The 72,089-nt window shown below is 43.4% G+C and overlaps 1 protein-coding gene across 2 annotated transcripts; it reads left to right on the top strand.

Moving 5' to 3' along the window:
- Positions 1-17,715: 17,715 nt before the first annotated feature.
- Positions 17,716-70,357, top strand: LOC110498812 (proline-rich protein 12). Of its 2 annotated transcripts, XM_090212022.1 has the most exons (15): positions 17,716-18,902; positions 30,849-31,003; positions 31,343-31,507; positions 31,779-36,097; positions 36,661-36,891; positions 37,085-37,727; positions 46,386-46,834; positions 46,988-47,104; positions 47,931-48,061; positions 51,581-52,041; positions 55,360-55,479; positions 62,876-62,973; positions 64,593-64,724; positions 67,893-67,988; positions 68,857-70,357. In XM_090212022.1, exons 1-15 carry the CDS (start codon positions 18,820-18,822, stop codon positions 68,989-68,991), a joined length of 7,335 nt encoding a protein of 2,444 aa, XP_090068148.1. In that variant the 5' UTR covers positions 17,716-18,819; the 3' UTR covers positions 68,992-70,357. The 2 variants fall into 2 exon arrangements, 1 of the variants encoding a protein (XP_090068148.1); XR_016489274.1 differs by lacking the exons at positions 55,360-55,479; positions 62,876-62,973; positions 64,593-64,724; positions 67,893-67,988; positions 68,857-70,357 and adding an exon at positions 51,387-51,479 and having other exon boundaries at positions 51,581-51,663.
- The last annotated feature ends 1,732 nt before the right edge of the window (positions 70,358-72,089 follow it).

Genomic DNA, 72,089 nt, shown 5'->3' with positions numbered 1-72,089 from the left:
TAACAAAAACATTTCCCAGGAGAGACAAATCTGATATGTGCAGAAATCTTAAATTATTGCTAATCTAACTGCACTGTCCAATTTACAGTAGCTATTACAGTGAAAGAATAACATGCCATTGTTTGAGGAGAGTGAACTTGTGATTATGAACTTAAATGTATTAATAAACCAATTAGGTACATTTGGGCAGTCTTGATACAACATTTTGAACAGATATGCAATGGTTCATTGGATCGGTCTAAAACTTTGCAAATGCAGTGCTCCCATCTAGTGGCCAAAATGTAAATTGCGCCTAACCTGGAATAGTACATTATGGCATTGATGGTACAGAAAAAAACATGTTTTTTTTCTTTGTATTATCTTTTACCAGATCTAATGTGTTATCTTCTCCTACATGAATTTCACATTTCCACAAACATTCAAAGTGTTTCCTATCAAATGGTATCAAGAATATGCATTTCCTTGCTTCAGGTCCTGAAGTACAGGCGGTTAGATTTGGGTATGTCATTTTAGGTTGAAAATTGAAAAAAGGGTCTGTTCCTTATTAAGAAGCTTTTTGGACCTAGACTTGGCGTTCCGGTACCGCTTGCTGCATGGTAGCAGAGAGAACAGTCTATGACTAGGGTCGCTGGAGTCTTTGACAATTTTTAGGACCTTCCTCTGACACTGCCTGGTATAGACGTCCTGGATGGCAGGAAGCTTGGCCTCAGTGATGTACTGGGCCGTACGCACTACCCTCGGTAGTGCCTTGTGGTCAGAGGCCAAGCAGTTGCCATACCAGGCAGTGATGCAACCAGTCACATCAAATGTTATTGGTCACATACACGTGTTTAGCAGATGTTATTGCAGGTGTAGCGAAATGCTTATGCTTCTAGTTCCGACAGTGCAGCAACATCTAACAAGTAATCTAACAATTTCACAACATATACCCAATACACACAAATCTAAGTAAAGGAATGGAATTAAGAATACAGTGCCTTGCGAAAGTATTCGGCCCCCTTGAACTTTGCGACCTTTTGCCACATTTCAGGCTTCAAACATAAAGATATAAAACTGTATTTTTTTGTGAAGAATCAACAACAAGTGGGACACAATCATGAAGTGGAACGACATTTATTGGATATTTCAAACTTTTTTAACAAATCAAAAACTGAAAAATTGGGCGTGCAAAATTATTCAGCCCCTTTACTTTCAGTGCAGCAAACTCTCTCCAGAAGTTCAGTGAGGATCTCTGAATGATCCAATGTTGACCTAAATGACTAATGATGATAAATACAATCCACCTGTATGTAATCAAGTCTCCGTATAAATGCACCTGCACTGTGATAGTCTCAGAGGTCCGTTAAAAGCGCAGAGAGCATCATGAAGAACAAGGAAAACACCAGGCAGGTCCGAGATACTGTTGTGAAGAAGTTTAAAGCCGGGTTTGGATACAAAAAGATTTCCCAAGCTTTAAACATCCCAAGGAGCACTGTGCAAGATATCATTTTGAAATGGAAGGAGTATCAGACCACTGCAAATCTACCAAGACCTGGCCGTCCCTCTAAACTTTCAGCTCATACAAGGAGAAGACTGATCAGAGATGCAGCCAAGAGGCCCATGATCACTCTGGATGAACTGCAGAGATCTACAGCTGAGGTGGGAGACTCTGTCCATAGGACAACAATCAGTCGTATATTGCACAAATCTGGCCTTTATGGAAGAGTGGCAAGAAGAAAGCCATTTCTTAAAGATATCCATAAAAAGTGTCGTTTAAAGTTTGCCACAAGCCACCTGGGAGACACGCCAAACGTGGAAGAAGGTGCTCTGGTCAGATGAAACCAAAATTTAACTTTTTGGCAACAATGCAAAACGTTATGTTTGGCGTAAAAGCAACACAGCTGAACACACCATCCCCACTGTTAAACATGGTGGTGGCAGCATCATGGTTTGGGCCTGCTTTTCTTCAGCAGGGACAGGGAAGATGGTTAAAATTGATGGGAAGATGGATGGAGCCAAATACAGGACCATTCTGGAAGAAAACCTGATGGAGTCTGCAAAAGACCTGAGACTGGGACGGAGATTTGTCTTCCAACAAGACAATGATCCAAAACATAAAGCAAAATCTACAATGGAATGGTTCAAAAATAAACATATCCAGGTGTTAGAATGGCCAAGTCAAAGTCCAGACCTGAATCCAATCGAGAATCTGTGGAAAGAACTGAAAACTGCTGTTTACAACTGCTCTCCATCCAACCTCACTGAGCTCGAGCTGTTTTGCAAGGAGGAATGGGAAAAAATGTCAGTCTCTCGATGTGCAAAACTGATAGAGACATACCCCAAGCGACTTAAAGCTGTAATCGCAGCAAAAGGTGGCGCTACAAAGTATTAACTTAAGGGGGCTGAATAATTTTGCACGCCCAATTTTTCAGTTTTTGATTTGTTAAAAAAGTTTGAAATATCCAATAAATGTCGTTCCACTTCATGATTGTGTCCCACTTGTTGTTGATTCTTCACAAAAAAATACAGTTTTATATCTTTATGTTTGAAGCCTGAAATGTGGCAAAAGGTCGCAAAGTTCAAGGGGGCCGAATACTTTCGCAAGGCACTGTATATAAATATATGGACGAGCAATGTCAGAGCGGCATAGACTAAGATACAATAGAAAAGTATAGAATACAGTATATACATATGAGATGAGTAATGCAAGGTATGTAAACATTGTTAAAGTGACATTATTAAACTGACTAGTGTTCTATTTATTAAAGTGGCCAGTGAAGGCTATTTAACAATCTGATGGCCTTGAGAAAGAAGCTGTTTTTCAGTTTCTCGGTCACAGCTTTGATGCACCTGTACTGACCTCGCCTTCTGGATGATAGTGGGGTGAACAGGCAGTGGCTCGGGTGGTTGTTGTCCTTGATGATCTTTGTGGCCTTCCTGTGACATCGGGTGCTGTAGGTGTCCTGGAGGGCAGGTAGTTTGCTCCTGGTGATGCGTTGTGCAGATCTCACTACCCTCTGGAGAGCCTCACGGTTGTGGGTGTTGCAGTTGCCACACAAGGCGGTGATACAGCCCGACAGGATGCTCTCAATTGTGCACCTGTAGAAGTTTGTGAGGTTTTTAGGTGACAAGCCACATTTCCTCAGCCTCCTGAGGTTGAAGAGGCGCTATTGCGCCTTCTTCACCACACTGTCATTGTGGGTGGACCATTTCAGTTTGTCTGTGATATGTATGGCGCAGAACTTAAAACGTTCCACCTTCTCGACTGCTGTCCCGTCGATGTCGATAGGGGGGTGCTCCCTCTGCTGTTTCCTGAAGTCCACGATCATCTCCTTTTGTTTTTTTGAAGTTAAGTGAGAGGTTCTTTTGCATTGTCTGTGGACCTATTGGGGCGGTAAGCAAATTGAAGCGGGTCTAGGGTGACAGGTAAGGTGGAGGTGATATGATCCTTGACTAGTCTCTCAAAGGACTTCATGATGACAGAAGTGAGTGCTACGGGGCGACAGTCATTTAGTTCGGTTACCTTTGCATTCTTGGGTACAGGAACAATGATAGCCATCTTGAAGCATGTGGGGACAGCAGACTGGGATAGGGAGAGATTGAATATGTATATAAACACACCAGCCAGCTGGTCTGCGCATGCTCTGAGGACGCGGCTAGGGATGCCATCTAGGCCGGCAGCCTTGCGAGGGTTAACATGTTTAAATGTCTTACTCATGTCAGCCATGGAGACGGAGAGCCCACAGTCCTTGGTAGTGGGCCACATCGGTGGCACTGTGTTATCCTCAAAGCGGGCAAAGAACGTATTTAGCTTGTCCGGAAGCAAGACATCAGTCTCCGCGACGTGGCTGGTTTTCCTTTTGTAGTATGTGATTGTCTGTAGACCCTGCCACATACATCTTGTGTCTGGGCCGTATAATTGCGACTCCACTTTGTCTCTATACTGACGTTTTCCCGGTTAGATCTCCTTGCGGAGGGAATAACTACACTGTTTATATTCTGCCATATTCCCAGTCACCTTGCCATGGTAAATGTGGTGGTTCAAGCTCCACAGTTTCTGGTTTTAATAGTTACAGTGGGTTCTTTTTTCAGGTGTTATTGTTTCTGTTTGTGTTTCATGTCTATACGCTACTCCTCTTTGTTATATTGTTCGATGTTCCGCTTATAATTCAATTCACCACCTGCACTTGCAAAACACTTTTCAAAAATAAAAATAGATATTAATAAAAATAAAATAAATGACAAAATAAACATTTAAACTCACCACCTGCACTTGCTTTCTGACTCCCAGCGTATACATTTCAGAATACTGACTGTTCCTGTTTATATGTTTCAAGTCTGTACGCTACTCGTGTTTCTTGTTTTGTTCCATGTTCGTTTATTTGTTAAATTCACTCCCTGTACTTGCTTCCCGATTATTAGTGTACACGTTACAGAATAACACCTCACCAAAGGGAAGCAACAGCGATTTATTTTTTACTGGTTATGTCGGGTACATGGGCCGCTGCCGAAGCTACCGGGAATGCCTCAGCTAGCTCGTCAGGCTTTCAAGCCTCAGCTAGCTCGTCAGGCTTTCAAGCCTCAGCTAGCTCGTCAGGCTTTCAAGCCTCAGCTAGCTCGTCAGGCTTTCAAGCAGCTAGCTCGTCAGGCTTTCAAGCCTCAGCTAGCTCGTCAGGCTTTCAAGCCTCAGCCAGCTCGTCAGGCTTTCAAGCATCAGCCAGCTCGTCAGGCTTTCAAGCCTCAGCCAGCTCGTCAGGCTTTCAAGCAGCTAGCTCGTCAGGCTTTCAAGCCTCAGCTGGCTTGACAGGTTCTCAAGCCTCGTTTGGCTCATCAGGCTTCCATTGCCAAAGCTACTGGGGATGCCTCAGCCAGCTCATCAGGCTTCCAAGGCTCAGCTGGCTCGTCATGTTCTCAAGCCTTGGTTGGCTCGTCAGGATCCCATGCCTCAGCCGGCACGTCAGGCTCCCATGCCTCAGCCGGCTCATCAGGCTCCCATGCCTCAGCCGGCTCATCAGGCTCCCATGCCTCAGCCGGCTCATCAGGCTCCCATGCCTCAGCCGGCTCATCAGGATCCCATGCCTCAGCTGGCTCGTCAGGTTCCTATACCTCAGCCCGCTCGTCAGTCTCCCATGCCTCAGCCGGATCGACAGGTTCCCGCGCATCAGCTGGATTTGCAGGTTCCCACGCCTAAGCTGATTCTACAAGTTTCCGCGCCTCAGTAGAGGCGACCGGCTTGCTCCTGGTTCCCGGGACCGTCCCTCTCGTTGGCGTCCTGTGGCTGGAGCCACGCGTCAAGGAGGGGGTACCGTCACGTCTACACCCGCTCCACCTCTCTGGTACTCGATGTCACCAGTTTTCTCATTATTACGCACACCTGTCACAAAAGATGAGTGAGACCTGTACTTTTCATCATAGGTACACTTCAACTATGACAGACAAAATGAGAAGAAAAAAAATCTAGAAAATCACATTGTAGGATTTTTCCAATTATGGTGGAAAATAAGTATTTGGTCACCTACAAACAAGCAAGATTTCTGGCTCTCACAGACCTGTAACTTCTTCTTTAAGAGGCTCCCCTGTCCTCCACTCGTTACCTGTATTAATGGCACCTGTTTGAACTTGTTATCAGTATAAAAGACACCTGTCCACAACCTCAAAGAGTCACACTCCAAACTCCACTATGGCCAAGACCAAAGAGCTGTCAAAGGACACCAGAAACAAAATTGTAGACCTGCACCAGGCTGGGAAGACTGAATCTGCAATAGGTAAGCAGCTTGGTTTGAAGTTATCAACTGTGGGAACATTTATTAGGAAATGGAAGACATACAAGGCCATTGATAATCTCCCTCGATCTGAGGCTCCACGCAAGATCTCACCCCGTGGGGTCAAAATGATCACAAGAACGGTGAGCAAAAATCCCAGAATCACACGGGGTGATCTAGTGAATGACCTGGAGAGAGCTGGGACCAAAGTAACAAAGCCTACCATCAGTAACACACTACGCCGCCAGGGACTCAAATCCTGCAGTGCCAGACGTGTCCCCCTGCTTAAGCCAGTACATGTTCAGACCCGTCTGAAGTTTGCTAGAGAGCATTTGGATGATCCAGAAGAAGATTGGGAGAATGTCATATGGTCAGATGAAACCAAAATATAACTTTTTGGTAAAAACTCAACTTGTCGTGTTTGAAGGACAAAGAATGCTGAGTTGCATCCAAAGAACACCATACCTACTGTGAAGCATGGGGGTGGAAACATCATGCTTTGGGGCTGTTTTTCTGCAAAGGGACCAGGACGACTGATCCGTGTAAAGGAAAGAATGGATGGGGCCATGTATCGTGAGATTTTGAGTGAAAATCTCCTTCCATCAGCAAGGGCATTGAAGATGAAACGTGGCTGGGTCTTTCAGCATGACAATGATCCCAAACACACCGCCCGTGCAACGAAGGAGTGGCTTCGTAAGAAGCATTTCAAGGTCCTGGAGTGGCCTAGCCAGTCTCCAGATCTCAACCCCATAGAAAATCTTTGGAGGGAGTTGAAAGTCCATGTTGCCCAGCAACAGCCCCAAAACATCACTGCTCTAGAGGAGATCTGCATGGAGGAATGGGCCAAAATACCAGCAACAGTGTTTGAAAACCTTGTGAAGACTTACAGAAAACGTTTGACCTCTGTCATTGCCAACAAAGGGTATATAACAAAGTATTGCGATAAACTTTTGTTATTGACCAAATACTTATTTTCCACCATAATTTGCAAATAAATTCATTAAAAATCCTACAATGTGATTTTTTTTCCCCCTCATTTTGTCTGTCATTGTTGAAGTGTACCTCTGATGTAAATTACAGGCGTCTCTCATCTTTTTAAGTAGGAGAACTTCCACGTTCACACACCTCCGTTCCAGTACCAAGGCTGTGTCTTGGTCTGTGTCTTCCCACATCCGTCTCCCTACCAATTTAATATAATTTACGAGTCAAGGTTTTCTTGTGTAGATAAGCATTCTAGCCAGTCTGATTCATTTGTACCAATGAACAGACCGTCATTGTTACTAAACTCTTGACCACATTCACTTCAGTACTGGGATCAGATAAGAAAATTCATACATATACAGTAACATTTAGTATTTTGATTAGTACATATACAGTAACATAATTGTATTCTGATTAGTACATCCTGATTGAAATGTATACATAATTAGTCATTATAGATACAAATTCCCTTAACAGTACATAGAGGAGTCTCTGGCTCCTGGGGCCATCCGTCCGTCTGCATCTCCTACAGGCACAGGGTTTTTCTTTGTGGAGAAGAAGGACAAGATCCTGCGTTCGTGCGTTGACTACCGGCATCTGAATGACATTACGGTTAAGAATCGTTACCCCCTACTACTCCTCTCCTCAGGGGGCCACCATTTTTTCCAAGCTGGACTTTTGGAATGCCTACCACCTGGTTCGAATACACGAAGGAGATGATTGGAAGACAGCCTTCAACACAGCCAGCGGACATTTGGACTCACGCTGTCTTCCAGGCTCTAGTAACCGATGTGCTCCGGGACATGCTAAACCGTTTTGTGTTCGTTTTCCTTGACGACATCCTGTTTTTTTCCTGGTCTGCCAAGAACATGTTCTTCATGTCAGACATGTCCTTCAGCGCCTCCTGGAGAACCAATTGTTTGTGGAAGCCAAGAAGTGTAAGTTCCAACGCTCTACAATCTCCTTTTCTGGAATATGTCATCGCTGAGGGAAATGTCCAGATGGATCCTGGAAAGGTGAAAGCAGTGGTGGATTGGCCTCAACCCACGTCCAGTGTCCAACTCCAGGGTGCAGTTGCAATATTTCCGCCATTTAATTTGGGGTTACAGCACCCTGGCACCCCCCCCCCCCCCCCCTGCACTCAACTCTCCCAAAGTACCGTTTACATGGTCTCGAGCTGTCGACAGAGCCTTTGTGGACCTGATGCATTGGTTCACCACAGCACCCATCCAGACCCGTCCCGTCAATTTGTGGTAGAGGTTGAGAATTATGATGTTGGAGTGGGGGCCATCTAGTCCCAGCAATCTACCCAGGACCAAATGCTTCATCCCTGTGTCTACAGTCAATCACGGACTACAGGAAGAAATCCAGCCCAGTCACGGACCAGGATGTCCTGCTCCCAGGCAGACTAAATAACTTTTTTGCCCGCTTTGAGGACAATACAGTGCCACTGACATGGCCTGCAACGAAAACATGCGGTCTCTCCTTCACTGCAGCCAAGGTGAGTAAGACATTTAAACGTGTTAACCCTCGCAAGGCTGCAGGCCCAGACGGCATCCCCAGCCGCGCCCTCAGAGCATGCGCAGACCAGCTGGCCGGTGTGTTTACGGACATATTCAATCAATCCCTATACCAGTCTGCTGTTCCCACATGCTTCAAGAGGGCCACCATTGTTCCTGTTCCCAAGAAAGCTAAGGTAACTGAGCTAAACGACTACCGCCCCGTAGCACTCACTTCCGTCATCATGAAGTGCTTTGAGAGACTAGTCAAGGACCATATCACCTCCACCCTACCTGACACCCTAGACCCACTCCAATTTGCTTACCGCCCAAATAGGTCCACAGACGATGCAATCTCAACCACACTGCACACCGCCCTAACCCATCTGGACAAGAGGAATACCTATGTGAGAATGCTGTTCATTGACTACAGCTCGGCATTCAACACCATAGTACCCTCCAAGCTCGTCATCAAGCTCGAGACCCTGGGTCTCGACCCCGCCCTGTGCAACTGGGTACTGGACTTCCTGACGGGCCGCCCCCAGGTGGTGAGGGTAGGCAACAACATCTCCTCCCCGCTGATCCTCAACACTGGGGCCCCACAAGGGTGCGTTCTGAGCCCTCTCCTGTACTCCCTGTTCACCCACGACTGCGTGGCCACGCACGCCTCCAACTCAATCATCAAGTTTGCGGACGACACAACAGTGGTAGGCTTGATTACCAACAACGACGAGACGGCCTACAGGGAGGAGGTGAGGGCCCTCGGAGTGTGGTGTCAGGAAAATAACCTCACACTCAATGTCAACAAAACTAAGGAGATGATTGTGGACTTCAGGAAACAGCAGAGCATTAACATCTGCTAACCATGTGTATGTGACAAATAAAATTTGATTTGATTTGATTCCTGTCCCATCGTCTCAATCCTGCTGAGAGGAACTACAATGTAGGCAACCGAGAACTCCTGGCGGTGAAGATGGCATTGGAACACTGGCTAGAAGGAGCAGAACAGCCATTCTTGGTCTGGACCGACCATAAAAATATTGAATATCTCCGTACAGCCAAGCACCTTAACTCCAGGCAGGCCCAGTGGGCTCTCTTGTTTACAATATTTAACTTCACCATTTCCTACCGACCAGGGTCCAAGAATGTGAAGCCTGACGCCCTCTCCTGCCTATACAGTTCCTCTGCCATACCCTCAGTCTCCAAAACCATTCTCCCTACCTGCCTTGCAGCCTCAGTGGGTTGGGGTATTCAGACCCTGGTTCGCAAGGCACAACGTTCCCAGCCTGGACCTGAAGGGGGCCCCGGCTAACCTGCTGTTTGTCCCTAACTCAGTCCGGTCCTGGAATGGGCTCATTCTTCCTGACTGACCTGTCATCCCGGTTCCCTCCGTACCGTAGCATTGCTCCGACAACGTTCCTGGTGGCCCACAATGGTTCCTGACGTCTCTGCCTTTGTCGCCGCTTGCACGGTCTGTGCACAGAACAAGACTCCACAGCAAGCTCCTTCTGGCCTTCTTCAGCCACTACCGGTCCCTCATCGTCCCTGGTCTCATATCTCTCTGGACTTTGTCACTGGGCTTCCCCCATCTGATTGCAACACCGTCATTCTGACAGTGGTGGATCGGTTCTCAAAGGCCGCTCATTTCATCCCTCTCCCCAAACCTACTAGGAAACGAAGGAAACGGCCCAGCTCATGGTACAGCACATCTTCAGGATCCATGGACTCCCGGTGAATATGGTTTCTGTCTGGGGTCCTCAGTTCTGGAAGGCGTCCTCAGTTCTGGAAGCTCAAGTCGATCTGGGACCCTAAGTGAGATTTGAATTCGGTGCCCCTCCTATAGAAGTTGAGGGTCATGCTTCCCTTGGACACTCAAGTCATCTCATATCACTAACATTTGTCTTACCTCTCATTATTGAAGGTCTGCAATAAAGCCCTGAGGAGGTTCAAGTGGAGGAAGCGTTTCCAAATTGGGTCAAGTTCTATACGGAGATTGGTGGTGATAGATTAATACAAGTTCTCTCACAAAATAAATGTATAGCATTCTCTATTTTGATGTAGTAACATTCATTATCTGGGCTTGGGAGCTGAGAGAGAATTTGTTGATATATTTCACTAATGGTAATCAGTTGCCTTTTTAAAGTACTCCTCAGTAGATACAGTATATGGATAAAAAATAGAGGGCTTCCACATTTCATATATTGGAATAATTTTATAAATACATTTGTGTGCTCTTGGACACATCATCAGTGATGTTTCCTAGGAACAAGTTTTGGGTCTTTCAACATTTTATAACGTCACCCATCAGACCTTTGCTTATTATAAGTGACATCATGCTAGTTCCCATGGATTTACTGATGCCCCGCCATTATAAGGCAACTAACCACTGGCCAACTCCCTGTCACAAAATAACGATTTGCACTTGTTCCTATCTTTCAGTACAATCGTGGAAGGATTGGGCCAACATTGAGAAGGGTTGGGTGTTTGGGATGATGGAGGTCAAACACAACAGACAGTGCCTTAAAATGGTGGGAAACTTAAAATGGTGGGAAACCATTCACAGGAAACCTTAATCCCTATCATCAGACGACATGTGCAAAGAGGTTCATTCTGAGTGATTGCTGGAGTCTCTGAATAGGCTGGGTTACAATCAACAGACAGTCAACCACATAAAAAAACTTTGTAGATCCTCACACAGGATGTCACACGCAACACATTGAAAGAGCGTGGCAGACAATAAAGGGGTAGGTCTGGATGCTAAGGGGCAATCGGACCAAAAAAAGTTTATTGAGTGGATGTACTGGTTGGGTAAAGAAAATAAGGAATACTCTCTCAACTCTTCAAAGACATCCGATTAGTATATCAGCTGTAAGATGTTCACTCTTAGCATACACCCCCTAGAGGAAATGGAGCCGTGGGTATCCGACTCCCGTGTACTTTGCCACCTAAATTGAAATAGTGGTCAATTCCGGCCCTTTAAATCCACGCGACACCTACAAGCTCTATTTTGCCGAAAAACAGATTCTTATATCAACCATTACGATGTCTTTGGAACTACTAACTTATAGCACATGAATGTTTCATTCTTTTGACAGGGTTATAAGCATGTTTGTCACTCCACTAAATATATTTGATATCATAGGAAACGGGAGACTTCCAAACATATCACTGTCCGATCAACAGGCGATTGAGAATAATTCCTATCGATCACAAGTACTGTATTGGGTGTCTGCCATCATTGTAAAACAATAACTACATAGAAATTACATGAGGGATTTGAAGATTTGATTTGATGTATTTCACTTTACATTAAGTTACTTTTTCCTGAGTAGAAACATTGTAATAACTGACATTTTGATATATCCTGTGAAATATGTAATTGCATTGAAAGTACATTGTAATTGCAGTTATAGGTGCTGTAACAACAGTTATTCTACATTGAAGTGTATTTTCCCAATGATTGTAATAAAAAGGTTTATCTCACTTTACCTTAAGGCTAAGCGTCCCGCTAGCTGACAACTGCCGGTGGAACTGGAGGGCGCGCAATTCAAATAAATAATCATAAAAAGGATGGATATTAAACATTTAGGAACATACAAGTGTCTTATATCAGTTAAAAGCTTACATTCTTGTTAATCTAACTGCACTGGCTGATTTACAATAGGCTTTACAGCGAAAGCATGCCATGCGATTGTTTGAGGACGGCGCCCCACATCAAAATATTTTTCCACCGGCACAGGTTTCATAAATTCACAAATAGCGATTAAATATTCACGTACTTTTTGAAAATCTTCCTCTGATTTGTCATCCAAAGGGTCCCAGCTATAATATGTAGTGTCGTTTCGTTAGATAAAATCCTTATTTATATCCCAAAAAGTCTGTTTAGTTGGCGCCATCGATTTGAGTAATCCACTCGTTCAACATGCCAAGATAGGAATCCAAAAATGTACTCCTAAACTTTGTTTCAACAAGTCAAAATATGTTTCTATTTAATCCTCAGATACCCTAAAATGTAATTAAACTAATATTTAATACGGAAAGAAGTATGTTCAATAGAAAAACGAGCAGGTGCGTGTCCTCATCATCATCGCGCACATACACAAATTTCCAAATCTGTGTCCCTGTAGTAAAACTCATATTTCTTACTCGTTTTGGAAGAAATAAGCCTGAAACCTTGAACAAAGACTACTGACACCCAGTGGAAGCCATATGAATTGCAGACTGGTAGCTAGATTTAATTATTTCCATATACGTTCCATTGGAAGAGCATGGGCTCTCAAAAAAATATATTGTCTACCAGACGAGCTAAATGCCTTTTATGCTCGCTTCGAAGCAAGCAACACTAAAGCATGCACGAGAGCACCAGCTGTTCTGGATGACTGTGTGATAATGCTCTCGGTAGCCGATGTGAACAAAACCTAAACTTCTTGACGCTACCCATCCCTTAAGCGGGATAATTGTCATCAGCAACCGCTGAATAGCATAGCGCCTCAGTCAAATAATATTACAAAAAATATTCATATTCATGAAATCACAAGTGCAATATTGCAAAACACAGCTTAGCCTTTTGTTGATCCACCTGTTGTCTCAGATTTTGAAATTATGCTTTACAGTGAAAGCAATCCAAGTGTTTGTGTAAGTTTATCGATCGCACGACAAAACATTAAGTACACTTAGCATCAGGTAGCTCGGTCACGAAAATCAGAAAAGCAATCAAATTAATAATTTACCTTTGATGATCTTCAGATGTTTTCACGCACGAGACTCCCAGTTACAAAACAAATGTTCCTTTTGTTCCATAAAGATTATTTTTATATCCAAAATACCTCCATGTGTTTGGTGCGTTATGTTGAGAAATCCACAGGAAAGAGCAGTCATGACAACGCAGACAAAAATTCCAAATAGTTTCCATAATGTCCACAGAAACATGTCAAAAGTTTTTTAGAATCAATCCTCAGGTTGTTTTTAAATTACACTGCTCAAAAAAATAAAGGGAACACTAAAATAACACATCCTAGATCTGAATGAATGAAATATTCTTATTAAATACTTTTTTCTTTACATAGTTGAATGTGCTGACAACAAAATCACACAAAAATGATCAATGGAAATCAAATGTATCAACCCATGGAGGTCTGGATTTGGAGTCACACTCAAAATTAAAGTGGAAAACCACACTACAGGCTGATCCAACTTTGATGTAATGTCCTTAAAACAAGTCAAAATGAGGCTCAGTAGTGTGTGTGGCCTCCACGTGCCTGTATGACCTCCCTACAACGCCTGGGCATGCTCCTGATGAGGTGGCGGATGGTCTCCTGAGGGATCTCCTCCCAGACCTGGACTAAAGCATCCGCCAACTCCTGGACAGTCTGTGGTGCAACAGACTGGTGGATGGAGCGAGACATGATGTTCCAGATGTGCTCAATTGGATTCAGGTCTGGGGAATGGGCGGGCCAGTCCATAGCATCAATGCCTTCCTCTTGCAGGAACTGCTGACACACTCCAGCCACATGAGGTCTAGCATTGTCTTGCATTAGGAGGAACCCAGGGCCAACCGCACCAGCATATGGTCTCAGAAGGGGTATGAGGCACTCATCTCGGTACCTAATGGCAGTCAGGCTACCTCTGGCGAGCACATGGAGGGCTGTGCGGCCCCCCAAAGAAATGCCAACCCACACCATGACTGACCCACCGCCAAACCGGTCATGCTGGAGGATGTTGCATGCAGCAGAACGTTCTCCACGGCATCTCCAGACTCTGTCACGTCTGTCACATGTGCTCAGTGTGAACCTGCTTTCATCTGTGAAGAGCACAGGGCGCCAGTGGCGAATTTGCCAATCTTGGTGTTCTCTGTCAAATAAATGCCAAACGTCCTGCACGGTGTTGGGCTGTAAGCACAACCCCCATCTGTGGATGTCGGGCCCTCATACCACCGTCATGGTGTCTGTTTCTGACCGTTTGAGCAGACACATGCACATTTGTGGCCTGCTGAAGGTCATTTTGCAGGGCTCTGGCAGTGCTCCTCCTGCTCCTCCTTGCACAAAGGCGGAGGTAGCGGTCCTGCTGCTGGGTTGTTGCCCTCCTACGGCCTCCTCCACGTCTCCTGATGTACTGGCCTGTCTCCTGGTAGCGCCTCCATGCTCTGGACACTACGCTGACAGACACAGCAAACCTTCTTGCCACAGCTCGCATTGATGTGCCATCCTGGATGAGCTGCACTACCTGAGCCACTTGTGTGGGTTGTAGACCCCGTCTCATGCTACCACTAGAGTGAAAGCACCGCCAGCATTCAAAAGTGACCAAAACATCAGCCAGGAAGCATAGGAACTGAGAAGTGGTCTGTGGTCACCACCTGCAGAACCACTCCTTTATTGGGGGTGTCTTGCTAATTGCCTATAATTTCCACCTGGTGTCTATTCTATTTGCACAACAGCATGTCAAATTTATTGTCAATCAGTGTTGCTTCCTAAGTGGACAGTTTGATTTCACAGAAGTGTGATTGACTTGGAGTTACATTGTGTTGTTTAAGTGTTCCCTTTATTTTTTTTAGCAGTGTATATAATCGATAATATATCAACCGCAAATGTCTTTCACAGTAGGAGAGGGAAAAACAATAGCTGTCCAAATTCTGTTGCGCGAGCAAAACTCATGTGACCACTTGACGCGATGTTATCGTTCTGGCTCATTTTTAAAAATAAAAGCCCGAAACTATGTCTGAAGACTGTTGACTACTTGAGGAAGCGATAGGAAAAGGAATCGGGTTGATATCCCTTTAAATGGAGCAATGGGAGGCTATGGAACATGGAGTTTTCAAAATAGAAGCCACTTCCTGCTTTGATTTTCCTCAGGGTTTCGCCTGCAATATCAGTTCTGTTATACTCACAGACAATATTTTGACAGTTTTGGAAACTTTAGAGTGTTTTCTATCCTAATCTGTCAATTATATGCATATTCTAGCATCTGGTCCTGAGAAATAGGCTGGGCCAGTCGGATTACCAGGACGTGTACTCAAAGCATGCGTGGACCAACTGTCAAGTGTCTTCACTGACATTTTCAACCTCTCCCTGACCGAGTCTGTAATATCAACATGTTTCAAGCAGACCACCATAGTCCCTGTGCTCAAGGAAGCGAAGGTAACCTGCCTGAATGATTACCGCCCTGAGGCATTTACGTCGGTAGCCATGAAGGGCTTTGAAAGGCTGGCCCTGGCTCACATCAACAGCATCCTCCCGGACACCCTAGACCCACTCCAATTCACATACTGCCCCAACAGATCCACAGATGACGCAATCTCAATCGCACTCCACACCGCCCTTTCTCACCTGGACAAACGGAACACCTATGTAAGAATGCTGTTCATCGACTACAGCTCAGCGTTCAACACCATAGTGTTCAACATCACGAAGCTCATCACTAAGCTAAGGACTCTGGGACTAAACACCTCCCTCTCCAACTCGATCCTGGACTTCCTGACGGGCCGCCCCCAGGTGGTAAGAGTAGGCAACAACACGTCTGCCACGCTGATCCTCAACACGAGGGCCCCTCGTGCTCAGTCCCCTCCTGTACTCCCTGTTCACTCATAACTGCATGACTCCAACACCATCATTAAGTTTGCCGATGACACAACAGTGTTAGGTTTGATCACCGACAATGACAAGACAGCCTATAGGGAGGAAGTCAGAGACCTGACCATGTGGTGCCAAGACAACAACCTCCCCCTCAACGTGATCAAGACAAAGGAGATGATTGTGGATTACAGGAAAAGGAGGACCGAGCACCTCCCCATTCTCATCGATGGGGCTATGGTGGAGCAAGTTGAGAGCTTCAAGTTCCTTGGCATCCACATCACCAACAAAATAACATGGTCCAAGCACACCAAGACAGTCATGAAGAGGGCACAATAAAACCTATTCCCCCTCAGGAGACTGAAAAGATTTGGCATGGGTCCTCAGCTCCTCAAAAGGTTCTACAGCTGGCACCATCGAGAGCATCCTTACGGGTTGAATCACTGCCTGGTATGGCAACTGCTCAGCCTCCTGCTCGGCATTACAGAGGCTAGTGCGTACGGCCCAGTTCATCACCGCTGCCAAGTTTCCTGCCATCCAGGACCTCTATGCCAAGTGGTGTCAGAGGAAGGCCCTAAAAATATTCAGACTCCAGCCACCCTATTCATGGACTTTTCTTTCTGCTACCACATGGCGAGTGGTACCGGAGTGCCAAGTCTAGGTTCCAGAGGCTTCCAAACAGCTTCTACTCCCAAGCCATAAGACTCCTGAACATCTAATCAAATGGCTACCCAGACTATTTGCATTGCCCCCTCCCCTTTACACTCCTGCTACTCTCTGTTATTATCTCTGCATAGTCACTTTAATAACTCTACCTACATGTACATATTACCTTGACACCGGTGCCCCCGCACATTGACTCTGTACGGGTACCCCCAGGATATAGTCTCACTATTGTTATTTTACTGCTGCTCTTTAATTATTTCTTACTTTTATTTATTTTTGTAGGTATTTTTCTTAACTGCATTGATGGTTAAGGGCTTATAAGTAAGCATTTCGCAGTAATACCTGTTGTATTCGGAACACGTGACAAATACAATTTGATTTGACTCTTATTTTTAAATTGGAAATCGCAGAACTTTTATGTTGGAATGACAAATTGCGAGACTTTGTTTGAAATGGGAGTTTCGGGATTTATTTTAGCGTGACAAATCGAGGGACTTTAATTTTGAAATTAGAAACATAACGATTTATTTTGGCATGACAAATCGAGGGACTCTTGAAATCGAAATCGCAGGATTTATTTTGGCATGAGAAATTGAAGGACTGTTATTTTTTATTTTAGCTTGACATGTAGGGGGATTCTTATTTTGAAGTGTTACATCCGGCTTTGTTTTATGTTTTTATTTTTTACCTTTATTTAACTAAGCAGGTCAGTTAAGAGCAAAATCATATTTTACAATGACGGCTCAACAAAAGGCAAAATGCTTCCTGCGGGGACGGGGCTGGGATTAAAAATAAAAATATAGGACGAAACACACATCACTACAAGAGAGACACCACAACACTACATAGAGACCTAAGACAACAACATAGCATTGTAGCAGCACAAAACATGATACAAACATTATTGTGCACAGACAACAGCACAAAGGGCAAGAAGGTAGAGAGAACAGTACATCACACAAAGCAGCCACAACTGTCAGTTAGTGTCAATGATTGAGTCTTTGAATGAAGAGATTGAGATAAAACTGTCCAGTTTCAGTGTTTGTTGCTGCTCGTTCCAGTCGCTAGCTGCAGCGAACTGAAAAGAGGAGCGACCCAGGGATGTGTGTGCTTTGGGGACCTTTAACAGAATGTGACTGGCAGAACGGGTGGAGGATGAGGGCTGCAGTAGGTATCTCATCCCTGCTGGATGTAACTCTGTGCTGTATGTAAAACTCATCCGGATGCTTTGCAGGAAGTTGTAACTATGAGCTGGATGCCATTCTGGATGTAACATCAGAGGATCCAGCCCCTACTGGTATAGCCCCTCCCCTTCTCACGAGAACGGTTTCCACTAGTTCCTACAGCTACAAAGTCGAAATGGGATTTATCGTAAAAAATCATGAAAACAAAAACGTGCATTTTGGACTTAATTGAAGGTTTGGCATGAGGTTAGCAGTGTGGTTGAGGTTAGGATTTGAAGAAGAGGAAATGTGCGGGGGTGTTGACTTTGCCGCTGTGGTAACTAGTGGCGAGCCGTGAGAACCGGTGGATGGAGGACACAACAGACCCAGTGCGCCTGTGTTTGAGCGACGTGGGTGGGTGAGGGGAGGGAGAAAGGATTGAGAGCCAGCCGCCTTCAAAAATGGCGTCTTCCGAGGAAAAAGACTAAAAATATAGAAAACGAGGCCTACTTTCCGTCTTCATCGATTTTTGGAATTTAGATGATGGTTTCCAGATGTCGCGATATCGTCGTAATCATTATTTTGTAATGTAAAAAAGGAGAAGGAATGGTAGAAGGCTATATAGATAGCAACCCCGTTTTATTTTGATGCGTCGACAGGGCTAGCTAGCTATTAACTAGTAGCATCTGCTAGCCCACAACGATTTCAGGATGGGAAGGCATTTTGCATGCTAAATAAATCACGATTACTGTTCTATGATCGTTTATCGTTTGATCCTATTTGGAACAGTCGTGAGATATCGATGGTAATCTTTTCAGTCGCGGATCAATGCATTTGTTCTATCAATAAAGGGAATGGTATACGGCATGAATGTTTCTCTGCAATTTATCGATAATTTATCATGATCGTGTATAGCGTCGTTGCAATTTGGCAGTTGTGGAAATTATATTTAGAGGAAAGTGTAGGAAAGGAGAGAGTGATTTTTGGAGGTGGTTGGAGTACATCCCCTGACCCCCCTTTTTGTCCAGTTTTCTCCTCCCCTCCATTTCTCTTTCAATATACTGTTTTCCAATCCCGATGATTTTCTAATGAAACGGGGAAAATAGTCTAACATCGATCACGGGGAAGACTGATACCCCAAGTCTGTGAAAATTCCTAATACTTAGAGTTTTCGTCCTTGTAACACATTTCTCATAAATGAAACATGGATAGAAATTACCCGGGAACAGGGTTCGGTGATTTGGGCGCAGGAGCCGGATGGAGTTATGAGAGATCAGCGAAAGCAAGGTAAGCAATTGATCCAGTCCTGCAAATGTTTGCACACTAGCTAATATATTGCATTCTCTTTGCGTGTATGTAATCGATTGGTTGTTCATTTGGTACATTGACATCGATCTGTAACCTGCCTACAGGCAGCATCGCGTTGTTACCAGTATTATAAATGGATTGGAGCAAGCCGTGTGGGGGTGGTGGACTAGCTTGTAGGGCTCTTGAAAATGTATAGAATGCGATTGACAGACTAAAAGCATGGTTTTAGGTAGACCAAGGGGGAGGGAACGAGATTAAAGAGGGGGGTGGGTTGGAGTATATGTCTGGACCATTAGAATAATTATAGTAGTATATCCTTTTAGAACAGTTTGACACATTGATTGTGAAAACAGCCCATATCTTATTCATAGGTAAATGCACACGAGACTATTGCATTTGCAAGAAACTGCCATTACAATGCCCAGTTTGTATCGTTCTAGTTTTTCCTCCTGTGACATAGCTTGATACGTTAGTTTCACATATTAACTGAGATGCTTCCGCCTGTGATGTAGCAAAGTTGTTACAATGTAAATTGTTTGCTTGCAGTGATTTAGCGCGAGGTGGCAGTCGTCGAATGTTGCCAGCTCTGGTGCTGTGAAGAACGATAATGGTTGATAGTCAACACATTGGCTCCTAAAATAACAGCACAACTCTAGGTTGTTGTGCATAGTTAAGTTGAAATGCATTCCATCCAGTCTTGATAGCAGATCAAATACATTAGGTAGCTAAGTATTTATTTTGATTGATCTTATCAGTGTTTTCAACATATTGCCATCATACCATATCTACCATGATATGATTTGGTTTGCTAGCTAGTAGGCTACCTAGCTAATGACAAAAGCTAGCATGGTACATGGTCGTATCATGGCTATTTAGTGGGCATGGGCGGTACACCCTATATACCATATACTGGATTATTTAGAAATGGACATGGCATGGTTTTTCAATACTGTCAATACCGTTAACTATTTAATTGAAGTTTTAAAATACATTTAAATATTTGTAGTTACTTTTTAAGTAAATACCTGCCGCCAACTTGTGCAATACGTTAGGAGATAAAGCAGATTGAGTTCTTCATGTCACATTATTTTACAGTATTGTAATGAAACAGGCAGGGAGCAGGTCTTGAACTAGCCCGAAGTCCAGCGCGCTATCGACCGTGCCGCAAAAGCATGCTCAGCTGCAGAGTCGATATCCGCGGTTATAAACCCAGGGTCGTTACACTATGAAGCTTACCGTAGTTCCACAGAACCAGTCACGTGTTTATTTGGTAATAACGCAACGAGAGAAAGCCAGAGTCCAGCTGTGTATTGACAGTGGTCGAGTTTTATATTGAAAGGCAAGTTTTTTTTGTTGCTTAAATATAATGATCGGGGATGTGCACTATAGTTTTACTTCACAGAAAATACATTAGTGCAACACATAAGGCAGAAAATGTCATTATCATCAGATGCCAACAGATGGCAACCAGTAAATTTGCTTACAATGAAAAAATTAATTTTTGCAAAAACTATGCATGGACATCATGTTTATAAAAGAAAGAATGTAGCCAGCTACATTTCATACTGATTTGCTTAAAGTTCATCTTTAAATCTACTGGAGAAAAGTAGGCTGGCTACACCAAGAAAAGTAGCTACACATCAGTCAGAGCGCTGTCTGCTGATAGAATGGCCTTTTGTGAATTCTTAGCCGAGTGGAGAATTACAACTGAAGCAAAAAATTACAAGAAGAATTGTCGATCTCCGTTTACAAAATGCATCATGATATTTCCAATGCATTTTATAATTATTTATTGCGTGGAAAAATGTAGAGTTCTGTGTTGACTCGACTCCTCAGATATCTAAGCAAGTGGCTGAATTAATAAGGTGACGGGGCATCATATAGTGTTTGCTTCTTGCTGTGTTTGAGAACTCATCCAAAGTGCTTTGACATCTGAACAGCTGCCATTTTTCTCCTCTGTTCTTGGCCAGCAGGCAGGCCCGTTACCCTAGCGACTCCACACAGACACATGCTGCTTTAGCGCCAGTACAGTTTTTCCTTCAGACAAGCTTGTCAACAATGTCTCTCATTCACATTCGCTTGTCAATATCCAAACTCGCCAACAATGACATTCGGTAGCTCCTACCTACATATGTATAACTTTGAGCTGGATTGCCTGTCTTTGCAATTCGTTTATTTTTGTTTGTGCTCATTAGCATATTTAGCTAGCAGCTTCCATTGATATTTACTATTACTTGTGCAGATTTTGTTAGCATTCTGGTAATAGACACACAGTGGGGGTCTGAGTTATTTTTTGTTGCACCCTCTTGTGTACTACGCTGGTAATACCATAAATCCCGGGATGAGAGAAGGATGGTATGACTATGAAAATCTGGATACCGCCCAACCCTTCAGCTAGCTATCTGCTTAAGTTTTTGAGATGACCAATCTGTCTTGAGAAGCTGGTTTTTACATATTGTTTATATTTATTCCTTTTGAACACATTTCTTTTTTTTGGCAATGTCAATTCTAGTAATTATTTTCAAAATACTTTTATTTTCTCTTGCTGGACAGGCAAACGCAGCTGAGTAATAAACTGTAAACCAATCAAAACTTGTGTACTTTCTCTGCTGATCACGTCTGCCTATCACGTTATCGGTATTGAAGGTGCCAACCAAGTGCTATTCACCAAGCATGGGTTGATTATCTCACCTGTGAGAACCATCCTACTGCAGTTTAAACTATCCCTACCTTCACTATTTAGACATTGGGACCGCATATGCATTTACCTGTTGTGTTTTTGTTGAAGAACAACTACAGATAAACACATTTGTTTGAGCATCTCAAAGACTAAATTCAATGTAGAATCAGTTTAACCGGTGACCAACTGATTATTTTACAATTGTAACATTTTGTTAACTAAATGTGTTTAATTCTTTATTAGGCTACTGTGCAGTCTACAATACGTATTGTAGTAAACATGGGAAAGTGCCTAATTCCTTACATTAGGGATAGCAGACCATGTCTGTACTACAGAATGCGGGGCACGCGGGAGACCGGGGTTTCCTGTTGGGGAGGAAGGAGTAGGCTGTCCTTGTAAATAGGAATTTGTTCTTAACTGATTCCATATGTGTTATTTCATAGTTGTGATGTCGTCACTATTATTCTACAATGTAGAAAATAGTAAAAATAAAGAAACATCCAGGAATGAGTAGGTGTGTCCAGACTTTAGACTGGTACTTAATTAATTTGAATAATATTATGGTGTTTCTATTCCATGAAAAACTTAAAACCCTCTGGGTTTTTGTTAGGATGGAACGGAAAATATGGCGCTGTACAACGTGATATCCGGCAGTACAGCACTGGGTTATTTAGCTAAAGAATCCCTGTGTCTTGTTTGTCTCAGAGCAACGAGAAACAGTGGTAAAATAGTTGTAGGCTTTTGCTTCTAACTTCAATATGCTCTATAAATAAATGACCTACACCATTTTTAACAGTATATCAAAAAATATATTTTTTCCAATGATTTGAGACTGCCAACAATTACATTTAGAGGATTGGAGGAGTCTTAATATCTAAGGGGCATTTTTCATTAGTATCTGTGAGAATATCTGAATATCGGAGGGGCTTTTTATATAATTCTAAATTAATTAATAATAATCGCTTTCTTTAAAATGTAACAACATTTTGGAGATTTTGTTTTCATTTAACCTAGAGTGAGTGAGGAAAAAGGCAATTCTTGAACATGGGGTGAGACATTCTCACTAATTTGTAAATAAAGACGGTTTGTTATTTAGAATTATAGATTTCTCCAGAAATCTAACTTGATTATTCAGCAGACATTACTTGCTTATATTCAGTCAACACATAAAATGGAATATTTTAACATTTTTGTTTCTGCAGGCTTGTCTCAAAGCAGCGCGAAACGGTGCTGAAATAGACGCCCACAGCAGGAAGGCTATGTATTCTGTGCCTACTCGTGGTATCTCTCTTTGGTTACACATGCTTGAATAGCATAACGGTCCAGGCTGTGCCTGGTGAACATTTGGTCTGTTGTAGGAAGAGGAATGGAAATGTCAGGGTGAACCAAAAACCTGCCACGTATTGTTTGTTGACTCTGCCTGTCGAAGGGGGAGTTCCAGGAAGGCAATGCTACCAAATACTAATTGAGTGTATGTAAACTTCTGACCCACTGGGAATGTGATGAAAGAAATAAAAGCTGAAATAACTCTTTACTATTATTCTGACATTTCACATTATTAAAGTGAATTGGGGATCCTAACTGACCTAAAACAGGGCATTTTTGCTAGGATTAAATGTCTGGAATTGTGAAAAACTGAGTTGAAATATATTTGGCTAAGGTGGATGCAAATTTCCAACTTCAACTATATATGTGTGTGTGTGTGTATATATATAATTTCTTACCGAGCCGTGATGCCCGAAGGTTGCCTTTGCCGATCGCTCATCATCTTTATTCATCAGTGAGTCAAATCAAATGTGTTTATATAGCCCTTCGTACATCAGCTGATATCTCAAAGTGCTGTACAGAAACCCAGCCTAAAACCCCAAACAGCAAGCAATGCAGGTGTAGAAGCACGATGGCTAAGAAAAACTCCCTAGAAAGGCCAAAACCTAGAGAGGAACCAGGCTATGAGGGGTGGCCAGTCCTCTTCTGGCCGGGTGGAGATTATAACAGAACATGGCCAAGATATTCAAATGTTCATAAATGACCAGCATGGTCAAATAATAATAATCACAGTAGTTGTCAAGGGTGCAGCAAGTCAGCACCTCAGGAGTAAATGTCAGTTGTCTTTTCATAGCCGATCATTAAGAGTATCTCTACCACTCCTGCTGTCTCTAGAGAGCTGAAAACAGCAGGTCTGGGACAGGTATTACGTCCGGTGAACAGGTCAGGATTCCATAGCCGCAGGCAGAACATTTGAAACTGGAGCAGCAGCACGGCCAGGTGGACTGGGGACTGCAAGGAGTCATCATTCCAGGTAGTCCTGAGGCATGGTCCTAGGGCTCAGGTCCTCCGAGAGAAAGAGAGAATTAGAGAGCGCATACTTAAATTCACACAGGACACCGGATAAGACAGGAGAAGTACTCCAGGTATAACAAACTGACCCTAGCCCCCCGACACAAACTACTGCAGCATAAATACTGGAGGCTGAGACAGGAGGGGTCAGGAGGCACTGTGGCCCCATCTGATGATACCCCCAGACAGGGCCAAACAGGCAGGATATAACCCCACTCACTTTGTCAAAGCTCAGCCCCCACACCGCTAGAGGGATATCTTCAACCACCAACTTACCCTCCTGAGACAAGGCCGAGTATAGCCCACAAAGATCTCCGCCACGGCACAACCCAAGGGGGGGGGGGGGGGCGCCAACCTAGACAGGAAGATCACATCGGTGACTCAACCCACTCAAGTGACGCACCCCTCCTAGGGACGGCATGAAAGAGCACCAGTAAGCCAGTGACTCAGCCCCTGTAATAGGGTTCGAGGCAGAGAATCCCAGTGGAAAGGGGAACCGGCCAGGCAGAGACGGCAAGGGCGGTTCGTTGCTCCAGAGCCTTTCCGTTCACCTTCACACTCCTGGGCCAGACTACACTCAATCATATGACCCACATATGACCCACTGAAGACTTGAGTCTTCAGTAAAGATTTAAAGGTTGAGACCAAGTTTGCGTCTCTCACAGAGTTGTTGTTGATTCTTCACAAAAAATACAGTTTTATATCTTTGTTTGAAGTCTGAAATGTGGCAAAAGGTTGCAAAGTTCAAGGGGGCCGAATACTTTCGCAAGGCACTGTATATGGCCCAGGAGGCCTGTAAACAGTAGCTATAAAAGGTGATTGAGTAGGCTGCATAGATTTCATGACAAGAAGCTCAAAAGACGAAAACTAATTTTTTTGTAAATTGAAATTTGCTATCGTAAATGTTAGCAACACCTCCGCCTTTGTGGGAGTCAATGGATCCAATGGATTATTATGGATTATTATGGATCCCTATTAGCTACTCTTCCTGGAGTCCAGCAAAATTAACTTCTTGAATCTACTTGAGACGCACATGTCCCAAGTAGGCACCTGGAAATGCAAATGCGCTACGCTAAATGCTAAATGTACTCGTTAAAACTCAAACCTTGATCAAAATTCACAAGCAGGGTATTAAATTAAAGCTACACTCGTTGTGAACCTAGCCAGCAAGTCAGATTTTTAAAATGCTTTTCGGCGAAAGCATCAGAAGCTATTATCTGATAGCATGCACCCCCCAAAATGCCAGCTCGACACGTAAACAACAGATTTTGCGATAGACGGCGCTACCCAAAACGCAGAAATAAAATATAAAACATTCATTACCTTAGACGAGCTTCTTTCTTGGCACTCCTATATGCCCCATAAACATCACTATTGGGTCTTTTTTTCGTTTAAATCGGTCCATATATACCCAAAATAGCTTTGTATTGAAGTAGTGTCATTCAGAAAAATTCATCGTTTTTAAACGCTGCGTAATTTTTTAAAATTAAAAAAGTCGACGATAAACTTTCACAAAACACTTCGAAATCCTTTTGTAATCCAACTTTAGGTATTAGTAAACGTTTATAATCTATCAAAACGATTACAGGGCGATGTCTCTTCAATAGGTCCTCACTTCAAAAACAATGCAATCTGATCTCTCCTTGAACTGCATCCGGGTGAAGACTGGAAAACTTGGGGTCAGACAGATGGATTTTCCAACAATTAATTCGATTGAAAATTAGTACAATGGCGCCATCGTGCGGAATTTGTATGAAGTGCAGGCAAATTTCCATTAAATTCTGTTCTCCTTTAACAACTGGTGGAAGTGACTTATGGAAATTATTTTTTGCTTTCAGAGAGCAGTTTTTCTTGCGTTTTTCAATGAAACACACGCTCTGTTATAGTCACAGCCGTGATTTAACCAGTTTTATAAACTTCAGAGTGTTTTCTATCCACACATACTAATCATATGCATATACTATATTCCTGGCATGAGTAGCAGGACGCTGAAAAGTTGCGCGATTTTTAACAGAATTTTCAAAAAAGGTGGGGGTAGATTTAACAGGTTTAAGGCAGTTGATACAATTTTAAAACATTACATTACATTCACAGATTTCACAACACTGTGTGCCCTCAGGCCCCTACTCCACCACTACCACATATCTACATGATGAAATCCATGTGTGTGTGCCAATGTTTGTGTTGCAGTCCCCGCTGTTCCGTAAGGTATTTTTTAATCTATTTTTAAATATAATTTTACAGCTTGTGTTAGTTACTTGATGTGGAATAGAGTTCCATGTAGTCATGGCTCTATGTAGTACCGTGTGTCCCCCATACTCTGTTCTGGACTTGAGGACTGTGAAGAAACCTCTTGTGGGGTATGCATGGGTGTCCGAGCTGTGTGCCAGTAGTTTACACAGACAGCTCGGCGAATTCATCATGTCAAAACCTCTCATAAAAAAAAAGTAGTGATGAAGTCAATCTCTCCTCCCACTTTCAGCCAGGAGAGATTGTCATGCATTTGATTAATATTATCGCTCTGTATACATCCAAGGGCCATCTGTGCTGCCCTGTTCTGAGCCAATTGCAATTTTCTTAAGTCCTTTTTTTTGTGGCACCTGACCACACAACTGAACAGTAGTCAAGGTGCGACAAAACTTGGGCCTGTAGGACCTGCCTTGTTGATGGTGTTAAGAAGGCAGAGCATCGCTTTTTTTTAATAGACGGACTTCTCCCCAGCTTAGCTACTACTGCATTGATATGTTTTGACCATGACAGTTTACAATCTAGTGTTACTCCAAGCAGTTTAGTCATCTCAACTTGCTCAATTTCCACATTACTTATTACAAGATTTAGTTTAGGTTTAGGGTTTAGTGAGTGTTTTGTTTCAAATACAATTCTTTTAGGTTTAGAAATATTGAGGGCTAACTTATTCCTTGCCACCCACTCTGAAACTAACTGCAGCTCTTTGTTGAGTGTTGACATGTATAGAGTCATCCGCATACATAGAAACTCTAGCTTTACTCAAAGTCAGTGGCATGTCGTTAGTTAAAATTGAAAGAAGCAAGGGGCCTCGACAGCTACCCTGGGGAGTTCCTGATTCTGACTGGATTATATTTGAGAGGCTTCCATTAAAGAACACCCTCTGTGTTCTGTTAGACAAGTAACTCTATCCACATTATAGCATGGGGTGTAAAGGGATAACACATACATTTTTTCCATCAGCAGACTATGATCCATAATGTCATCAGCTACACTGAAATCTAACAAGACAGCGCCTACAATAATTTTATCATCAATTTCTCTCAGCCAATCATGTAATTTGTGTAAGTGCTGTGCTTGTTGAGTGTCCTTCCCTATAAGCATGCTGAAATTCTGTTGTCAATTTGTTTACTGTGAAATAGCATTGTATCTGGTCAAACACCATTAGAAGTTTAGAAGTTTCAGAAGTTTACTAAGGGTTGGTAACAGGCTGATTGGTCGGCTATTTGAGCCTGTGAAGGGGGCTTTACTATTCTTGGGTTGCGGAATGACTTTAGCTTCCCTCCAGGCCTGAGGGCACACACTTTCTAGTAGGCTTATGGCAAATAGGAGTGGCAATATTGTCTGCTATTATCCTCAGTAATATTCCATCTAAGTTGTCAGACCCCGGTGGCTTGTCATTGTTGATAGACAACCATCATTTGTTCACCTCTTTTCACACTAACTTTACGGAATTCAAAAGTACAATTCTTGTCTTTCATAATTTGGTCTGATATACTTGAATGTGTAGTGTAAGCGTTTGTTGCTGGCATGTCATCCCTAAGTTTGTTTATCTTGCGAAGGAAAAAGTCATTAAAGTAGTTAGCAGTATCAGTGGGCTTTGTGATGATTGAGCCATCTGATTCAATAAATGAAGGCGCAGAGTTGGCTTTTTCCCCCAAAATTTCATTTAAGGTGCCCCAAAGCTTTTTACTATCATTCTTTATATAATTTATCTTTGTTTCACAGTGTAGTTTCTTTTTCATTTTATTTAGTTTAGTCACATGACTTCTTAATTTGCAGTACATTTGCCAGACTTAATTGCCATACCTTTTGCCTCATCCCTCTCAACCATACAGTTTTTCAATTCCTCATTAATCCAAGGGGATATAACAGTTTTTACAGTCCTTTTCTTAATGGGTGCATGCTTATTAGTAACTGGAATAAGTAGTTTCATACATGAGTCAAGTGCAGCGTCTGGTTGCTCCTCATTACCCACCACAGACCAGCAAATATTCTTTACATCATTAACATATGAATCACTACAAAACTTACTGTATGACCTCTTATACACTATATTAGGCCCATGCCGTCATTGAAAATAAGAATGTGTTCTTAACTGACTTGCCTAGTTAAATAAAGATTAAATAAAGGTGTAGGAAAAAATAAATACAATTTGGACACAATTCCTATAATAACTACAACCTAAAACCTCTTACCTTGGAATATTGAAGTCTCATGTTAAAAGGAACCACCAGCTTTCGTATGTCCTCATGTTCTGAGCAAGGAACTTAAACGTTAGCTTTTTTACATGGCACATATTACACTTTTACTTTCTTCTCCAACACTTTGTTTTTGCATTATTTAAACCAAATTGAACATGTTTCATTATTTATTTGAGGCTAAATTGATTTTGATATATTATATTAAGTTAAAATAAGTGTTCATTCAGTATTGTTGTAATTGTCAATGTTTTAATTTTAAAATTTCAACAACAACAAAAATCGGTATTGGCCTTTTTTCCACCATAATTTGCAAATAAATTCATAAAAAATCCTACAATGTGATTTTCTGGATTTTTTTTCTCATTTTGTCTGTCATAGTTGAAGTGTACCTATGATGAAAATTACAGGCCTCATCTTTTTAAGTGGGAGAACTTGCACAATTGGTGGCTGACTAAATACTTTTTTCCCCCACTGTATACATACATACACGTGTGTGTGTGTGTGTGTGTGTGTGTGTGCGTGCGTGCACGGACCACTTTCATATTGAACGAAGATAGAATTATGGTCAGATATGCCAAATAGAGGGTGAGCGAGAGCTTTGTCTGTGTGGAGTACATTTTCTCTCTTTTTTTTCTTTTCTGGTTGCACGTGATATTGTGGTAGATAAACGGATGTAAGTCCCCAGCCTCTAGGAGCGCTGCTTCTGGATGAGCATCTTCCTGTTTGCCTGAGTGCCGTCTTAGTGCCAGCATCTGTTTGTGGTGGTATATAGACGGCTACGAATAATAGAGATAGTGTGGTGTTCAGCTTATCATGAGGTATTCTACCTCAGGCGAGCAATACCTCGAGACTTCTTTAACATTTAGTCATTGCGCACCAGCAGTTATTGACAAATGTATCTTACCAGACGTAGCTACTCTGTCCTGGCGATACACAGAAAAAACAGCCATCTATCCGTGTCGTTGTTCTGCAACGACTCTGTGAAGCATAAAATATGACAGTTTTTAATGTCCCGTTGGAAGGATAGTCTCGACTGTAGATCAGCGAGTTTGTTTTCCAGTGATTGCACGTTGGCCAATAGAACGTCTTCCATTTAAGAACGATGGAGGCCACTGTGTTCTTGGGGACCTTCAATGCTGCAGACATTTTATTTGTACCCTTCCCCAGATCTGTGCCTCGACACAATCCTGTCCCGGAGCTCTACGGACAATTCCTTCAACCTCATGCCTTGGTTTTTGCTCTGACATGCACTGTCAACTTTGGGACCTTTTTATATAGAAAGGTGTTTGCCTTTCCAAATCATGTCCAATCAATTGAATTTACCACAGGTGGAATCTAAGGTAGCCTAGTGGTTGGAGCATTGGACCAGAAACCAAAAGGTTGCTGGATTGAATCCCCGAGCTGACAAAGTAAAAATATGTTGTTCTGCCCCTGAAGGCATTTAACCCACAGTTCCACGGTAGGTCGTCATTGTAAATAAGAATTTGATCTTAACTTACTGGCCTAGTTAAATGAAGGTGAAATAGTTTATTTTTAGCAAGTTGTAGAAACATTAAGGATGATCCATGGAAACAGGATGTACCTGAGCTCAATTTCGAGTCTCATAGCAAAGGGTCTGAATACTTATGGATTGTATTTCTGCCTACATTTCTAAACCTGTTTTTTTTTCTTTGTCATGAAGGCGTATTGTGTGAAGATTGATGAGGAAAAATCGTATGTAATTATTTTTTAGAATAAGTCTGTAACGGAACAACGTGGAAAAGGGGAAGTGGTCTGAATACTTTCTGAATGCACTGTAGACCTATACGATGCAACCCTGCATAAAGCAAGCTCTGTCAGCTTGTGTTTGATTGCTGTGCTGATCTCTGCAATGTGGATAGTTGGAATACACCTCACAATGCTACTAATGAAGAAACATATCCTGTATGTAGGCCTATGATTTACCTCAAAATTGACATGGTATAACATTTTTGAGATGGTATTAAGTCATTTTTTGTGGGGTGTTAATGGGCTTCCATATTGTAGGTCCATGCATGAAGTCATGTGTTGGTAAAATATAATGGACAGGAATTGTAAAGTAAGTCTACAACAGGCATTAAGATGGCAATCATATTTTAGTATTCATTCGGAGTTGATTTTGAGTAATCATAGTCTACTATTCTAAATTCTTACAATTTGAAGAATGATGAGCTACAGTAATCATTTTATTAGGATGGAAGTTGACTGATGCATCTGAATAACTTTAAGATCTTAGTTTTCTGAAGAGTGTGCTGTAGTTAGTCATGACCTTCAAGCTAAACGGTGTTCTCAGTGTATTTACATTGTAGGCCTATTTACATAGGGTTTGCATCTGTTTAAATTTACTGGGGTCTCCCAGAGGTCACCTTTTGAACAAAGGTTTAGGAAAATGAAGGCAATTGGACTTCAACAGTTGAATAAATGACCTCTTCTCCTCCCTAGTCTCGTCTATGGAAGTTCCAGATCATCACACCCCGAGTCGGAACTTCTCCATCGACAAACCTACGGCACTCCCCATCCTCTGCAGGGCTATTCGACCAATCACCACCCAGGCAGCTCTGGCCAAGGCGGGGCTTGGGGAGCAGGACGGAGTTTGGGTGAGGGATATGTCACACACCTTTAATTGTGTCGCCACAGTACTGGCCATGCTGCTGGCACTAAGGTTGCAGCCACTGAAAAATTCAGTTTCTATGGAAACCCCTTTTGTGTGTGTGCAGGAAAAACCTGTATTTTACCTGGTAACTTGTCAGATTTATAACATCTGTTTGGACTTGTATTATGTTGTAATGGACACTTCTTGACCTATTCATCCCAGTTATGCCATTTAATCACGTAGATATAGCAATCTCCCTAAATGCCCTGTTGAGTTTGCATAATCTGTGAAAAGGGAAATGGTGGTCACGGTTTACTCATGGTTGTATTTGTTGTCCCATCAGGTCTCTCTGGACTGTTTGAAACAGGCCTGCACCATTCCAGCCCCTCTGGTCCAGATGCTTCGGTCATGAACCTGATCTCCGCTCTGGAGTCCCAGCGAGGTCCCCAGGCTCCTCCCTCCGCCTCCTCCCTCCTCTCCCAGTTCCGCACGCCGTCCTGGCAGACGGGTGAGCATGTGACCAGCCCTGTGTTGACATTCAAAACGGGGTGGCAAAAGTCTTTCACATTTCCAACGCCTCACAGGTTCTATAAAATTGTCATTCCTCTTTCAATGTCGGCATTATTGGTGAGATTATGTTGGTTTCATTTGCATATTGGATTATTTTTGCTTTTTACTTGTTAATGGTTGGGGGTACAATTATTTAGTCATGCTTGTCAGTTTTTTTCTGTTGATGGGCTTTGAATAATAGTCGTCTTGTCTCTGTCTGGCCCTGACAGCGATACACACCCCTGCCCCTGCTGAGCTCTTCATCTCCGGGCCCCTCCCCGGCTCGGGCTCCTTCACCTCTTCCTCGGCCCTGTCCGCCTATCAGCACCCGGCCTCCTTCTCCAGCCGCTCCTTCCCCACCCTCCAGGACACGCCCACGTTCAACTCCACCTCCAACGGACTCCTCTCCCCCCACGACCCTCTGTTGCATATCAAGGGTCCCTCTCAGTCCAGCCTGGGCTTTGACCGCCTCCTGCCCTCCCAGGGCGCCGCCACAGCCTACCGGGGCGGCCAGGACCCCACAGGCGCCTCGTCGGTCCAGGCCTCATCAGCGCGGCACCTACAGTCCCACCAGTTCAACCTGCTGTCCTCTCAGCTGCAGGACCAGTCCTCCCAGTTGTACAACGCCTCAGTGTTCTCCTCAGCCCAGGCTCAGGCCCAGTCTAACTCGATCCAGGAGAGGGCTGTGCCCCGGCAGGACAGCGTGATCAAGCACTACCAGCGGCCCACGCCGTCCCAGTCCCAGCTCTCCTCCTCAGCGGCCCACTCCCTGCAGCACTACCTCAGCTGCGGCGGGGCTGGGTACCAGCAGATCGCCCACCACAGGCAGGCCGGACTCTCTTGCAGCCCCCTGGGCGACCAGAGCCCCTCGGACCACAAGGCCTCTTCCCGGACGGAACAGGTGTACCGGCCCATCATCCAACCCCCCTACTCGATCTCCACCTCATCTTCAGCAGCGGGAAAGGGCGCCAAGAGCAACTCCAGCAACGGCTACTCCTCGACCAGCTCGGCGTCCTCCTCCCGTACCCCACACACGCCCCCTTCTGCGTCCTCCAGCTCTTCGACGACCTCCTCTTCCTCCTCTGCCTCGGGAGCCCACCCCTCCAACTCACTCCCCCCCTCCAGCTCCAGCTCGGCCCCGTCTAGACAGCAGCCTCCCCTTCAGAGTGCTCCAGCTCCCCAGCAGCAACCCCCTCCTACCTCTTCCACATCTGTTCAGCAGCCCTTACCCAAACACAGCCTCTCAGGCTACGGCTCCCCCGTGCCCCCAGTGAAACCCCCCGCCACCGCTCTCACAGGCCAAACCCCGCCACAACAGCAGAACCAGTCATACTCTCCCAGCCAGCCCCCTCCCTCCCACCTACCCCAGTCCTATGGCGGTTTCAGCTCCCCTCAGGCCCAGGACCTGAGCTCAGCCGGAGGAAGAAAAGGCTACGGAAGCCTGGGAGGGCGAAGCCAGTCGTACTCGGCTGATGTGGTCTACGGGGCTGACTCTGCCTATGGGTCCGTCCCCTCCTCTCTGGGTGGAGCGGGATGTCCATCGCTGGGTTACGGCCCAGGCCACTCCCCTGCTCTTTTACAGTCGAGCGGGTCGTCGGTGGGCGGAACCTCAGGAGGCGGTGGTAGCAGCACCGCAGGAAGCGGGAACTCCGGTTCTGGAGGAGCTGGGAGCAGTATGGCCAATGAGAGAGGAGGTGGCGCCAGAGTAGGGCCTTACCATATCCCTGAGTCTATCCCCTCTCCGTCGGCTAACTCTGGGATCATCCGTCCAGGGTTGCACTCCCCCACCCCTGCCTGCCCCACCCAGTCCCCGGGAGGAACAGCCTCCAACAAATACATCTCCTCTGTCCTCTCTCCCACCTTCATCTCCTCCCCTCAGGGCTACCCCGACACCAGAGGTCCCCAGTCCCAGTCCTACCACCCCACCGCCAACAAGACCAAGTCCGACTCCAGCCGCATGCTAGGTGTGGGCTCCCAGAGGTCTCAAGAGGATGTGGACGATGATGACTTTTTGATCCAGCACCTTCTCCAAGCCCAGGCCAGTCCCACACCCCAGGCGTCCCATCACCACTCCCAGCAGCAACAACCTCAACAGGCGGCCCAACAACAGGCACCTCTGCAGCCTGTCCCCTCTACCACGGACGGCGGCAAGGGGCTGTCGTCCTACGAGCTCGGCAAGGGCTCTGAGGAGAGGTACCACCTCCAGAGCGTCATCCGCACCCACAGCGCCACCTCCAGTGCCGGTGCCGGATCTGGGGGCGCGGTCACGGGCCTAGACAGCCAGCTGGAGATGTCTCTCAAGAAACATCAACAACAACAGAGGAATGACAGTGAAGGCGGTGGCAGGAGTGGCGGAAGAGGAGGTGCCGAGCAAAGCCACCCCCATCTACACCACCACGACTCCCTGGGGTCGGTGGTGCACTACGGCCGGAGTGACCAGTACTCCCAGCACTCCCTGGGCCCCCAACACTCCTCCCACACGCAGCAGCAACACGCCAACTCCCACACCCACCTACAGTCCCACGCTCACATGGAGCTGCAGAAGAATCCACAAGAGCGATCCGAGCTGGTGTACCCTCGCAAGAACCCCGAGGTGCAACAGCACTCTCAATCCTCGGCCTCCCTCATGGATTCCCCCACGGACCAGTCCCACCAGCCGCCCCACCTGCTCCAGTCTGTGCTATCCCACACCACTCGCAACAAGATGGAGCCCCATCAGCAGCAGCATTCAGTGAGCCAGCAACAAGCTATGATGGATGGAGCCGGAGGGAGAATGGGCGCGGGCAAACACCAGTCCCAGACCCAGCAGGCCTCCCAGCTTCAGCTACAACTCCAGTCCCAGGCTTTGGAGGTCGCAGCGGCAGCGGCTCACTACAACCACGGACCTCCTCGGCAAGACCAGAGCCAGTCCAAGCAGCGACAGCAGAGCTCGGTGGTGTCCTCCCTGGACATGCTTGACCGCTCGCTCTCCCAGACCTCCAGTGTGGACGGAGGGGGAGTGGAGGAGAGGAGAGGAGGAGGAGGTGGTGGTGGTGCAGGAGGAAGAGGTGGAGGGAGCGGAGAGCGCCACAGGCAGCAGCAGCAAGAGCAGCAGAGGCTCTCGTCCCATCACCCTCAACACTCCGCCTCGGAGCTCCACTCGTTCCTCTCTGAGCCCGACATGGGCTTATCAGCCCCCTTGCACGTGCACCACCTCCCCCAACACCATCAACACCCCAACTCCCACCACCAGCAAAGCCACTCGGGGCACCACCCCCACTCCCATGGCCACGCTCACCCCCAGGCTCATACTCACCCCCAGCCCCTTCCCTCCACCCACTCCCAGCAACAGGAGTCCCAGTCCCACCCGTCCCAGCTCACCCCAGGCCAGCAGGTCCAAATAGACCAGCATCAGCGCACCGAGCAGCACCCATTCGACACGGTCAGCCCTGTGGAGAAAAGCTGTGGCCAGAGCCAGAACCGCTTTGTCACACTCACCTCTATCTGCTTCCCGGACTCGCTCCTGCAGGACGAGGACCGCTCCTTCTTCCCCGGCATGGAGGACATGTTCTGCTCAGACGACTTCTCCAAGTCGAGCTGTGCCGGAGGCGCTGGCCCAGTGCAGGAGGAGATGAACCAGGAGGGACCAGGAGGCGGCCATGAGGAGCCCATGAAGGATAATTCAGGAGGGGGAAGCGGAGGAGCCGGGTATGAAATGCTGGGCGACCAGGGCTATGGGCAGTACTGCCACAGGCTTCCCGAGTCCGGCAACCGCACCCTGGACCTGGATGAGCTGCCGTCCACTGTTAACACGGCGCAGCTGGGCCTGATCCAGTCCTCTAGTCCAGGCGGGTGCAGCGGTGGAACTGGCACCGGGCCTGGAGGCCTCACCTCGCCCATCTTCTGCTCGTCGCGCCCCAAGAAGCTCCTCAAGTCCAGCTCGTTCCACCTGCTCAAGGAGCGCCGAGACCCCAACACACTGCCCAAAAAGAGCTACGCGCAGGAGTACGAGTTTGAGGATGATGAGGACAAGGACAACCAGCCAGCGGACATCCGTCTGAACAGCCGCCGGCTCCCTGACCACCTCCCCGACCTGGTCTCCAGCTGCCGTAAGACAGGAGGGGGGGCTGGAGGAGGAGGCACGCTCAGCCCCCTCATGGGCGACCTCGACTTCTACCACTCCCTCTGCCCCCCTCCCCAGCTCCTGCCGCAGGACGGGCCCAAGAAGAGGGGCCGTAAGCCCACCAGGCCAAAGAGAGCAGGGCCTCCAAGGCCCAGGGGTAGGCCTCGCATTCGCCCGCAGCCCGAGCAGCACGCCCCCCGTGGAATGATGGGAGGTGAGATGGGAGGAGGAACCGAAGCAGGAAGTGGGTATGGAGGAGGAATTGAGGTTAAACGGAGCAGGGGCCGTGGTGGTGGCGGAGGCCGAGGGAGAGGGAGGAGGGACGACATGTTTATGGAGATAACTGAGAAGGAGCAGATGCAGCAACACCAGCTTAATCGGCAACAGCATCAACTTCACCACCAGGCTCCACCCCCACAGCATCAGGAGCCCATACCGCATCTCAAGGTGAGCGTGGATAATGGAACTGAACTTTGTTAATTCCTTAGGAGGAAATGTAGATGTCATTTTTTTTTTATTTTACCTTTATTTAACTAGGCAAGTCAGTTAAAAACAAATTCTTATTTTCAATGACGGCCTAGGAACAGTGGGTTAACTGCCCTGTTCAGGAGCAGAACGACAGATTTTTACCTTGTCAGCCTGGGGATTCAATCTTGCAACCTTTCGGTTACTAGTCCAACGCTCTAACCGCTAGGCTACCTTCTGTCCCATGTCATTGCAGGCTTATACTTAAAGGGACATTACACTTTTAAATCAAAGTTTGTCACATGGTTTCAGATCTTTAAAGTAGTCTGTCAAGATTAAACCACATCTTGTAAATATGGATCAACATAACCGATGACATGGGATGCGATTGCATCAGGACATCAGACTCCTTTTGAGTTCCAAATACATCTGACAACTTTTGAGTGTAATGTTCCTTTAGGTGGTGGGAATAGCCACGTTTTCTGTATTGTACTTTACTCTATTGGCATTTTAATCAAACATTTCCGCCGTTTTTCCTGTCTTAGATCAAACTGCCCATTGGCTCCATGTCCTCTTCCGAAGCCCTGCTGAGGACCGACTCTCTGTCCGGCACGGACCCCGCCCTATCAGACGGCTCAGTGGGCTCTGCTCCCTCCCTTGGCCTAAGTCCTGGACCCCTGTGCGAAGGGGTAGACTCCAACAGGACCCAGGACAAGAGCAAGCAGAAGAGCCAGATACAGAGTGACGGAGTGGATGGCGAGGGGATGGATGGAAGGGTAAGGGACGATTACTCTGTTTGGCCACTCAATCAGTCGGCAATTATGGTTAATCCTGCATGTTGTATGTGACAAAATGTTAGCCGTAGCTCGTCAAATGAAGAGGGAAACCAGTATTTCCCTCTCTCATGAACTGTCTATTTTCTCTCACTCTCTATTCCCCCCGTAACCTTTCCCTCTCTGTCTCTCTCAGGGGAATGAGAAATCAGGCTGCATGGCCTCCTTCATGGACTTCCTCAAGTCGGGAAAGAGACCTCCGGGCTTGGATATGCAATCAGGAAACAGTGACGTCTCCCCTCTCAAATCTGACGGGCTCTGTCCCCTGTCCCCGGCACCCCCTCCAACACTGCCTCAGTTCGGTGAGGGCAAGAGCAACAGCCCCAGTCCCTGCAAGCGCACCCTGGACGATGAGCTGAAGAGGAACTTGGAGACGCTGCCCTCGTTCTCCTCAGATGAGGAGGATTCGGTGGGCAAGAATCAGGACCTGCAGAAAAGCATCTCCTCGGCCATCTCGGCTCTCTACGACACGCCGCAGCTGGCCTCGCTTCAGCAGCCCCCACCTTCTCCCCCACCCCAGTCCCAAGACCAACCCAGCCAGGCCCCGCTCACACCGACCACCCTGCAGCCCCCAGCCCTTAGCCCCCAGCCTCCCTCACTCAACCCTCACTCCCAGCCCCAGGCGGCCGAGCCGGCAGTACTACAGCGAGAGGACCAGGAGATGGAGGAGAATGAGGAAGAGAGGAAGGTCCATGGAGGGGGTGATAAGGAGAGTGAAGTGAATGATATGGAAGAGGAGGAGCCAGAGTTGGAGATACTTGGTGCGCCCAGATTGGAAGGTAAGGGAAATACCGGGTCGATACAGATCATATGATCTTGTTGTCTATGATTGCCATTACAGGTATTAGAAAAGGGGAATAAACTTTTCAATGAAAGTTATTGCAGCAGAAAATACATTATTATACAGTGCATTTGGAAAATATTCAGACCCCTTGATTTTTCCACATTTTGTTATTTTATTCTAAAATGGATTAAATTGTTTTTTTCATCATCAATCTACACACAACCCCATAATGAAAAACGAAAAACCTGTTTTTAGAAAATTGGTCAAAGTTATGAAAAATAAACTGAAATATCATATTTACATAATTGTTCGGACTAGTGATGCACTGATCTGACATTTTTGGCCGATAGCCAATATTTTCCTTGCCTAAAAAAACGATAGACATTTACAAATTTAGCGGCCTTTTAACCATTCTAGTACAGTTAAATAGTTAACACCTACACATGGACTCAGCGTTCTAAGGCCCTGCTTCTCAGTGCAAGAGACTGACCAAAAAGTTATTTTGTTGGCATTTACGTATGTCCCCATTACCAGTAAAACATCATCAAAACCTTTTTTCTTTCACTTACCTGCTGTGCTGTTTCGTTGTTCGTTTGTTCAGTCGTTTCATTCTCAACCAGAATTGTTTTGGAACGCCTTTTGGGTCTTCGCGTGTCAAAAAAGCTACACGTCAAATTACACTATTTGACGTGCCAAATAAGCTTGTTGACCAATCACGGCCTGACTATGACTGCACGTCACACAATAATTTAAAGCGGTAATAATTTTTTACGTAGTTATTACACATTGATTACAGTTTCACTCGTATTTAATTTGTCACAATGATACCTATGATGCTGATCTCACGCACCTACAGTGCTGGTCATTAAAAAAAAGCCAGCTAGCTCATGGATGCAAACAATGTTCTTCCCCAAAAACATAGCAAAACGACATCTGTTTCAGTAGCTATAGTTAGCTAGGTGTCATCTACAATAACCCTAATTTATAAGACAGTTCTAATTTGATTATTGGTGGTCTGACCCAGGCTATGTGAAGTTGGCCACAATAAGGATTAGTCACAATAATGGACTTTGCGGTTAGCCTTCAAAATAAAAGCATGACATAATTCTACAATTTGTGTTCATTTGCATCACTGTCAATGATGTACTTTTATTTTCACAGCAAAACCGCAAATTCCACTATTGTGCCTTATTGTGGCTAGCTTCACAACCCGGTCTGGTCGAGCCTCACTAGCCAGATGAAGCTAACTGGCTGCAGTTTCTACTGGTCATTGTTTTCAGGCTGGTTGTATTGGTGCTAGCTAGGTACCAAGCTAAAGCTAGCTACCCTAGAAGTTGCAGTCAAACAAATTATGCTTTATTACCAACGTGGTATTGTAAACACATCGTTCGTGGCCGGTGTTCGCTTGTTTGCAGTCGTTTTTGTACAGCTTTGACAGTGCTACTGTATCTTTTTTGACACACAAAGAAATGGGATTCCATTGTATGTATGTTGTGAAGCTAATTGCAGTGACGTTTAATTGCAGTGACGCTTACTAATTGCAGTGACGCATTCCACAGTATGTATGTTGTGAAGCTAATTCCAGTGACGCTTACTGATTACTGTGTAACTCCGGTAGGGCAACATCTGAAAAATGGCGTGCTTGGTACTGTGTACAGGTGCTCGACCAGTCGGCGAAAGTCAACATCACCCACGACAGAGAACTGAATTCCATTATCTTGGCTTAATTGGATTTCGCCTTTGAGTTGCCTCGCCGAAATGTTCTTACTCTTTCAAATGACTGCTTGACTTGCTGACTGCTCGATCCACACAGCAGATCTTGTGGGCTAGGTTAGGAATGCTGTGTTGCACGTGAAGCGCAACATTTTATGTGGCGTTATTACGTTATATAGGTATGCATGGTACCTTTGACATCGGTTTTTAACATCGGCGTTAAACTAGACATTGGGCCGATACTGATGTTGCCATTTTTAGCTAATATTGGCCAATTTCTGGTATGTTCACCAGTATATCGTGCATCCCTAATTCAAACCCTTTACTCAGTACTTTGTTGAAGCACCTTTGGCACTGATTACATTCTTGAGTCTTCTTGGGTATGACGCTACAGCTTGTCACACCTGTATTTGGACAGTTACGCCCATTCTTCTCTGCAGATCCCCTCAAGCTCTGTCAGGTTGGATGGGGAGCGTTGCTGCACAGCTATTTTCTGGTCTCTCCAGGGATGTTCGATTCGGTTCAAGTCAGGGCTCTGGCTGGACCACTCAAGGACATTCAGTGACTTGTCCTGAAGCCACTCCTGTGTTGTCTTGGCCGTGTGTTTAGGGTCATTGTCCTGTTGGTAGGTGAACCTTCGGCCCAGTCTGCGGTCCTGAGTACTCTGGAGCAGGTTTTCATCAAGAAAATCTCTGTGCTCTAGTCATCTTAGCCATGATCCTGACTGGTCTCCCAGGTACTTGCCGCTGAAAAACATCCCCACAGCATGATGCTGCCACCACAATGCTTCACCGTAGGAATTGTGCCAGGTTTCCTTCAGCTTGGCATTCAGGGCAAGGAGTTCAATATTGGTTTCATCAGACCAGAGTCTCTTGTTCCTGAGAGTCTTTAGGTGCCTTTTGGCAAATGCCAAGCAGGCTGTCATGTGCCTTTTACTGAGGAGTGGCTTCCGTCTGGCCACTCTACCATAAAGGCCTAATTTGGTGCATCAGAGATGGGAAAACCTTCCAGAAGGAAAACCATCTCCACAGAGAAACTATAGAACTCTCTGTGACCATCGGGTTCTTGGTCACCTCCCTGACCAAGGCCCTTTTCCCCTGATTGTTCAGTTTGGCTGGGCGGCCAGCTCTAGGAAGAGTCTTGGTGGTTCCAAACTTCTTCCGTTTAAGATTGATGGAGGCCACTGTGCTCTTGGGGACCTTCAATGATGCAGAAATGTTTTGGTACCCTTCCCCAGATCTGTGCCGAGCTCGACACAATCCTGTCTCTGAGCTCTACGGACAATTCCTTCGAACTCATGGCTTGGTTTTTGCTCTGAAATACGCTGTCAACTGTGGCACCTTTTTATATGGACAGGTGTGTGCCTTTCCAGATCATGTCCAATCAATTGAATTTACCACAGGTGGACTCCAATCAAGTTGTAGAAACAAACAAGGATGATCAATGGAAACAGCATGCGCCTGAGCTCAATTTCGAGTCTAGTAAAGGGTCTGAATTCTTATGTAAATAAGGTATTTCTGTTTTTTTTTTTATGATAAATTAGTCAAAAATTAAAACCTGCTTTTGCTTTGTCATGATGGGGTATTGTGGGTAGATTGTATTTAAAAAAATATATATTTTAGAATTGGACTGTAATGTAACAAAATGTGGAACAAGTCAAGGTGTCTAAATACTTTCCGAAGGCACTGTATATACAAAAATATGTGGACACCCCTTCAAATTTGTGGATTCGCCTATTTCAGCCACACCTATTGCTGACAGGTGTATAAAATTGGGCACACAGCCACGCAATCTCCATCGAAAAACATTGGCAGTAGAATGGCCTTACTGAATAGCTCAGTGACTTTCAACGTGGCACCGTCATAGGATGCCACCTTCCCAACAATTCAGTTAGTGAAATTTCTACCCTGCTAGAGCTGCCCCGGTCAGCTGTAAGTGCTGTTATTGTGAAGTCGTAGGCCACAGACGCTTACAGAACGGGACCGCAGAGTGCTGAAGCCCATAGAGTGTAAAAATCGTATTTTCGTTTGCAACACTCACTACCGATTTCCAAGTTGCCTCTGAAAGCAGTGTCAGCTCAATAACTTTTTGTCTGTAGCTTCCTGAAATGGGTTTCCATGGCTGAGCAGCTGCACACAAGCCTAAGGTCACCCTGCGCAGTGCCAAGCGTCAGCTGGAGTGGTATAAAGCTTGGACTGGAGCAGTGGAAATACTTTCTTTGTGAATCACACTTCATCTGGCAGTCCTATGGACAAAGCTAGGTTAGGCAGATGCCAGGAGAACGATACCTGTCCCTCTGCATAATGCCAAATGTAAAGTTTGGTGGAGGAGGAATAATGGTTTGGTGCTGTTTCATGGTTCGGGCTAGGTCCCTTAGTTGTAGTGAAAGGACATCTTAATGCTACAGCATACATTCTGTTCTTCCAACTTTGTGGCAACAGGTTGTGGAATGCCCTTTCCTCTTTGAGCATGACAATGCCCCTGTGCACAAAGCGAGGTCCATACAGAAATGGTTTGTCAAGATCAGTGTGGAAGAACTTGATTGGCCTGCACAGAGGCCTGACCACGACCCCATCGAACACCTTTGGGATGAATTTCAGCGCCGACTGCGAGCCAGGCTTAATTACCCAACATCAGTGCCCGAACTCACTAATGCTCTTGTGGCTGAATGGAAGAAAGTCCCCACAGCAATGTCCCAACATCTAGTGAAAAGTCATCCCAGAAGAGTGGAGGCTGTTAGAGTAGCAAAGAGGCGACCGGCGACATAGTAATGCCCATGATTTTGGAATCAGATGTTCGAGATGTACTTTTCTTTACTTTTGTTCAGGTAGTGGATGTTGCAAAAGATCACTTGGTAGTCATTTTTGGGACATTCCCCACATTCACTATTTTGTCTGAGATGTAATAGTATACATGACTGTCGTCTGGTACTGATAGCCTATATGTTTTATTGGCAGAGAATGTATGTAGGCTGTTACTTTGTGGTTCCACAAAGAGATGCACAATATATTTCTTATTTATTACAATACTTTTCTTCATAGTCTTGTTGTTTCAGCTCATGCCCCAATTTTCTTAGAATTAATTTCACGGCACAGCTCATGAAAAATAATTATTTTAGCCTCTGGCTTAGCAGTTGCTGTAGAATTCAGTCATTGATTCCATTTCCTGTGCACACATAGTAAAGAACTGATTAAAAGAAACGATAGCCCAATTGTTATATTTCTGATCGCTTGAACTAAATCAGACCCACTGATGTTTACGGCTGTTTTTGGTTATTAAAAGGAACGATAGATACCCACTGAGCTATTCCACACCAAGACAGACCAAAAATAGGTTTTGTGTCTCAGATTGTTCTGGAAATTGTCACATAGAAGCTTCATCAGGAGGAAGGATCTTTGACATGTTTTTTTTTTACATTTGTGTCACAAACATGTTTTATTTTAGGCCCATTTTAGACCTATACGTGCCTTCTGTAAGACCCTATGATCTGTGAACCGAACCATACACCATACAGACATCTTTGCAGGAACATGATTACCAATCATTTAAGAGTGTTGGACAAGTAATCAAAAGGTTGCTGGCCCTAATCCCTGAGCTGACTCAGTCTGTTAAGCAAGGCACTTAACCCTAATAGCTCATGTAAGTCGCTCTGGATAAGAGTGTCTGTTAAATGTAAATGTATTTGTAGACCGCAAATTGACTGCAAGATTATATTTGACTAAAACGTAATACTTTGGAGCATATTTCCAAAATGTTAATCACTTGGAGCTGATTTGCTGTTGTTTTTACTGTCCAACTTTTTTTTTTTTTTTTAAAACAACTAATTAATACTTTTTTACTAAACTTGCGGGGACCAAATAAAATCCCCAGTGGGCCAAGTTCAGGCTGCAATTTGAGGAATCCTGCCTTTCAAATGGAGTATGTCTTAATTATGAAATACAATTTTCCACAAATTTTCTTCAACATATTTAATATCTCAGACTTACTGTTTTTAAACCATTGTTTGGAACAATATTTCTAAAGTGGGCTTTGGTACTTATGACCCATTTCATACATGGAAATTGACATTTATAGGTCATTAACCAGTCACAGCCCTTAGGATTGCACATTCGGCAAATCGCCAACAGAAGATGTTTTCTTTTAATCAATTTTCCCATTCACATACCATTTATCATAACTTCAAAATTAGAGCCCATTCTGGAAATGATGTACCCGTAAAGTTTATTGTTCCATAAAATGAACAGAATCAAATCGGGTACTTTTGAGATATTAATATTTTTAATGTTGAATAAATGAACGTGATAAATTATATTTCCGAATCTAGATGTACTCCATATGTTAGAAAACACTATAACGACACAAAGATGTTGTCTGTATCATGTACGGTCACGGTTCATAGTGTCTTACAGGAAGCATGTAATGTGTCTTCGGAAAGTATTCAGACCCCTTGACTTTTTCCACATTTTGTTATGGTACATCCTTATTCTAAAATGGATTAAATAAAACACATTTGTTGTCAATCTACACACAATAATCCATAATGACAAAATTAAAACGGTTAATATTTTTTTGCATATGGTCAGATGAAACCAAAATATAACTTTTTGGTTAAAACTCAACTCATCGTGTTTGGAGGACAAAGAATGCTGAGTTGCATCCAAAGAACACCATACCTACTGTGAAGCATACCTACTGTGAAGCATGGGGGTGGAAACATCATGGTTTGGGGCTGTTTTTCTGCAAAGGGACCTCCTTCCATCAGCAAGGGCATTGAAGATGAAACGTGGCTGGGTCTTTCAGCATGACAATGATCCCAAACACACTGCCCGGGCAATGAAGGAGTGGCTTCGTAAGAAGCATTTCAAGGTCCTGGAGTGGCCTAGCCAGTCTCCAGATCTCAACCCCATAGAAAATCTTTGGAGGGAGTTGAAAGTCCGTGTTGCCCAGCAACAGCCCCAAAACATCACTGCTCTAGAGGAGATCTGCATGGAGGAATGTGCCAAAATACCAGCAACAGTGTGTGAAAACCTTGTGAAGACTTACAGAAAACGTTTGACCTCTGTCATTGCCAACAAAGGGTATATAACAAAGTATTGAGAAACTTTTGTTATTGACCAAATACTTAGTTTCCACCATAATTTGCAAATAAATTCTTAAAAAATCCTACAATGCGATTTTCTGGATTGTTTTTCTAATTTTGTCTGTCATAGTTGAAGTGTGCCTATGATGACAATTACAGGACTCATCTTTTTAAGTGGGAGAACTTGCACAATTGGTGGCTGACTAAATACTTTTTTGCCCCACTGCATGAATTAAAAAAAATACCTAATTTCCATAAGTTCTCAGACCATTCGCTATGAGAATCAAAATTGAGCTCCGGTGCATCTTGTTTCCATTGTTCATCCTTCAGATGATTTGGAAAGAGGCAGACCTGTGTTTAGGTCCCACAGTTGACAGTACATGTCAGAGCAAAAACCAAGCCCTGAGGTCGATGGAATTGTTTGTAGAGCTCCGAGACAGGATTGTGCCGAGGCACAGATCTGGGGATGGTACCAAAATATTTCTGCAGCATTGAAGGTCCCGAAGAACACAGAGCTGGTGGTCCCAAAGAAGGGCCTTGGTCAGGGAGTTGACCAAGAACCTATGGTCACTCTGGCAGTGTTCCTCTGTGGAGATGGTTGTCCTTCTGGAAGGTTCTCCCATCTCTGCAGCACTCCACCAATCAGGCCATTATGGTAGAGTGGCCAGACGTAAGCCACTCCTCAGTAAAAAGCACATGACAGCTCACTTGGAGTCTTCCAAATGGTACCTAAAGACTCTCAGACTATGAGAAACAAGATTCTCTGGTCTGATGAAACCAAGATTGACGTCTTTGGCCTGAATGCTAAGTGTCATGTCTGGAGGAAACATGGCACCATTCCTTTGGTGAAGCATTGTGGTGGCAGCATCATGCTGTGGAGATGTTTTTCAGTGGCAGGGATTGGGAGAATAGGCAGGATCATGGCTAAGATGTCTAGAGCAAAGTACAGAGATCCTTGATGAAAAGCTGCTCCAGAGTACTCGGGACCGCAGACTGGTCCGAAGGTTCACCTTCCAACAGGACAATGACCCTAAACACACGGCCAAGACAACACAGGAGTGGCTTCAGGACAAGTCACTGAATGTCCTTGAGTGGCCCAGCCTGAGCCTGGACTTGAACCGAATCGAACATCCCTGGAGAGACCAGAAAATAGCTGTGCAGCAACGCTCCTTATCCAATCTGACAGAGCTTGCGAGGATCTGCAGAGAAGGATGGGAGAAACTCCCCAAATACAGGTGCGCCAAGCGTGTAGTGTTTTCGCTTTGTCATTATGAGGTATTGTAGGCCGTCATTGTAAATAAGAATTTGCACTTAACTGACTTGTCTAGTTAAATAAAGGTTAAATAAATGTAAAAACTAACTGTCCAAAAACATGTGTGCCAAGGTTGTAGCGTCATACCCCAGAAGACTCGAGGCTGTAATCACTTCCAAAGATGCTTCAACAAAGTACTGAGTAAATGGCCTGAATGCTCATGCAAATGTTATTTCAGATTTTTTTTTAAATATACATTTGCAAAACTTTATAGAAAATGTTTTTTACTTTGTCATTGTGGGGTGTTGTGTGTAGTTTGTTGAGGGGGGGGGGGATCCATTTTTGAATAAGGCTGTAAAATATCAAAATGTGGAAAAAATCAAGGGATCTGAACTTTCCGACTGCACTGTAGAGGTCTAAAAAGGGCCTAAAATGGCCACTTTCATCATGATTTTCTTAGTTGTTTTTGTGTGTTTGTTACAAATTTGAAAAGCATGTTTAACATCCCCCCTCATATTCTATGATCTGAAAAATATTTTGTGGAATATGGTGTGGAATCGCATTTTGATTCTTGAAGAAAAATCACCACTTATCTCCTTTTATTCCAGCCTCAGCACCAGTGGCACCAGTCGGTCCCTCACCTCTCTCCGCCTCCCCCGCTCAGTCCTTCTCTCCCTCTCCCCCACCTTCCCCCTTACTTCTCCTCTCTCTCCCTTCATCACCCCTGCCCCCACAGGAGGCGGCACAACAGAAGCAGTCCCAACCTCCGAGCCCCCTCCCTCCTTCCATTCCTTCTCTTCCTCCTGCTCCTGCCACCCTCCCTCCCTCCTCCCAGACTCCCCCGGCCTCGGATTCCCCCGAGCCAGCACTGGAGCCCCCCGCGTCCCCGGAAGACGCCCCCGCCCCTCAGGTCACCTCGCTGCACGTGGCCCAGAAGCAGGAGGACGCCGCCATTGCTGGAGAGAGCGAGGATGACAAGAGCGAGAGTGGAGGGGAAGGCATTTTCCGGGAGAGGGACGAGTTTGTGGTGCGCGTAGAAGACATCGGAACTATGAAGGTATTTGTGTGTGTTGCGTTTTTGTGTAACATAATAAAGGCATCACTAACCACCAGATCAACAGTTAGATTGTTTCTCAATGTAGTCCATCTGTTCCATAAGTTGATTGTGTGTGTTCAGTATGCATTAAATCCCTCACCCCTCTTTCCCCAGCTGGCCCTGAAGACCGGTCGAGAACCTCCCCCCATCTGGAGGGTGCAGAAAGCCCTGCTGCAGAAGTTCAGCCCTGAGATTAAGAACGGACAGAGGCAGTTCTGTGCCACCAGCAACGTGAGTCAGTCGGTCTGTCCACCCGGCACAGTGGTATTCATACCCCATTTTTTTCCCCTCAAAGAATTTCTTGTCGCCGGACCTCACAACCTTAATCTGTACATTTATATTTTTACATCAACATAGAACCATCGATTCATTGCATTTTCATCTCAATAAATACATTCACTCAATACGATTGTATTTTTGAAATGATCTTTCTCAGAAACTTTTGTATATTTTCCCATACAATAATCTGTACTCTTAATTTTGTGTTCCACTGACCCAACACATGAAGATCACTACTCAATGTCAACACAGAATGCATGTTTCTGTCTTATCAGCAGGGCGGGCACGCATCGGAAAATGTCTTAAACATTTCGTAAATGAAAATGAGCGTTGCATAGGACAAGTTTGGATAGGCACTTAATTGTGGATAAGGTACTGGGAGAGACTAAAGGTTCCACTGACGTTCCACATGAAGATCACTGCTTTGCCCGACTGTGTGATTGCTGGTTTCAGGTCTTCTTAATTGCAGTCGCTGAGCATCTTACGAGTGCTATATCATATTAACGTGATTCCTGAGATCTAAAACTGTTCCTAGATCAGCATGCTGACTATTTTTCGTTTTGGATGATAAGAAATGGACAGTGGGAACCTGGTCCTTGGTCAACATTCCTACTCTGAGACACTATGAATATAGAACCAAATAAACTGCAGCACGACTGCAGTAAAGATGACCTGGAAGAGACCCACTGATTTGTGTGGACACCAGGATGACTATCTATTAAATAAGTAGCTCTTAGGCATCCCAATAAACAAAATGGCTGCTCTTTCTTTTTCTTAGTATCTGGGCTACTTTGGTGACGCCAAGAGGCGATACCAGCGCCTGTACGTCAAGTTCCTGGAGAACATCAACAAGAAGGACTATGTGAGAGTGTGCTCTCGACGACCCTGGCACAGACCATCCGGACTGAGGTACCCATCTATACACCTATTTCCCGACTGCGTCATGAAAAGTTGCATGCGTAGGTCTTCATCAGAAACGTAGCAGTGGATACGATCACATGCAACTTCAAATGCACCTCGTGCAAGTTAACACATAATCAGATGGTTATCGTCAGAGGATTAATTACCTTAACAGTCAGTTAAGATAAAATCACAAATAGAGCTAGATAAAGCCAGAACAATAATATACAGTGCCTTGCGAAAGTATTCGGCCCCCTTGAACTTTGCGACCTTTTGCCACATTTCAGGCTTCAAACATAAAGATATAAAACTGTATTTTTTTGTGAAGAATCAACAACAAGTGGGACACAATCATGAAGTGGAACGACATTTATTGGATATTTAAAACTTTTTTAACAAATCAAAAACTGAAAAATTGGGCGTGCAAAATTATTCAGCCCCTTTACTTTCAGTGCAGCAAACTCTCTCCAGAAGTTCAGTGAGGATCTCTGAATGATCCAATGTTGACCTAAATGACTAATGATGATAAATACAATCCACCTGTGTGTAATCAAGTCTCCAGAGAGCATCATGAAGAACAAGGAACACACCAGGCAGGTCCGAGATACTGTTGTGAAGAAGTTTAAAGCCGGATTTGGATACAAAAATATTTCCCAAGCTTTAAACATCCCAAGGAGCACTGTGCAAGCGGAAATATTGAAATGGAAGGAGTATCAGACCACTGCAAATCTACCAAGACCTGGCCGTCCCTCTAAACTTTCAGCTCATACAAGGAGAAGACTGATCAGATGCAGCCAAGAGGCCCATGATCACTCTGGATGAACTGCAGAGATCTACAGCTGAGGTGGGAGACTCTGTCCATAGGACAACAATCAGTCGTATATTGCACAAATCTGGCCTTTATGGAAGAGTGGCAAGAAGAAAGCCATTTCTTAAAAATATCCATAAAAAGTGTAATTTAAAGTTTGCCAAAAGCCACCTGGGAGACACACCAAACATGTGGAAGAAGGTGCTCTGGTCAGATGAAACCAAAATTGAACTTTTTGGCAACAATGCAAAACGTTATGTTTGGCGTAAAAGCAACACAGCTGAACACACCATCCCCACTGTCAAACATGGTGGTGGCAGCATCATGGTTTGGGCCTGCTTTTCTTCAGCAGGGACAGGGAAGATAGTTAAAATTGATGGGAAGATGGATGGAGCCAAATACAGGACCATTCTGGAAGAAAATCTGATGGAGTCTGCAAAAGACCTGAGACTGGGACGGAGATTTGTCTTCCAACAAGACAATGATCCAAAACATAAAGCAAAATCTACAATGGAATGGTTCAAAAATAAACATATCCAGGTGTTAGAATGGCCAAGTCAAAGTCCAGACCTGAATCCAATCGAGAATCTGTGGAAAGAACTGAAAACTGCTGTTCACAAATGCTCTCCATCCAACCTCACTGAGCTCGAGCTGTTTTGCAAGGAGGAATGGGAAACAATTTCAGTCTCTCGATGTGCAAAACTGATAGAGACATACCCCAAGCGACTTACAGCTGTAATCGCAGCAAAAGGTGGCGCTACAAAGTATTAACTTAAGGGGGCTGAATAATTTTGCACACCCAATTTTTCAATTTTTGATTTGTTAAAAAAGTTTGAAATAGCCAATAAATGTCGTTCCACTTCATGATTGTGTCCCACTTGTTGTTGATTCTTCACAAAAAAATAGTTTTCTATCTTTGTTTGAAGCCAGAAATGTGGCAAAAGGTCGCAAAGTTCAAGGGTGCCGAATACTTTCGCAAGGCACTGTACATGCCTATAGCCGTCGGTCTTGCGTGAAAATGGCTTTATTTTAGACATGTACAGTTGAAGTTGGAGGTTAACATACACCTTAGCCAAATACATTTAAACTCAGTTTTTCACAATTCCTGACATTTAATCCTAGTAAAAATTCCCTGTCTTAGGTCAGTTAGGATCATCACTTTATTTTAAGAATGTGAAATGTCAGAATAATATTAGAGTGATTTATTTCAGCTTTTATTTCTTTCATCACATTCCCAGTGGGTCAGAAGTTTACAAACTCAATTAGCCTATTCCTCCTGACAGAGCTGGTGTAAGTGAGTCAGGTTTGTAGGTCTCCTTGCTCGCACACACTTTCAGTTCTGGCAAGAAATTTAGGATAGGATTGAGGTCAGGGCTTTGTGATGGCCACTCCAATACCTTGACTTTGTTGTCCTTAAGCTATTTTGCCACGACATAGGAAATATGCTTGGGGTCATTGTCCATTTGGAAGACCCATTTGCGACCAAGCTTTAACTTCCTGACTGATGTCTTGAGATGTTGCTTCAATATATCCACATAATTGTCTTTCCTCATGAGGCCATCCATTTTGTGAAGTGCACCAGTCCCTCCTGCAGCAAAGCACCCACACAACATGATGCTGCCACCCGCGTTCTTCATGGTTGGGATGGTGTTATTCGGCATGTAAGCCTTCCCCTTTTTCCTCCAAACATAACGATGGTCATTATGGCCAAACAGTTCTATTTTTGTTTCATCAGACCAGAGGACATTTCTCCAAAAAGTCATCTCTAGGAGACAGAAGGTGTCTCCTTCCTGAGCAGTATGACGGCTGCGTGGTCCCATGGTGTTTATTCTTACGTACTATTGTTTGCACAGATGAACGTGGTACCTTCAGGCATTTGGAAATTGCTCCCAAGGATGAACCAGACTTGTGGAGGTCTACAATTTTATTTCTGAGGTTTTGGCTGATTTCTTTTGATTTTCCCATGATGTCAAGCAAAGAGGCACTGCGTTTGAAGGTAGGCCTTGAAATACATCCACAGGTACACCTCCAATTGACTCAAATGATGTCAATTAGCCTATCAGAAGCTTCTAAAACCATGACATCATTTTCAGGAATTTCCCAAGCTGTTTAAAGGCACAGTCAACTTAGTGTATGTAAACTTCTGACCCACTGGAATTGTGATACAGTGAAATAATCTGTCTGTAAACAATTGTTGGAAAAATGACTTGTGTCATGCACAAAGTAGATGTCCTAACCGACTTGTCAAAACTTTAGTTTGTTAACAAGAAATGTGTGGAGTGTTTGAAAAACAAGTTTTAATGACTCCAACCTAAGTGTATGTAAACTTCCGACTTCAACTGTACATTGTATATGCCTTCACTTCTCAGGTTTTCTTCCACCTTGTCATTGAACAGTTCATAGGACAGTGTTGTCCGAAATTGTATTACTTTTCAGAGCGTGCTGTCCTGTTCAATGTCCAAGGACAAGGCATAAGAGGAAAATACTAGCCTAAAGAGCTAACATGGTGTTTGTACTTCCATCTAGCCATCCAGTGTTCCCAAAAATCTGAAGTAGCCAGCATTCTGAAAAAAGTTGCCAGCTAGGGGGGTGAGAGGGCATGACCCCCACAAAATTAGGGTTAGTAGTCATCTATTTGGTTGGAAGTGGGTGGTTATAGAACTGGGCATCTGAAATATGGTTGCTTTCTCTTTATTCAATTCTCTACTCTTCTTCAACAGGCAACAGGTCCTCCCCAAAATGGCGTCCCCGCCTCTCACCACCCAGACCCCGCCCCGAGCTGAGAAGGAGGAGAGGGAGCAGCGAGTGGCACCGGCGCGAGAGCCGGTGCAGCGTGAGCCCAGGGAGAGAACAAGGGCAAAGAACGAACAGCGAGAGAAGGAGAAGGCGGCTGCGGTAGTGAAAGAGGAGTTGGAGAAAGAGAAGCAGAGGGAGAAAGAGAAAGAGAAGAGGGTGCAGCCGTCTCAGAAGCCCGAGAAACGGGCCGCCACAGTGGCAACGACAGAACGAGGGAAGGAGAAGAAAGGGGGAGTGGAGAAAGGGAAGACGGTAGAGCGCCCTCCCAAGTCGAAGCCAGCCAAGGTCAAGGCGGAACCTCTTCCGAAAAAGAGGAAGTGGCTGAAGGGGGTCCCCTCGTCGTCTGATTCCGACTCCTCTGAGGAGGCAGCCAGCGAGGATGAGAGTAAGAAGCGTTTTTTTGCCTGTAGGGCCAGTTTCTTAGACACAGATTAAGCCTAGTCCAGGACTAAAACGCATTCTCAATGGAGATTCTCTGAGTAAAAATCTATTTCCATTGTGAATGTAGCCTGTAATACTTTATTATTTTGTGAAGCAGTCTTGTACTGATTATTGATTGTTACACTATATAGTGCACTACTTTTGACCAGAGCCCTATGGGCCCCCGTAAAAAACTTTTGCACTATAAAGGGATTACGGTGCCAATTGGAACGTAGTGCCTTCAAAGTATTCATACTCTTAAAGCCTGAATTCAAAATGGATTACATTTATATTTTTCTCACCCATCTATCTCATTATAAAAAAGTGAAAACATATTTTTAGAAATGTTTGCAAATTTCATTGAAAATGAAATGCAGAAATATCTGATTTACATAAGTATTCACACACTTTAGTCAATACTTTGTATTAGCACCCTTTGGCAGTGACTAAAGCTTAGACTCTTTCCTGGTAAGTCTCTCTCTTAGAGCTTTCCACACCTTGATTGTGCAACATTTGACCATTATTTTTTTCAAAATTCTTCATGCTCTGTCAAATTGGTTGTTGATCATTGCTAGACAACCATTTTCAGGTCTTGCCATAGATTTTCAAGTAGATTTAAGTCAAAACTGTAACTCGGCCACTCAGGAACATTCACTGTCTTCTTGGTAAGCAACTCCAGTTTAGATTTGGCCTTGTGTTTTAGGTTATTGTCCTGCGGAAAGGAGAATTCATATCCTAGTGTCTGGTGGAAAGCAGACGGAACCAGGTTTTCCTCTAGGATTTTGCCTACATTCTGTTTATTTATTTTTATCCTGAAAAACTCTCCAGTCCTTAACGATTACAAGCATACCCATAACATGATGCAGCCACCACTATGCTTGGAATTATGGAGAGAGGTACTCAGTAATGTGTTGTATTGGATTTGCCCCAAACAACAATTGAGGACACAAAGTTAATTTCTTTGCCACATTTTTTGCAATATTATTTTAATGCCTCTTTGCAACATTTTTTTTTAAATGTAGTGCCTTGTTACAAACAGGATTCATGTTTTCAAATATATTGGTTCTGTACAAGCTTCATTCTTTTCACTCTGTCAGTTAGGTTAGTATTGTGGAGTAACAACAATGTTGTTGATCCATCCTCAGTTTTCTCTTATCATAGCCATCCAACACTGTAGTTGTTTTAAAGTCACCATTGGCTTCATGCTGAAATCCCGGAGCGGTGTCCTTCCTCTCCAGCAACTGATTTAGGAAGGACACCTCTATTTTTGTCTGGGTGTATTGATACACCATCCAAAGTGTAATTAGTAACTTCACCATACTCAAACAGATATTAATTGTCTGCTTATACCAATATTACCCATCTATCAAAAGGTGCCCTTCTTTGCGAGGCATTGGAAAACCTCCCTGGTCTTTGGTTGTATCTGTTTGAAATTCACTGCTCGACTGAGAAACCTTAAAATGATCTGTGTGTGCGGGGTACAGATATGAGTTAGTCATTCAACATTTATGTTAAACACTATTATTGCATTGGCTTCATGGTGAAATCCCTGAGCGGTTTCCTTTGTCTCCGGCAACTGAGTTAGAAAGGACGCCTGTATATTTGTAGTGACTGGGTGAGGCTTGCCGTAACAAAAGGGATTGAATACTTATTTACTCTAGACATGTTAAGCTTGAAAATTTTTTCAAAACACATAATTTCACTTCATGGTGTATTGTGTGTAGGCCAGTGACAAAAAATCTCAATTTAATAAATTTTAAATTCAGGCTGTAACACAACAAAATATGGAACAAGTCAAGAGGTGTGAATATATTTGTTTGGGTGTGCCAGGCAGTGAATAGAAGGGAAGGTGAAAAGAGAAGCTTCCAGGAATGTATTTGGCAAATAGGTAGAGCTGTGTGTGTAGGGTTGTCACGATAATACGGTACAACATTTTCTATGGCAAAAAGGAAAACAGAATGCAGACTAAGCTCTTTGGCCATTTAGAAGTGTTATGTTACATTATGTGCTATAGCGTGGAGTTTACTTGTAACCCATCACATTTGTTTAGAGGTCGACTGATTAATCGGAATGGCAGATTTAATTAGGGCCGATTTTCAATCAAAATGTTAATCTTGGACAGTTAACTCGTCCAACGCTATAAACACCTGCCTCTCGTTGCACTCCACGAGGAGACTGCCTGTTACGTTACGCGAATGCAGTAAGACAAGGTAAGTTGCTATCTAGCATTAAACTTTTCTTATAAAAAACAATCAATCAATCATAATCACTAGTTAACTATACATGGTTGATGATATTACTAGTTTATCTAGCGTGTCCTGCGTTGCATATAATCTGACTGAGCATACAAGTATCTGACTGAGCGGTGGTAGGCAGCAGCAGGCTTGTAAGCATTCATCAAACAGCACTTTTGTGCGTTTTGCCAGCAGCTCTTCGTTTTGCGTCAAGCATTGCACTGTTTATGACTTCAAGCCTATCAACTCCCGAGATGAGGCTGGTGTGACCGAAGTGAAATGGCTGGCTAGTTAGCGCGCGCCAGTAGCGTTTCAAACGTCACTCGCTCTGAGACTTGGAGTAGTTCTTCCCCTTGCTCTGCATGGGTAACGCTGCTTTGAGGGTGGCTGTTGTCGATGTGTTCCTGGTTCGAGCCCAGGTAGCGGCGAGGAGAGGGACGGAAGCTATACTGTTACACTGGCAATACTAATGTGCCTATAAGAACATCCAGTAGTCATAGATATTTGAAATACAAATTGTATAGAGAGAGAGAGTCCTATAATGACTACAACCTAAAACTTCTTACCTGGGAATATTGAAGACTCATGTTAAAAGGAACCACCAGCTTTCATATGTTCTCATGTTCTGAGCAAGGAACTTAAACGTTAGCTTTTTTACATGGCACATATTGCACTTTTACTTTCTTCTCCAACACTTTGTTTTTGCATTATTTAAACCAAATTGAACATGTTTCATTATTTATTTGAGGCTAAATTGATTTTATTGATGTATTATATTAAGTTAAAAATAAGTGTTCATTCAGTATTGTTGTAATTGTCATTATTACAAATACATTTAAAAAATTGGCCGATTAATCGGTATCGCCGTTGAAAAATCCTAATCGGTCGACCTCTCGTTACAACATAAGAAACCATTATGCCTGTTTTTTCTGCTACAGGAATTGTGACAACCCTGTGTGTGTGTGTGTGTGTGTGTGTGTGTGTGTGTGTGTGTGTGTGTGTGTGTGTGTGTGTGTGTGTGTGTGTGTGTGTGTGTAACCTCTATGCAGTGACAGTGCAAGGCAGGGTGAACAACCGGGCCATGCGGGAGATGTTCAGGAGCTATGTGGAGATGCTGGTCAGCACGGCCCTGGATCCCGACATGATCCAAGCCCTGGAGGATACAGAAGGTGAGCGCTCAACACACACATGCACACACACACGGCCCTTGACCTCGACATGATCCAAGCCCTGGAGGACACAGACGGTGGGAGCAGAACCTGCACACCACACAATACACAAACAGCCCTGAGGGGTGAACCACGAAGATAGAGAAGTTACTGTGCTTACTTTTGGTCAATTCCTTGTTTAACTTGGGATAACCGTTGACATGAAGGTGGCTCACCTTTCACTACATTTCTATGACAACGAATGCTTTAGCTTTAACCTGCTAACTCTTCATCCTGAATGAAGTGAGTTGAGGACCATTCAAATTAGATTCCATCACTCTCGCAAAAAATGGGCCATCTTCTCCGCATTGAGGAAGATGACTGATTTTTAAAATATTTTTATTAGTGAGGTGTTCTTTTGTTACTAAAAATAGTATTTTTAAAGTCTTTAAGACTTTTTTTAGTCTTATTAAAATACATGCATTTGAAACTTGCTGTAAAACTTTCCTATCAATATTATAATTATTTTAATTAAGAGTGGGGGGAAAGGACATTGATAAGCACACCAAAGACCACATTAACAATGATGGCACTTCTAATAGCCTATTTCCCACCATATCCTGCTGAATTTGCATTTAATTTCGTAAAATGAATGAATGACTGGGGGATGAATGGCACGACAATGGTCCTCAGGAACTCGTCACGGTATCTTTGCGAGTTCAAATTGGCATTGATAAAATGCAATTTGTTCGTTGTCCATAGCTTATGCCTGCCCATACCATAACCCCACCGCCACCATGGGGCACTCTGTTCAGAACGTTTACATCAGCAAACTGTTCGCCCACACAACACCATACAAGCTGTCTGCCATCTTCCCGGTACAGTTTAACTTCTTGCTTCGAGCAATCCCGTATCCGGGAGCGTAATCATAGCCTCAAGCTCATTAGCATAACGCAACGTTAACTATTCATGAAAATCGCAAATGAAATGAAATAAATATATTGGCTCACAAGCTTAGCCTTTTGTTAACAACACTGTCATCTCAGATTTTCAAAATATGCTTTTCAACCATAGCTACACAAGCATTTGTGTAAGAGTATTGATAGCTAGCATAGCATTAAGCCTAGCATTCAGCAGGCAACATTTTTACAAAAACAAGAAAAGCATTCAAATAAAATCATTTACCTTTTGAAGAACTTCGGATGTTTTCAATGAGGAGACTCTCAGTTAGATAGCAAATGTTCAGTTTTTCCAAAAATATTATTTGTGTAGGAGAAATCGCTCTGTTTTGTTCATCACGTTTGGCTAAGAAAAACCCAGAAAATTCAGTCATTACAACGCCAAACTTTTTTCCAAATTAACGTGATTTAATGTGTTTTTCACATATCTATTCGATGATAAATCATTCGTGGCAGTTGGGTTTCTCCTCTGAACCAAATGGAAAAATGCGCTCAGCTGGAGATTACGCAATAATTTCGACGGAGGACACCAAGCGGGCACCTGGTAAATGTAGTCTCTTATGGTCAATCTTCCAATGATATGCCTACAAATACGTCACAATGCTGCCCTTGGGGAAACGACAGAAAGTGTAGGCTCATTCCTGGCGCATACACAGCCATATAAGGAGACATTGGAACACAGCACATTCAAAATCTGGGGCACTTCCTGTTTGAAATTTCATCTTGGTTTCGCCTGTAGCATTAGTTCTGTGGCACTCACAGACAATATCTTTGCAGTTTTGGAAACGTCAGTGTTTTCTTTCCAAAGCTGTCAATTATATGCATAGTCGAGCATCTTTTCGTGACAAAATATCTTGTTTAAAACGGGAAAAAAAATGTATCCAAAAATTAAAAGAGCGCCCCCTATATCGAAGAAGTTAAACAGGGACCCATCCGTGAAGAGCACACTTCTCCATCACTGGCCATCAAAGGTGAGCATTTACCCACTAATGTCAGTTATGACGCCGAACTGCAGTGATGTCAAGGCCCTGGTGAGGATGACGAGCAAGCAGATGAGCTTCCCTGAGACGGTTTCTGACAGTGTTCAGAAATGATTCGGTTGTGCGAACCCACAGTTTCATCTGCTGTCCGGGTGGAAGTCCTGGGCTGACGTGGTTACACGTGGTTGTGAGGCCAGTTGGACGTACTGCAAATTCTCTAAAACGAGAGGCGGCTTATGGTAGTGAAATGAACATCAAATTTTCTGGCAACAGCTCTGGTGAACATTCCTGCAGTCAGCATGCCAATTGCACGCTCCCTCAACTTGAGACATCTGTTGCATTGTGTTGTGTGACAAAACTGTACATTTTAGTGATCTTTCATTGTTCCCAGCACAAGGTGCACCTGTGCAATGATCATGCTGTTTAATCAGCTTCTTGATATGCCACACTTGTCAGGTGGATGGATTATCTTGGCAAAGGAGAAATGCTCACTAACAGGGATGTAAACATATTTGTGCTCATTTTTTTTGTGAGTGTTATATATATCTGCAGTCTTTTTTTATTTCAGCTCATAAAACACAAGTTGTGTTTTTATATTTTTGGTGTATTTAAGAGAAGCTGAACAGTGCTTTTTGTTGCTGATATATTTATTATTTAATATTCAGCCTATTATTCAAAATACTTTTAATATTTTTGTTATTTAGCTACTCATTTAAAATGGTTGAAACTAAAGAACTAATACAGTTGAGATTGTAATCAGGTGTTTGGAAAATGTATTTTTTGTTTACAATGAAAGGTAAAGTTACCCAGAAGGATTTTAACATAACGCTGGGAACTTTATCCATGTCAATTGTCCACATCTCAATTTAATGTGAGTGACACTTTTCTGAATAAAGTTGAGTTGGGGAAAATGTTTATTATGCCTTCTTTTGCAGCCCTTTGCTGGATCCACCTGGTAACCAAATGACTTAGGCTAATATATTATGGACATTTCTTTGAGATTATGTAAAAAAAAGGCAGAGAGTAACTGCGCACCTTCCCAAAAAATAATTTATCAGTATTGTAAAAAATGTATTTTATCATGATATGGATTTTTGTCAATATCGTCATAGTTTATTCTGTCGTCTCTTTCCCTGTCTCCTGTTGCAGCTGCTTCCCCCACACAAAAAGCTTTGCAGCGCACTCAAGCAGCGCAGTTCCTCTTCCCCACTGTTAGATTCAAAATAAGCATGCTGCTCTGTTAGGTCAAATGCAGTTAACCGATTGTTCCAAACAAGAACTGCTTTCCACTTTGCTTCTTAAATTACATTCTACTTCTATGATTCCAACAGTAGACTCGTGTTTCGATCTATATCGCAAATCAGACCGCTATATTTGGTAAAATAAATAGCAATTAGATTTTTTTGTAGCCCTAGCCTAGGTCATGTTCATTTGGCTCCAAATGGAAGAAATTGGGACTGAAATGGGTAGGGACAATTTGGAACTGATCTCGGTGTGTCCTAATGAACACGGACAGCCCTGTTCAGGAGCGCTCAAAGTTAGTGTTCAGATATGATGATCTATCATGTCTGATCTATTCATAACATTCCACCTCATTCACCTCACATCCCAGTGGCATCCAGAGAGTTAAAGTTAGGATTTGTCCCGAACAGGTGCAGAACGTCTAACTTACCCTTTGGACAAACCCTAACTTTCCTATGCCCCTTGGGGCAGAGAAAGGTTCAACACTGAAGCAATGGACATTAATCTTGCAATACGTCAAAGTTTTTTGTCAAGCACAAGTTGCCTCATGCGTATCCCAAGTTGAGGGTTTGGCCCTAAGTCATTCTTGTTAAGAGTTAGATGTAATTGATATAAAGGGACACTGTAGCCCGATTCACACTAAAGACCCGAGCTGAACTGGGCTAGCCTGGTTACTCATTCACCGTAGCTGCTGGAACCATTCTAGAAAGGACAAGGCGAGAAGAAAGTATCTGAGTCAGCACAGTGTTATTTGGGTCGGCCATACAGTGTGAATAAGGTTAGGGATAGTTTCTGACCTTTTCCCTTGATTGTTTCGTGCTCATTTCTGAAAAGCAACTAGTGTTGTCATATCTGCTGTAATATGTCGGTAAAGAGTTTGATAAGGGAAGGCAGTGCCAAACGTGCAACGTTCATTTGAATGGAAACAGTGCTGTTTTGAACGACCAGGTGAATGTTGTGATTATGGTGATTGTGTTCGGTTTTGAGATTTCAAATGCTCAAACCCATATAGGGTTGCAAAGGGTCGGACATTTTCCATGGGAAGTTAAGCCCTGGAATTTTGCTTAAATTATAACAGTGAACCTTTTTTTAGTGGGATACACATAAGGCAATTCTAGGTCTTGTGGCATATTTTGTTTAAACTATCCCCAATTCAATGGAATTGCAACCCTCTGCATGCACAGTGCATTCTTTCATCACATGTACAGCTGATTCTCAAGATCTTGCACACTAATGAGATGCTATTGAGCCCACACTATTACACTGTCTGAGCCAAGGACTACATGCTTTTTTTGTGAACTAGTAAATAGTAGCCTTCAGCAAAGTGTAAGTAATTTATAACTTGTTAACAATTTCTGCTAGTTAGTTGTTGCCACCATTTGGGTTTTAGCTTGCTTGAGCCTGCTAACTGAGGAGTGTTAATCTGTTTCATTTTAACACATTTATCTTACAAAGGATTTGTTTAATCTAACTGCTTAACTGTAAGTGTTTTCTACTAAAACAATTATAATCTTTACAGGAAAATGCCACGGGCATTATCGGATGTGGAGACAGTTCACTGCAGCTAATGTAGAAGGAAAAGCTGTGTACATTTGCAAACACTGTGCTAACTGAGTGTTCATTCACCTGTTTCCATACATGTTTCATAAAAAAAAAAAAGATCTTACAAAGTAGTTGTTTCATAACTTTTTATCTGTACATATATTTTTTTTACTTTTTTTTTTTTCTTCAAATCTTTACAGGAAAATGCCACGGGCACTATCTGATGTGTAGAGACAGTTCACTGCAGCTAATGTAGAAGGAAAAGCTGTGTACAGTTGCAAATACTGTGCCAAATCATATGTGAATAATGCAACAAATATGCAGAATCATCTGGCCAAGTGCATAAAGTTCCCTCTGCGCTCACAACAACCAACCTCTGACAAAAGTCCCTCTACTTCTATTCGAGGTGAAAATGATGACTCAGACACCTTATGGATAGCAACAGCTCATGGTTCTACTGGAATCAGATGTTGTTGTTTTTTACTCAATGGAGGAATGTAGTCAGAGAAATGCTGATGAATGTCTTGCTCGAGCTGTGTATGCAACTGGTTAACCTCTGCTCACAGGCAATGTGTATTGTAAGAGATTTGTGAATGTTCTTCGCCCAGCATACACTCCTCCAACCAGACATGCTTTAACAACTCATATGCTGGACACAGAGTTCAACAGAGTTCAACAGAGTTCAACAGAGTTCAACAGAGTTCAACAGAGTTCAACAGAGTTCAACAGAGTTCAACAGAGTTCAACAGAGTTCAAGCAAATGATAGAGAAAGCAGACTGTGTTGCAATCATCAATTATGGGTGGTCGAATGTTCGTGGGAGAGGAATAAATAACTACATCATCTCCACCCCCTCACCCAGTATTCTACAAGAGCACAGACACAAGGGACAACAAACACACATTGCAGATGATTTGAAGGCAGTCATCAATGACCTTGGACAACAGAAGGTATTTGCACTGGTGACTGACAATTCTGCGAACATGAAGACTGCTTGGTCTAAAGTGGAGGAGTCCTACCCTCACATCACACCCATTAGCTGTGCTGCTCATACATTGAATCTGCTCCTCAAGGACATCATGGCACTGAAAACAATGGAAACACTCTACAAGAGAGCCAATGAAATGGTTAGGTATGTGAAGGGTCATCTAGTTATAGCAGCTATCTACCTCACCAAGCAAAGTGGGAAGAGTAAGAACACCACATTGAAGCTGCCCAGCAACACCCGTTGGGGTGGTGTTGTCATCATGACAGTCTCCTGGAGGGGAAGGAGTCTCTCCAAGCTGTATCACAGTCTGCCGATATGAACAGCCCCATCAAGCGGATCCTCCTGGATGATGTATTTTGGGAGAGAGTGGTAAGCAGCCTGAAACTCCTGAAACCTATAGCACTAGCCATTGCACGGATTAAGGGAGACTGCCATTCTGTCTGATGTTCAGACTCTGCTTTTAGATGTAAGAGAAGATACCTGCCTTGCCCACTACACTGGTGCTCTAAGCAGAGGAAACTGCAGTTCTGAAATGATCGAAAAGTGTGAAGACTTCTGCCTGAAGCCCATAAACAATGCATACATGTTGGACCACAAATATGCTGGCAAGAGCATCCTGTTTGGTGCAGAGATCAACAAGGCCTATGGTGTCATCACTACTGTGTCTCGCCACCTTGGCCTGGATGAGGGCAATGTTCTTGGCAGTCTGGCGAAGTACACTTCCAAGCAAGGGCTTTGGGATGGAGATGCAATTTGGCAGTCGTGCCAATATATCTCATCAGCCACCTGGTGGAAGGGACTTTGTGGATCTGAGGCTCTTTCCCCTGTTGCCTCCATCATCTTCCAATTCCCACCAACATCAGCCACCTCAGAGTGCAACTGGTCCTTGTTTGGGAACACACACCAAAGCACGCAACAGGCTGACCAATACAAGGGTTGAAAAATTGGTGGCTATAGGGCAAATTAGATTTTTTTTGAGCCTGACAACGAGCCATCCTCAACAAGGTTGGAAAGTGACAGTGAAGATGAGGCCTCAGAGTCTGATGTTCAAGAGGTGAACTTTGAGGAGGTCCAGGGAGAAGATATAGAAACTTGAGAGGAAGACGACCAAAGCTTTAGTTTCTAGACTATCATTTTACAGATGTATGTTGAAAATGTTTTTGGGAGATGCGATGGATCGTTGGGTATCATTCAATATTCCCTTTGTTGTTCAGTGAAGTCATCCCATGTGAAGAGTCAACTAATTTAATTAAAGTTCAATACGTAGCTAAATTGTTTTGTTTTTTAATTTCTATTGGAAGGATTTAATTATTTGCAATTGTCTACTTATGATAAGGGAAAGGTTTAATATAGGTAAATATAGCCAATGCAAAAAACATCTACATTTGAAATGGTATTAATATTAATTTGCATATATTCCCACGGACAGTTTCGACCTCTGAATATTCCCCAAAATGTGCAACCCTACACCCATATTGATCAGGCCACACACACCAAACAGCAGCAAACATACCTTGAGGAATGTTGGAACAGTGCACAGCATTGTGGGAAAGCATTAGGTTCAGTACAAACCGTTCCGCAATGTAGCAAAACATTTCATCAACTGAATATGCCCCTAGTTAGCCTCCCCAGGTTTGGAATGATTGACAGTCGTTTGAAACATCCATTTAATCAGGCTTTCCTCTCCATCTCCATTGGTTCTCTCAGATGAGCTGTACCTCCCTGGAATGAGGAAGATTGATGGCATCATCGTGGAACAGAAGAGGAGACTGATGAGGAGAGTAAACATGAGTACTCAGCACCAGGTAACCTGCTCTGAATATACTGAATATATGTATATATTCTGAACAAAAATATAAAAAGCAACATGCCACAATTTCAAAGATTTTACTGAGTTACAGTTCATATAAGAAAATCAGTCAATAAAAAAAAAAAATCGTCCCTAATCTATAGTTTTTACTGTGGCTTGCGAAAGTATTCACTCCCTTGGCATTTTTTCTATTTTGTTGCCTTACAACCTGGAATTAAATTAAATCTAAAACAAAAAAAAAAGATGTTTACAGTTGAAGTCGGAAGTTGACATACACCTATATTTATTTATATTCATATTCAAAGTAGCCACCCTTTACCTTGATGACAGCTTTGCACACTCTTGGCATTCTCTCAACCAGCTTAATGAGGTAGTCACCTGGAATGCATTTAAATTAACAGGTGCGCCTTAAGTTAATTTGTGAAATGTATTTCCTCCTTTACTTTAATGATGGACCAACACATTACATGATTGACGGCTTTAATGATGGACCAGCAGATTATAGGTCAGTCAATACGGAAAATTTCAAGAACTTTGTAAGTTCCATCAAGTGCAGTTGCAAAAACCATCAAGCGCTATGATGAAACTGTCTCTCATGAGGACTGCCACAGGAAAGGAAGACCCAGAGTTACCTCTGCTGCAGAGGATAAGTTCATTAGAGTTACCCGCATCAGAAATTGCAGCAAGAAAATAAATGCTTCAGAGTTCAAGTAACAGACACATTTCAAAATCAAGTGTTCAGAGGAGACTATGTGAATCAGGCCTTCATGGTCGAGTTCCTGCAAAGAAACCACTACTAAAGGACACCAATAATAAGAAGAGACTTGCTTGGGCCAAGAAACACGAGCAATGGACATTATACCCGTGGACATCTGTCCTTTGGTCTGATGAGTCCAAATTTGAGATTTTTGGTTCCAACCGCCGTATCTTTGTGACGCAGAGTAGGTGAACGGATGATCTCCAAATCAATTGTTCCCACGTGAAGCATGGAGGAGGTGTGTGTGGGTGCTTTGCTGGTGACACTGATTGTGATTTCTTTTTAAGAGTTCAAGGCGCATTTAACCAGCATGGCTACCACAGCATTCTGCAGCGGTACGCCATCCCATCTGGTTTGCTCTTAGTCCCACTATCATTTGTTTTTCAACAGGACAATGACCCAAAATATACCTCCAGGCTGTGTAAGGGCTATTTGACCAAGGAGAGTGTCATCTGATGCAGCACTCCATCAATCATCCAACCTCAACCCAATTTGAGATGGTTTGGGTTAAGTTGGACCGCAGAGTGAAGGAAAAGCAGCCAACGAGTGCTCAGCACTTGTGGGAACTCCTTTAAGACGGCAGGAAAATCATTCCTCAAGAAGGTGGTTGAGAGAATGCCAAGTGTGTGCAAAGCTGCCAAGGCAAAGGATGGCTAATTTGAAGAATCTCATCTAAAATATTTTGTTGATTTGTTTAACACCTTTTTTGGTTACTACATGATTCCATGTGTTTTGTAGTTTTGATGTATTCACTATTATTCTAGTGTAGACAATAGTACAAATGTCTACTCATTCAATAGTTATGTCCAGACCTTTGACTGGTTGTGTGTATGGTTTCCTTCCATTTTCTCTCTTAGGAGACCCTGCACATGTATCCTCACATGGCGGCAGACCCCCTGGATTCAGGAGCTGTGTGGATGCGGCTCAGTGGGGAGGGCTACAACCGCAAGACCCTTAACAGAGTCAAGAAGAGCCTACCCAAACCACAGGTGTGTGTTTGTCGGCAGTTCTGACGTGGCTGGTTTTGCATACCAAATATGCCAGATGTTGTTGTGTGGGGAGGCCAGAGGGAGTTGCTCATTTTGGAGGTGGGTTGCTCTTTTGATTCCTATATGGAGCAGACCTTTGCTGCCAAGTTGCTGAATTATCACCCGCCTTTATTACCAGTAGAGATGTGACAAATGGAAAACATTTATTTAATGTTTAAACTGCTTTATCGGTTTTCCATTAAAACGATAGAAATTCATAAAAGTATTGCCACACAGGACTTTGCTGCTGTCGCTTGCCTTTCTCAGCCATTTTTTCAACTCTTACTGACGATGACGTAGTGGTGGAGTCGTCTCCAAAATAATTGATTCCTCGGCTCCTTGCACGTCGCCTTCCGACGTCAACTCCCAAGTGTCAAGATCCAGTATTTGTTTAACAGAGGAGGCAAATTTAGATGCTGTACTTTCGAGAACATAAACACTTGCATCTTTCATAGCGAGCTAGCGAGGGATGGAGAGAGGGGAGGGTCACGGTATAGAGTCAGGTCGGCCACCAGGCAGACATTCAGAACCGTGCACTAGGCCTGTCTATTGGCAATCAATAGCTGTATCTCACGGTTTCTAACTCGCAATGTCTCAACTTCTGTAAAGCGGGGCCTATCATCAATGAATAGGCTAGGATATTGAGATACAACATTTCACACACAGTATGTGTGCAGGTTCGCGTCACGCTTTTCACAGCCTGGTTGCCATGGGACCAAAACAGAGGAGAAGTTGAGCCTCGCGCGTCAACCTTTTTAGTAACAGGAAATTGACCCACTATGATGTTTACTTTCTGCATCTACGTACATTTTTTATTATTGGGTTAGGGATTCTTCTTAACGTTAAGGATCCCAATTTTGTTGAAACGTTCAAATCAAACTTTATTTATTTGTCGCCGTGAAATGCTTACTTACAAGCCCTTCACCAACAATGCAGTTCAAGAACGAGTTAAGAAAATATTTACCAAATTAACTAAAGTAACACAATAACAAGAACGAGGCTATATATAGGTGGTACCACTACTGAGTCGATGTGCAGGGGTACAGGTTAGTCGAGGTAATTTGTACACCAGTTACCAGTGCAAAGTGGTGGTACTGATATTTGGGGGCCTCGGCCGTGTACGTACATAGGCTTGACAGTACATGGCCTTCAGATTGCAGGCCTGCATAAGACAGACAAAGCAGCTAGCTAGATACTGCTCCGTGTCAGCTGTCATGGGCAGCTAAGCTGTATTGGAAATGTGCTTTCTGTATCCCCGAGTGTCCATATACATTGACTCCAGAAAGTATTCTCAACCCTAGACTTCTTTCAGATTTTGTTGTTCCAGCCTGAATATTAAAATGGATTCATTTGATATTTTGTGTCATGGCCAACACACAAACCCCCCATAATGTCAAAATGGAGTTATGTTTTTAGAATCTTTTACAAATTAATTCAAAATAAAAGCTGAAATGTCTTCCGTCAATAAGTATTCAATCGCTTTGTTATGGCAAACCTAAATAAATTCAGGAGTAAAAATTTGCGTAAATCACATAAGTTAGATGGACTCATTCTGTGTGCAATAATACTGTCTTACATGATTTTTGAATGACTACCTCATCTCTGTACACATACACACACATACAATTATCTGTACGGTCCCTTAGTGAAGTAGTGAATTTCAAACAAAGGCCAGCGAGGTTTTCCAATGCCTTGCTAAGATGGGCTCTTATTGGTAGAAAATTAAAAAAAGCAGATATTGAATATCCTTTTGAGCATGGTGAAGTTATTAATTACACTCTGGATGGTGTATCAATACAACCAGTCACTACAAAGATACAGGCATCCTTCCTAACTCAGTTGCTGGAGAGGAAGGAAACCGCCCAGGGATTTCACCATGAGGCCAATGCTGAATTTTAAAACGGTTAGAGTTGAATGGCTGTAATAGGAGAACTGAGGATGGATCAACAACATAGTAGTTACTCCACAATACTAACCTAAATGGTAGAGTGAGAAGAAGGAAGCCTGTACAGAATACAAATATTCCAAAACATGCATCCTGTTTGCAACAAGGCAGAAAATGTGAATACAAAGCCTAATGTTTGGGGCAAATCCAACACCAAAACATCACTGAGTACCTCTCATCATATTTTCAAGCATGGTGGTGGGTGCATCATGATATGGGGTATGCTTGTCATCGGCAAGGACTATGGAGATTTTTTTTAAGATAAAAAGAAACGGAATAGAGCTAAGCACAGGCAAAATCCTGGAGGAAAACCGGGTTATCTGCTTTCCAACAGACACTGGGAGACAAATTCACCTTTCAGCAGGACAATAACGTAAAACACAAGGCCAAATATACACTGGAGTTGCTTACCAAGACGTCATTGAATGTTCCTGAGTGGCCTAGTTACAGTTTTGACTTAAATCGGCTTGACAATCTATGGCAAGACTTGAACATGGCTGTCTAGCAATGATCAACACCCAGCTTGACTGAGCTTGAAAAATGTTAAAAAGAATCATGTGCAAATATTGTACAATCCAGGTGTGCAATGCTCTTAGAGACTTAGCCAGAAAACATTCACAGCTGTAATCCCTGCCAACAGTGACTCTAACATGTTTGGAGGCAGGGGTGTTTGAGATGTGCGTTTAATTTTCAATACATTTGCACAAAATAATACAAAAAAATTGTACTTTGTCATTATGGGGTATTGTGTGTAGATGAGTGAGAGGAAAAACAATATATGTAATCAATTTGGAATTCATTCCGTAATGCAACAAAATGTGGAATAAGTTGAGGGGTGTGGATCATTTCTGAAGGCACTGTTTGTCCGTTGAATTGTTTGTTTTTCGACTGTAATGTAATTTGTGGATTCAAATCAAGTATTTTGTGTTTGTATGTGTTTTTGAGGGGGCGGGTGTGTTTGTGGGTATTTGCAGTGAGTGGATGTTTTGTGTTAAAGGCATTACCAACAATCAGTTCAACAGCTGCTAGGTTGTGTTGCCCATCTCTCCCATAAGTTGATAGTTTGTTTGTAGGTGTTTGCAGGTGTGCGTGTCATGTGCATTCTCATGACGCACTGTTGAACCTTGACTATATAGGTGGATTTTATTCTCTCCAAATATTGTTTTTAATCTGTCTTCCCCCAGGACCTTAAACTGTCAACAGAATCATGTCGGATCTACAGCCTCTATCACTCCCTGCATCATTATAAATATCATACTTTCTTACACTGCAAGAAAGAGGTAAGGACATGTATTTTATATTATTGTAATAGATACACCTTTTTGATATATATTTCTCTTGTTGATATTGTATCAAGAACAGTTATTTGTGTCTCCCACTACTGTGGTTTATTTAAATATTGTTTTAATTTACCCAGCAGAAATATTACCCAAATGTATTTTATTCCTTAATCCTTGCTTAAACACACCAGATATATTGTGGTTGAAATCCCCTGCTGACAGAGTAAATTAATCAACAAAGGTTGATAGGAATTCTAAATATTGTCTTTATATTAACGCTGTCAAACAAACATAAATAATTGCATGATCTTTCAGTAGTTAAACACGATTTAATTGCAATTTTTGAAATTGCTCAAATTTGGCTCTAAAAAGCAGGGCATTCATTGAGTTACAGGCATACTATACTTTGATTGTATGGGCCAGAAACACACAATTATCTGTATCAGAAACAAAATGCTCTCAATGTTTCAGTAGGCTTACTCCCTCGTATCAATGTTCTCAAAGTCTAAGACTTGCACATAGTCACACACACACTGTTATAGCTTCAGGCATTCTAAATGAGTGTTCTCCCAATTTCTGAAACGAGGAGCATATCAACGTGTCCAACTATGTTGTCAGTTCTACAGAAGACGACAGATCAGCCAGGCCTAGGTTATCCATGTTCTTCAACATGAACTAGTCACAAGCTGTAACGCGTTAACACAGCCCTAGTTTATATTAATATTGTGTTTACCCAGCATAGATAATGTTTATTCCATGGGTAGACACACCATAGCCTTGACACATGTACTTCTATTTTACCAAATAGACATGTAACCATAGTCTAAATATACTGTATAGTGTGTTTATATTTGTGTTTCCCTGGCAGACCAACACTATAGAGCAGGCAGCTGAGGACCCTGGGCAGGAGGAGGTGGTGCAGCAGTGTATGGCCAACCAGGGCTGGCTGGACACCCTCTTCAACTCCTTCATCGAGCTGCTCACACTCAGCGCCAAGGCCTGAGCGACAGACAGAGGGGATGGAAGACAGAAAGAAAAGAGAAAGCGAAAGAACAAAAGGCACAGAAACTAGGCCCCAGGAACGGTGAGGTGGGCGAACAAGGGGAACGAGGTAAGAGGTCCCATCCCACCTGGAGTCGTGTGGGTCCGACGGACAACTTGAAACTCGAGGAACAAGAGGGTCGGTAGGTGTGACCTTGGAGAGCGACCTCCTTAGTTCATTGACAAAAATATAGCAATTAATTGACTTGACCTTGAGAATGGATGATGACCCCACAGGAGCTGGTGTTGTACCTGATTGTACTGACCAATCAGGAGGCAAAGACCAAGGTGAGAAAATACACCGAAGGCAGAAGGAGGAGCTATTGCACCTAGTCACGTGGATTGCCTCACAGACATCGTAAAACTGTGCGTCAGACAGAAACGTTTCGGAGAATCTATTACTGTCTGTTTTTACATAAATGATTTGTTTTTAAACATTGCATTAGAGGAGTGCAGTGAGCGGTGTGAATATATGGCTTGTCTGTGGAAAGGATGCAACATAACGGTGTTAATTCTCTCACTCGTTCTATGCGACAGTAGGCAGCGGCACCGGTGAGCTATGTGATAATATATAAACCCATTTAAATTATTTATGAGGAGGATTTTAACAAACTCTCACAAGTGCTGGGATGCCGCCTTAGCATTAACATTTTTCACGTTAGACGTTCTATTGTACGTACACCCACATATCCGAGCTGTCTTGTTTTTTTTTCTTTGACACAAAAGATGGGTAGATGAGACGGAAACGTGGCATCAACTTTGTCTGTAGAGAATGGGTATATTTAAAACCGACATTATAGTGCTTTAGGTCATCAGAATCATGCAGCTGCAAAGAGAAAGAAACATTATCAAGTTCCCTTACAGGAATGGTTATAAATTAGTAATATTTAAAGAGAAAATGGTCATTTCATTTTTATGTCTGATGTTTTGCATATTATGATGATATATTTTGGGGGGGGGGTATTTCTCCTTGGAAAGACAGTCTGTAAATATTGTACAGTTCTTGACAAATCTTTGTTTATACATTAGATACTCAGCGAAATGTTTTGCCACGAGCAGCATCGCAGATATTGAGATGAGTGAGATGCAAGACTTCTCTCTGTCATATACAGTATCTGAGCATGTGAACGGGTTCGCTTCACACTGTTGCAACCTGGTAGCCACGGGACCAAAACAGTGGAGAAGTTGAGCCTCGCGCTTCAACCCTTTTAGTTGGTGCGGAAATTGACCCACTATGCTGTTTACTTTCTGCATCCACGTCATATCGCTGAGTCTACCTTAAATAACTCTCCTGTATTTGAAACACAAATAAAAACAGCAAAGAACAATTTGTTGTTGAAGTCAATTAATGTATATGAAATAGATTAGATTACAGAAGGGAAGTTACCCAGAGCTGGGTTGAAGACACAGCATTTTTGCTCATGGGGCATTTAATCCAGGTATAACATACAGCGACTTTCCTCGTACAACCTGTTAAGCGAAACACGACATGTGCTATCTGCTTGCGCATGTCCAACAAAGAAGCCCATCTGTCATGAGGTTCATTACAATGTCAGTCTTTTCTGGTTGCAAGTTAATTTTTTAAAATTTTGTAATACTTTTTTTGGATGCTATCGTCCAAGTCCATGTTATTAAAAACCTCTTAAGGATCGGCCCCCTTTTTTTTTTCAATTTTCACCTAAAATTACATACCCAAATCTAACTGCCTGTAGCTCAGGCCCCGAAGCAAGGATATGCATATTCTTGGTAACATTTTAAAGGAAACACTTTGAAGATTTTGGAAATGTGAAAGGAATTTAGGAGAATATAACACATTAGATCTGGTAAAAGATAATACAAAGAAAAAATCCATCTACCATCTTTGAAATGCAAGAGACGGGTCATAATGTATTATTCCAGCTCAGGTGCAATTTAGATTTTGGCCACTAGATGGCAGCAGTGTATGTGCAAAGTGTCAGACTGATCCAATGAACTATTGCATTTCAGTTCAAAATTTTGTATCAAGACTGCCCAAATGTGCCTAATTTGTTTATTAATAACTTTTCATGTTCAAAACTGTGCACTCTCCTCAAACAATAGCATGGTATTATTTCCCTGTAATAGCTACTGTAAACTGGACAGTGCAGTTAGATTAACAAGAATGTAAGCTTTCTGCCAATATCAGATATGTCTATGTCCTGGGAAATGTTCTTATTACTTACAACCTCATGCTAATCTTATTAGCCTACATTAGCTCAACCGTCCCGCAGGGGACCCACCAATCCTGAAAAGGTTTTGAGTTTGCTACAAGTGTAGCTAACGTTGTAGTGTGATGCTATCTACCGAAATTGCTTATGTAAAGCTATTTTGCAAGCTATTTTTAAGTTAGCTAGCTACTAAGCAAGCTAGCTCGATTGTTTTCAGGCTGAGCATGACATTTTTAACACTGCTTTTTTCTGATAAGTATGTTGCAAACCAAATGGATGGGTCCAGCTCATTAATTTGTTGATCTGATGTAGTTGGTACCTCAGATTATCAACCAAAATAAGTATGTAGTATCCGCAGATGGCCACGGTGAGGAGCAGGAGTTATAAACCCATACCATTTGGGGGAAAAAACGCTAACCCTTATACCTATTTTAACCCTGAACAGTCAGTAAACTTAGAATTGGGTAGCCTATAACACTTTTAGAAATGATATTTTTCTTTATATTATGTCAGTAAATACCATTATAGGACTACATTTTTAACCTAAGTATTTGCTGGTTTTTGAATTTGATGGTATTTTTTTTATTGCAAGGCAGAACACTTCTAATAAACAAGCCACATTTTTAAAAAGGATTATTTCAAATGTGGTTTGAACTGTGTGACTTCGTAACCTCTATGTGAAAGTCCAGCAATTGGTGTGGGCAGGCTTGAGACTGATCTCTTGAATTAATAAGAAAAATATACTCTACTTTATTTCACAGCTGTCTCCAATGTCTTTACGGTCTTCTTTTGAATATTTACAGGTCCACTCCTGGCAGCAGGTATTGCAGTAAGAAAACAGATCAGAAGAAGAGAGCTTCTTTTGAGAGCCACC

The sequence above is a fragment of the Oncorhynchus mykiss genome, chromosome 20 (assembly GCF_057628025.1).
Source record: "Oncorhynchus mykiss isolate SJ-2025 chromosome 20, ASM5762802v1, whole genome shotgun sequence".
Classification (NCBI taxonomy): domain Eukaryota; kingdom Metazoa; phylum Chordata; class Actinopteri; order Salmoniformes; family Salmonidae; genus Oncorhynchus; species Oncorhynchus mykiss.
Note: the sequence above shows the minus strand (reverse complement) of the source record. Positions and strands in the feature narration are given on the sequence as shown.

Excerpts from the sequence above, each read along its gene's own strand:
- LOC110498812 (XM_090212022.1), top strand. The coding sequence starts at position 18,820 with ATGGATAGAAATTACCCGGGAACAGGGTTCGGTGATTTGGGCGCAGGA. Across the intron at positions 36,892-37,084 it reads GCGAGGGGATGGATGGAAGG|GGGAATGAGAAATCAGGCTG; the intron begins GTAAGGGACGAT and ends TGTCTCTCTCAG. Across the intron at positions 46,835-46,987 it reads AAGACATCGGAACTATGAAG|CTGGCCCTGAAGACCGGTCG; the intron begins GTATTTGTGTGT and ends CTCTTTCCCCAG.